This window comes from Hypanus sabinus, chromosome 1 (assembly GCF_030144855.1).
Source record: "Hypanus sabinus isolate sHypSab1 chromosome 1, sHypSab1.hap1, whole genome shotgun sequence".
NCBI classification, from domain to species: Eukaryota; Metazoa; Chordata; class Chondrichthyes; order Myliobatiformes; family Dasyatidae; genus Hypanus; species Hypanus sabinus.
This window is the reverse complement of record NC_082706.1, coordinates 11,261,175-11,333,263: the sequence shown is the minus strand read 5'-3', so window position 1 is coordinate 11,333,263 and position 72,089 is coordinate 11,261,175. Positions and strand designations below refer to the sequence as shown.

At 44.7% G+C, this 72,089-nt stretch overlaps 1 protein-coding gene across 4 annotated transcripts; it reads left to right on the top strand.

Moving 5' to 3' along the window:
* Positions 1-41,197: 41,197 nt before the first annotated feature.
* Positions 41,198-51,059, top strand: LOC132391375 (heparan sulfate glucosamine 3-O-sulfotransferase 1-like). 4 transcript variants are annotated; one of them, XM_059964470.1, is made up of 3 exons: positions 41,198-41,351; positions 48,381-48,662; positions 48,958-51,059. In XM_059964470.1, exons 2-3 carry the CDS (start codon positions 48,495-48,497, stop codon positions 49,720-49,722), a joined length of 933 nt encoding a protein of 310 aa, XP_059820453.1. In that variant the 5' UTR covers positions 41,198-41,351; positions 48,381-48,494; the 3' UTR covers positions 49,723-51,059. The 4 variants fall into 4 exon arrangements, with proteins under 4 accessions (XP_059820453.1, XP_059820461.1, XP_059820471.1 ...); XM_059964478.1 differs by having other exon boundaries at positions 41,228-41,351; positions 48,409-48,662; XM_059964488.1 differs by lacking the exon at positions 41,198-41,351 and adding an exon at positions 41,559-41,681.
* Positions 51,060-72,089: the final 21,030 nt, after the last annotated feature.

The following is a 72,089-nucleotide window of genomic DNA, read 5'->3' as shown; positions in this document are numbered from 1 at the left end:
CCACTTTATAATGTACACCTGTACACCTGCTCGTTAATGCAAATATCTAATCATCCAATCATGTGACAGCAACTCCATTCATAAAAGCATGCTGACACAGTCAAAAGGTTCAGTTGTTTTTTGGACCAGACATCAGGATGGAAAAGGAATGTGATCTAAGTGACTTTGACTGTGGAATGATTGTTGGTGCCAGACGGGGTGGTTTGAGTATCTCAGAAACTGCTGATCTACTGGGATATTCACACAAAACAGTCTCTAGAGTTTACAGAGAATGGAGTGAAAAACAAACAAAAAAAATCCAGTAAGAGGCAGGTCTGTGGGTGAAAACACCTTGTTAATGAGAGAGGTCAGAGGAGAATGGCCAGACTGGTTCAAGCTGACAGGAAGGCAACAGCAACTCAAATAACCACACATAACAACAGTGGTGTGCTGAAGAGCATCTCTGAACACACAAAATGTTGAACCTTGAAGTGGATGAGCCACAGCAACAGAAGACTACGAACATACACAGAGTGGCCACTTCATTAGGTATGGGAGGTATATTCAGCAATATAGCATTGAATAACTGACAAGGTTTCTTACATAATTGACACCGTCCTCACTTTTCCAGCACTGTATTCTTTTTTTCTGCCTTCTGATATTTCCAATAGTGGAGGAATCTAGGACCAGAGGGCAAAGCCTCACAGTAGAATATCTTCAGCAGCATCATACACGGAGAATTACTTTAGCCAGTGGGTGGTGATTCTGTGGAATTCATTACCACAGACAGCTGTGGAAGCCAAGTCATCGGATATATTTAAAATAGAAGTTGATAGATCCTTAATTAGTAGAGGTGTCAAAGGTTATGAGGAGAAGACAGGAGAACGGGGTTGAGAGGGAAAAATAAGTCAGCCATGATGGAATGGTGGAGCAGGCACAATGGGCTGAATGGCCTAATTCAGCTCCTGTGTCTTATGATTGGGTGGCTGTAAGGTGCTTCTCTCTTCCACTAGCCTGCAGGTCACCCTTGGGCAAGGTGTAGCACCTGCTTAGCCCCCGATCAGGGTCACGTGAAGCCATGACAGCAGGGGGTGGATGGTCATATGAGCAGCTGGTGCAGATCACAAGTCCTGGTTGTGAGACCACTGACGCCAGGCAGACAATCTCTGAAGAGTGTTGATAATGGCTGGGGTCACCCGTCTTGTAAAGACACTGCCCAGAAGAACGTTCATGGTCATGGGACCATGGTCACCCATATAATGATGATGTCATACACAGCAAATAATGATGAGGTCATACACAGCACATAATGATGATGTCATGCAACACGGCACACGATGATGATGCGATACAAGTAAAGAATGGTTTTCCACTTGATGCCCATGACACTAATAAGCCAATACAAATATTAATAGTCACAAAGAAGGCGTGCCAGCGTCTTGCTTTCTTAGAAGGTTGAGGAGGTTCGGTTTGTCACCGAGCACACGAACAAACTGCTGCTGAAGTGCGGTTGAAAGTGTCCTGTCTGGTGCGGCAATCTGAATGCAGAGGAACAGTATTGAGCCGTGGCTCAGGCCAATGCACAGACTTACGCTGGTGCCAGAATCAGAATCAGGTTTAATATCACCGGCATACGTCGTGAAATCTGTTTTTTTTTTGTGGCAGCAGTACAATGCAATACCTTTAAAAAACATTAATTACGATAATGAGTCTTGGGAACGTGTTTATGTGCTGGGGCAGTGGATGTTTGACCTCCTCATCCACAAAGATCGGTTACTACCCAGTGAAATGTTAATTATAAATTTTAAAAGTTGCCCATCACTGGTGTTATCTCTTCAGCTGCCAGCCTTCTGACACAGGGACTCCTTCCAGAAATTTCCCTGCCACTCTGCATCTCTTTCTTCCTTTAAAACGCTCCTTAGTGTTGAAATTCCTTAATGAAAATACGTCCCAGTTTCATTTTCAAAACACTTTGGCTCAAGGCCTGGTCATGTGCACCGTTTACTAAGGTCTATGGCTCAATGCCATGTTTTGTTTGATCTCACATTTTGCTGTGTTCGGAAAAAGGAACAGATGATTTATTGCTTAACCACACGCACCATGTGGGGAGGAACTCAGCATGTCAGGCAGCATCTACCGAGAGGAATTAACAGTCAACTTTTTCGGGTCCGAGGCCCTTCATCAGGACCGGAAAGGAAGGGGGAGGAAAGTAGATAAGGGAAGGGGAAGGAGTATATGTTGGCAGGGGACAGGTGAAACCAGGTGAGGGGGAAGATACCTTCTTCTTTAACCCCTCTCCTCTTCCACCTATCCCCTTCCAGCTTCTGACACCTCCTTTCCACCCCACCCACCTACCTCCCCTCTCACCTGGTCTCACCTAACACCTGCCAGCTTGTACTCCTCCCCCTCTGCCCACCTGCTGCCTTCCTTTCCAGTCCTGGCAAAGAGCCTCTGCCCGAAACGTGAGCTCTTTATTCCTTTCCATAGATGCTATCTGGTCTGATGAGTTCCTCTGGCATTTTGTGTTTGTTCGAATCTCTTGTGTTTGGGATATTTTTAACTATTCGTCATCATTTAAAAATCTTTCCCCTTTTCAATTGAACGTCATCTCCCCATCGTCTCAAAGAACATGAAACTAAAGTGGATTAAAGGCATATGCCTTGTGTCAATTATCAGAAGTGTAGAGAGCTTGCCTGAGGTGATGTTATGTTATATTTTCTCTGAAATGGAGTGTAGAGATGGACAAGCATGTCATGCACCTATTCACAAGTCTGATTGCCCTGTTGGCGTCTTTGTTCCTGGAAACCACAGGGGATGATGCATCTGAGAACAATGTTTGCAAAAACAAAACATTCAGTTTCGTTTTCGCATTTGGTGCAGTTTTGTTTTCTCAGCCAAGACTCGGCTGTTTCAAACGTGGCAACAAAATACCACAGATGCTGGAAATGTTAAACTAAAACAGAAAAATGCTGCCTGGTCCAACAACGTAGATATCAAGCCCCAGAAAAGCTCTTCGGGCCTCAGGAGGCTGAAGAAATTTGACATGCCCTCGATTTTTATTGATGCACTGTAGAAAACATTGCGTCTGAAACAACAAACAACAAACACACACACACACACACCACACACCACACACACACACACACACACACACACACACACACACACACACACACACACACACACACACACACACACACACACACACACACACAGCGATGGAAGAACTCAGCAGGTCTGGCAGCATCTGTGGAAAGGAATGAACAGTCATCATTTTGGGCTGAAACCTTTCTTCAGGACTTTGCATTTCCAGCACCTGCAGACTTCCTCGTGTTTATAATTTGGAGGATCCGTCTGGCTTTGTACAGCAACCGCTCCGCCCGTGACCGCAAGAAGCTGCAGAGAGTTGTGGGCAGAGCTCAGGCCTTAGACAAAAACAGCCTCCCCTCCATGGACTCGGTCTATCCTTCTTGCTGCCTCTGTAAACCAGCCGACATTAAAACCCCACCCACCCCAGATATTCTCTCTCCTCCCCCCTCACTCCAGGCAGAAAATAACAACATCTGCTCCACGATCTCCCTCAGCACAGGTGCACCACAAGGCTGTGTGCTTAGGCCCCTGCTCCACTCACTTTAAACTTATGACTGCGTGGCTAAGCACAACTCCAACGCCATATTTAAGTTTGCTGATGAGTCCACTGTCGTTGGCGATGAATCAACATACAGGAGGAAGCTTGAAAATCTGAAAACCCGGCTGAGTGGTACCACAACAGCAACTTCTCACTCAATGTCAACAAAGTCAAAAAACCACCCTGATTTCTCTGGACAACAAAGCTCTCACTCCCTAAATACTTTAGGATGTATGTTTATGGATTTTGGACTGCTGATCATGAAAATCACCATTAAAAATTTCCCTATCACACACCTTTTTTTGAAATTGCCTCTACTTGTTATTTCAATTCATAATTCAAGACTATTTAAATGTTGGACACAACATAAGCTGTGAAGTTTTGTATCCTGTCCAGGCTCACTTGGACAAGCTTAGGCAGGACAGACTATATAAATTTCCATGAAGGATTTTGAAATTTGAGACAGATGTTTCCCACAATAACTGATGCCAAGATTAAGGAAGGCATCTTACTTGGTCCACACATCAAACAGGTCATCGATGACAGGCAATTTGAAGAAAATCACATGGAAGGCATTCAAGGACATTATTGAAAGTTTTCCTGGCAACTACAGAGCACCAAACTACGTGCAGCTCGTTGACAGCATGCTTCACGCATACAAAACCATGAAGTCCAACATGTCACTAAAGGTTCATCTTCTGCATTCCCAGTTAGATTTCTTCCCTGCGAATGCAGGCACTGTCAGTGACAAGCAAGGTGAAAGATTCCACCAGGACATTGCGGTCATGGAGAAACAGTATCAGGGCAACTGAAATCCGTCAATGCTGGCTGGTTATTGTTTGACACTTAAAGCAGGAAGCCTCAGACACTGAGTACAAATGAAAATTGTCAACAAAACTTTTCTAGCTTCATTGAACTATTGCAAAGTATCAGCACTGTTATGCAAATAAATACGTTGTATTCAATAGAAGTTAATTTCTTGTTTCTCCAAATTCCTACGTGATACAAGTAGTCTGAAATTCTATTCCTATTCAGATTCAAGCAGTCTGTCATAAACAAAAAAAAATTCTGAGGAAGAAGCACTTCTGAAAAGATTTCTTGTCCAGTGTTATCATCTTCTGGAGGGAAGTCATTGACATCTTGGAGACCCTTTATCAGGAATTCTCACAGGGGATTGGAGGAGCAGAGGGTCAGTAACTTTAGATTCCTTGGCGTTATCATTTCTGAGAATCTGTCCTGGGAGCAGTACACAAGTGCCATCAGAAAGAAGGCTCAACCACACCTCGACTGTCTACGGAGTTTGTGTAGATTGGCAATGTTGCCATGGAGACAAAGAAAGCCCCTGTAAATGAAAAGTGAAAGTTTGGCGTCTCTCTAAAGTTTTACTTCTTTATTTGGAAATGTCTGAAATTCCCCAGCAAATTTTGGATGGGTGGGTGGGGAACCCAGAGTGGGCTGACTAATCTGTGCCAATCAGAGTCTACTCGGATGTGTTTATGCTTCCGGTGACGCATGCAAGCACTGGGTTTTCAGTTTTGCCAGGCAATTTGTTCAAACAAAAACCTTCATGATCATGTTTGTTTTTGAGACATGCGCGCGTGCAGACACACACACACACACACACACACATGCACGCACGCGCACGCGCACGCACACACACACACACACATGCATGCACACACACGCGCACGCACACACACGCACGCAGACACTCATGCACGCACACACACGCACACACACAGAGACACACACACATGCATGCACACACGCACACACACACACACACGCACGCACACACACACGCACGCACACACACACATGCACGCACACACACATGCACACACATGCACACGCGCACACACACACATGCACACGCACGCACACACACGCACACACGCACACACACTCACACACACGCACACACACACACGCGCACACACACACACACACACACACACACACACACACACACACGCACGCACGCACGCACGCACACGAGAAACCAAGCAGGTCAGGCCGCATCTATGGATCTATGGAGACGCACAGAGTCAACATTTCGGGCCGAAACTGTTCATCAGGACTTGGTGGATGCAGGTTCAATTTCAACATTCAGGAGACAGGACACAATGGAGGGCCATGCTCAATGGGACAATGCAGAACCATAGCTTGGCATGGATTAAATGGGCTGAAGGGCCTGTTTTGTGCTGTAGTGCTCTATGACTCTAGTTGACATTTTGGACTGAGACCCTTCATCAGGACAATTGGAAAATGTTAATTGCAAGATAATTGCTTTAAATGAATCAAACAATGTTAGTATTTTCATATTTATGAGTGGCTGAAAGGAAAATACATCGTCTTTGCCCTTGTCTCCAGCTGAGCCCTGTCCTGTAATCCTGACGTCTCTAAAGCCCCTCCTATTCTGCGCTCTCGTGCCATTCTGATTAACTTCCTGTGGCTGTGGAAATCGTCCTTACCACTAAGAATAACGCAAGAGCAGAGTGGGCAGAAGGAAGGACGAGGGTGGTGGATGTTTTAGAGAAAGAACCGGATATGGGGTGATGGAGAGGAGGAATTTTCAGACCTATCAACCCTCTCTAATCTCCTAACCACGTTCTCACTCACCACTCACTCCTTTCCACACTCTAGTTCTCTTTCCCCACTCACTCATTCTCATAATAAGACTCTTCCCACTCTTTCTCCCCATTGTCAGCAGTGAAGAAGGCAAATGCAATGCTAGCATTTATTTTGAGAGGACTAGAACATAAAAGCAAGAATGTAATGCTGAGGCCTCACGGAGTTTCGTGAGCAGTTCTGGGCCCCTTGTTTAAGAAAGGATGGGCTGACATTGGAGAGGGTTCAGAGAAGGTTCACGAGAATGAAAGGCTTATTGCACGAGGAGCGATTGATGGCTCTGGGCCTGCACTTGTGACAAGAGGCCTAGACGAAGATTGTAATGACCCAAGTGCTGGAGTATCCGATACTACAATCAAGAAACAATATTGAGACTGTGACAAGAACAGGGTTCTTAACTAGATGCCAGACGAGAACCTGTTGAGACTAGATGAGAATCCAAACGAGACGGAAACCCTAAACAAAATTGCAGACTGAACCAAAGTTGAGCTGACAATTAAGCACCAAACCTGAGTTCAGGGGCTCTTTAAATATCCAAAACATGGCCGCCATTTAATGGAGCGGGCCAGAATCTGTAAAAGAACTGTGCCAGCTACCCATACTCTAGAGAACTGGAGCATCTGAACCCCAAAGGTTGACATGGATCGGTGCACACCTTAAAGACTGTTTGCTGGAGTTAAGAAGAATGAGGGGAGATCTCATTGAAACCTATTGAATGGAGAGAGAGAGAGAGAGAGAGAGAGAGAGAGAGAGAGAAAAAGAAAGAAAGAAAGAAAGAAAGAAAGAAATGTCTGGTATGGAGGGGCTACTGCACAGGACCAAAAGAAGCTGCAGAAGGTTGTAAATCTAGTCAGCTCCATCTTGGGCACTAGCCTACAAAGTACCCAGGACATCTTCAGGGAGCAGTGTTTCAGAAAGGCAGTGTCCATTATTAAGGACCTCCAGCACTCAGGGCATGCCACTTTTCTCACTGTTACCATCAGGTAGGAGGTACAGAAGCCTGAAGGCACGCACTCTGCGATTCAGGAACAGCTTCTTCTCCTCCGCCATCTGATTCCTAAATGGACATTGAAGCTTTGGACACTACTTCAATTTTTTTAATATAGAGTATTTATGTTTTTGCATGTTTTTAAAAAATCTATTCAATATACTGTAATTGGCTTATTTATTTATAATTCTTTTTTATTATTTTTGTTTCTCTCATGTATTGCATTGAACTGCTGCTGCTAAGCTGACAAATTTCATGCCAGATGCCGATGATGGTAAACCTGATTCAGATAAACCAGCTCCCTTGAAGCATTGATGACAGATTTTCCAGATAGCTAGATGTTATTCAAACACACTTTTCGTTACCTTATTTTCCAGGTGTTACACAGCAGCATAAACAAATGCCCAGTTAATTCCATTTCTCCCTGGATCTGGAGTCGGTTTTATTTTGCTTTTATTTATTGTTTCAGATGGCGATGTGGAGATATGTCTCTACTGAAGGCAGTGTAAGGTGCTCCTTCCCTCTGCTGGCCTGCAGGTCACCCTTGGGCAGGGTGTAGCATTGGATTAGCCCACGTCACGTGAAGTCACGGGAGCAGGTGGTGGATGGTCGTACGAGCAGCTGGCGCAGATCACAAGTCCTGGTTATGTGACCACTGACACCAGGCAGACAATCTCTGGAGAGTATTGATAATGACTGGGGTCACCCGTCTTGTAAAGTCACTGTCCAGGAGAAGGCAATGGCAAACCACTTCTGTAGAAAACATTGCCAAGCACAATCATGGTCACCATGGTCGCCCACGTCACACAACTTGGCACATAATGATGACAGTAATGATTTTATTGAGATACAACGCAGAACAGGCCCTTCGAGCCTCACTGCCCGGTAACTCCTGATTTAATCACCAGACAATTTACAATGACCAGCTAACCTCCCAGCTGACATGCCTTTGGACTGTGAGCACCTGGAGAAAACACGTGTGGTCCCGTTGAGAATGTACAAACTCTTTACAAGCAGTGACAGGAACTGAACCTAGGTTGTTGGTACTGTAAAGCCTTGTGCTAATCCCAACGCTACTGTTGCACCCTGTATATTATTGGTACATGTACTGAGACATGATGAAAATCTGGCCCAGCATACCAAGCATCCAGATTAAATTATTATTCAGTGCATAACAATGCGTGAAGAAAAATATTCAGTTCCCTGGTTAATGAAGCCACGTGTCTGATAAACTACCCTAGACGACTTAATTACCAGTGCTGCCATTTTCATCATTGCTTAAAATTCCATACCAAAGTCCCCCTCTTGCTCAATACATTCTGGGGCCTCACCATTCACTGTGTATGTCCCAGTCTTGTTCATCCTCCTAAAATGCATCAAGATTAAATTCAATCTGATCTATCTCTGCTCATCTTATGCGAGACAGCGAGAAAGAGAGCAAGGGGAGCAGAGTGAGGCCATTTGGCCCATTGAGTCTTCTCTGTCGTGGCTGATTTATTTTCTCCCTCACACTCATTCTCCGGCTTTCCCCCCATAACCTTTGACACACCGACTAATCAAGAATATACCAGCTTTCAATATACTCAATGACTTAACCTCCAGAGCCGTCTGTGCCAAGGAATTCAATAGGGCTCACTACCCTCTAGTAGAGAAATTCTTCCTCATCTCTGTTCTAAAGGGATGTCCTTCTATCCCCAGGCTGTGCCCCCGGTCCTAATTTCCCGCACTATTGGAAACATCCTCTCCATGTCCACTCTTTAGAAGCTTCCTCAATATTTGACGGATTTAATTGAGATTCCCCCACCCATTCTTCTAAACTTTAGTAGTACAGTCCCAGAGCTATCAAACATTCCTCATAAGTTAAACCTTTCATCCCTTCCCGGGATCATCCTTTCATAGGGTCCCAAAACCTCTCAGAATACTCCAAGTGCGGTCTTCCTGCACGATCCACCAGTTTAGGAAATTCCCAGTCTCTGTAAAGTTGAGTTTTGTGCATCCTACCAGCGTAGCAAAGTCGTTTTAAAATCGGGCACTAGGATTTACAGGAGTTGACGTGCAGTCCCGTCTCCGGCCACTGGAGGGCGGCCACGAGCTGTGAGCAGAGGTGAGGTGCAGCCGGGTGGAATCAAATTTAATTCACTGGAAGTCGCACATAAATTGTACAAATCTGAATGACTCTGCAAAGATGGTAGACGAAAAAACAGAATTGAGGATTTATTTGTCATGCCTGTCTCCTGGCTGTAGCATAGTCCAAGAACATCTAGAGCTCCCTCATGTCATTCAAGGCAGCCCCCTCAGGTGAGTTGTTTACACTCCATTCTGAGGAGAAGGAGACGCCTTTCGATCTGCCTGAAAATTGCTGGTCTTTCAGCTCAGGGAGATGTCTGTAAGGGAGTCATAGCGACAGTCCAGACTGCAGGCGTATGTGCTGGGGAACGCGCTGATGCTGAATCTATGTTGGGAAGGACCACAGTCAAGATTACTTCCACGACTGCACATGGAGGCGCTGAGGTGAGGAACCCACCCCCAAAACAATGAAAGGGCACTCACCCCACGGGGCCACATGAATGCCATGGTGCTGTCTGTTTGTCTTTACATAAAAAGTTTACACTACTAAATATAACGATCCTGAATGCAAACAGCAATACCATTACCAGCCACTGGAGGGAGCCACGAACTCAGATTCAGTTTCAGGTCAGTGGTGGGAGATCCTAATAAACCAGGCAGAATATAGTAGAGAGTTCCAGAGGGCGCAGCCTCAGCTTACAGGGACATCCCTTTAGAGCAGCGATAGAGTAATAGAAAAGCACAACACCCTTTGGCCTAGACTTGCACCCAGACCATAGCCCTCCTTACCCCTCCCATCCATGTGCCTATCCAAACTCCTCTTCAAAGTTGAAATTGAGCTTGCACCATTTCCACTGGCAGTTCTTTCCACATTCTCACAACCCACTGAGTGAAATTTCCCCTCATGTTCTCTTTAAGCATTTCACTCTTCACCCTTAACCCATGACCTCCAGTTGCAGTCCCACCCAAACTTAGTGGAAAAAGCCTGCTTGCATTTACTCTATCGGTACCCCTCATGATTTGTTTACCTCTATCAAATCTCCCTTCAGTCATCTATGTTCCAAAGAGTTTTGAAGAAATTCCTTTCACTAGAGGGTGGTAAATCTGTGGAATTCATTGTCACAGATGGCTGTGGAGGCCAAGTCATTGGGTGTACAATTTAAAACAGAGGTTGATATATTTTTGATTAATAAAGGTGTCAAAAATTACAGGGAGAAGGCAGAAAAATGGGGTTGGTGTGACATTAAAAAATCAGCTATGATGGAATAGTGGAACAGACTCAATGGGCCGAATAGCCTCATTCTTCTCCTATGTCTCATGGAAACTGGCAAAAGGTAGGTATGTGGAACAGATTTTGGAGGCCAAAAGAGTTGAAGGTACAAGAGAATTGGAGTATATATACGAGGGGGCCAATGCTGTTTTTGCAATAGAATGGTTTGATTTAGATATCTCCTGTGCTTGAGGAGTACTGGACTGAATCTCACCGTGCAGCAAGAAAATGAAGTTTAACTAGTAATCAAGGATCAACTTTAGTCACCATATACAGTGGATTCTGGTTAATTGGGACAATTCAGGACCAGTATATTTTGGGCCAATTCAGCAGCTGTCCCAATTAGATGAAGTTTTATGGAAATAGTTTAAAAAGACAAACTACCATTTAAGTGAATAACCAATTATGTACATAAGTGAAATACAGACCAAATCACAACACTGCCAACACTGCGTGTTAGTTTCTAAAAGTTATCAATGGAGGAAATCATCCAGGGTACACTGCTGTGTGCTTTTGATTGACTGTAAATGAGCAAAACCAGTGCAGACAATGCTTTCAAATCCACATCTTCATTTTCATTTTAACATTCAAGATGCTTGTTAATCCCTTCAAATTCCTTTAGTTCCTAATTTTTTGAAGTAGTGAAATCGTTTCATTTTCACTCCTGGCCGCTTCTGGCATCTTCATGCCTGAATGCCTGAAACCACAGTGAGGGAAACAGTTCTAAATTGTCTTACTGCTTATTACTTGCCAACCACCAGTGGCCAAAGTTACTGTTTTTTGAACACAAACACACGCAAGTGATCCAATTTAAAAGCAGTTCTCTTTGAGCACGAAGTAATGTCTAACGGTCAGACGATGCGATCACAATTGGCACTAATTAAAAACCATTCAGATACAGTCTCCTGTCCCAATTAAGTGGCAGAGTGTCCCAAATAAACAAAGGGAATCCTGGCTATTTTCTCATTTATATTTTGCTCTTTATGAATTGTCCCAAATAAGTAGCTAGCCCAATTAACTGACGGTAGAGTTTAAAGTGCAGTGCTGTCATGGAGTAACAGATAAAGGGGGTTGGGTGGGTAACTAGAATGGTTGATCAGATTAACTGCTGGGGAGAAGAAATTTTTAAGATGGTGTGATTTAAAAAAAAAATTACAGCCCTGTGTTCATGTGTCATGTGCTTACCTAAAAGCCTCTTAAACATCACTATTGTATCTGCTTCTGTCACCACCCCTGGTAGATAGAGGGGGAAGGGGTGTAACTAAAAGGATTAATCAAATTAACTGCCCGGGGGAAGAAAATTTTAAGATGGCAGGAAGTTTTTGTTTTAATAACCCGATAGCATTTTCCATAAGGGAGCATTTGGAGAAAACAGTTTTTAAAGGGTGGGCAGTATCCTCACTGATTTTTTTTCTACCAGCTTCTATGGTCTGGACATATACAAATCCTGCAGTAATGTTAGATTGCAGCCAGTGACTTTTTCTGCTGACCTGACAGTTCACCGTGGTTTCTGTTCCTGTTCTGAACTGTTTATGTTACATGAGGAGCAAAATCTACAACAACACGACAACATGCAGCACTCCATGCCTGTCTTCCTTTTGAGCAAATGCACTCAGTGGCCACTTTATTAAGTACATCTGCACATTAATGCAAATATCTAATTAGCCAATCATGTGACAGCATAAAAGTGTGCAGAGATGGTCAAGATGGTCAGTTGTTGCTCTGACCAAACATCGGAATGGGAAAAGAAATGCGATCTAAGTGACTGTGATGGTGGAATGATTGTTGGTGCCGGATGGGGAGGTTTGAGTATTGTAGAAACTGCTGATCTCCTGGGATTTCCACACATAGCAGTCCCTAGGAATGGTGTTTTCAGAGAATGGTGTGATAAACAAAAAGAAATTCAGTGAATGACAATTCTGCGAAAACACCTTGTTGATGAGAGAGGTCAGAGGAGAATGGTTCAGCTGGTTCAAGCTGACAGGAAGGCGACAGTAACTCAGGTAACCGTGTGTTACAACAGTGGTGTGAGGAAGAGTATCTCTGAATCAAAGTTCCAAAGTAACTATAACAGGATCAATGAAAAACCACCCAACTAGGTTGTTCAATCGGAATGCAAAAGACAAAAAAACTGTGCAAATACAAATATAAATAAATATTGAGAACATGAGATGAAGAGTCCTTGAAAGTGAGTCCATTGGTTGTGGGAACATTTCAGTGATGGGGCAAGTAAAGTTGATTGAAGTTATCCTCTTTGGTTCTAGAGTTGGATACCTATTCCTGAGCAGCCTTGGACTATAACACCATTCCTTTAGAATGCACAACACGTCAAACCTTGAAATGAATGGACCTCAGCAACAGAAGACTACACTGGGTTCCACTCCCATATCTAATCAAGTGGCCACTGAGTGTATTTTCATGAATATAACAACTGTTGACGTCCAACCAAATAAAAGGTGGCTCTCTTGTGCCGTGCTCAGTAACACGTCAAACCTTGAACTGAATGGGCTACATCAGCCAAAGACCACAGAGACTCAGTGGCCAGTGTGTTAAAACGGCCATTGAGTGTGTATCCTCCGCCCTAGTAATCTGCAATTCCATTCCTCCTACTGAAGAGATGCAACATCTAACATCCCTGCTGTCATCGGGCTGTTTAATCCTCAGCGTACATTAATGCACAAGTTAGTTGCTTCAGCAGAAAGTTAGTGAGCGCTACTCCTGTGGATTAAGACGGTTAAGTGCAGATTAATATTTTATATGCCTCTCTGTCTGACCTCTTCCTTACATGTAATATTTATGATAGAATTTATTCTGAAAGCGTAAAGCTTTTACAAAAATTAAATTAAAATTTGGCTTTTCTTTGACCTTTCAGGAAGTACCTTTGCTTTCTCCTTTCATTTTAACGGGGCAATGGCAATTGTTAATGTTTCTGTAAGTTCATAAAAATGTTGTTATCGTTGCAGTGATATTATATCTTTGCATGGTGTAGCGTAGCGGTTAGCGCAACGCTTTACGGTACTGGTGACATGGGTTCGATTCCCGCCCCTGCCTGTAAGAAGTTTGCGCGTTCTCCCTGCGACCGCGTGGGCTTCCTCCAGGCGTTCCAGTTTCCTCGCACGTACTGGTTGGTAGGTTGTAAACTGTCCCGTGATTAGGCCAGGATTAAATCAGGGGACTGCTGGGCAGTGCAGCTCAAAGGGCTGGAAGGGCCGATTCTGCACTGTACCTCAATAAATATCACTGTGGGATATAGATCGGTAGAAGCAACGAAGGCTAAATAAAGGTGGTGGAGTGTAAAAGGAGAGGACAGTGGAACATGGAATAATGGGGCAAGAATGGAGCCATCGGGAGGAGTGTGTGGGTGATGGGCGGAAGGGGGAGTTGGATGAGGGGAAACAGAAGGGGTGAGGGAGGCCAAGTAGATAGTGAGGAGGGAGAAAAGAGAAAGGGTCCAGAGAGGTAACCTGGTGATTGAGAATTCAATGTTCATGATTAAGTTCAAAAAGTTCAAAGTAAATTTATTATCAAAGTATATATATGTCACCATATACAATTCATTTTCCTGTGAACATACTCAGCAAATCCATAGAATAGTATTTATAACAGGATCAATGAAAGATCAATCAGAGTGCAGAAGACAAGAAACTGTGCAAATGCAAATATAAATAAATAGCAATAAATAACCAGAACATGAGATAAAGAGTCCTCAAAGTGAGATCATTGATTGTGGGAACATCTCAATGGGATGAGTGTAGTTATCCCCTTTAGTTCAAGAGCCTGATGGTTGAGGAGTAGTAATTGATCTTGAACCTGATGGTGCAAGTCCCAAGTTTCTTGTACCTTCTACCTGATGGCAGCAGCGAGAAGAGAGCACTGCCTGTGTGGTGGGGATCTCCGATGCTGGGTGCTGCTTTCTTATGACAGCATTTCATGTAGATATGCTCACTGGTTGGGAGCTTTTTACCCATGAGGTACTGGGTTGAATCCACTACCTTTAGTAGGATTTTCCATTCAAAGCTTACCAGGCTGTGCTGCAGCCACTCTCCACTACATATCTGTAGAAGTTTGTCAAAGTTTTAAATGTCCGCATTGTGCAAGGAAGTAGAGGCACAGCTGTTCCTTTTTCACAATTGCACTTGCCTGCTGGGTCCAGGACAGTTCCTCTGAAATAGTGACACCCAGGAATCTGATCCTCCGATGAGGACTGGCCCATGGGCTCCTGGCTTCCCTCTCCTGAAGTCTACAATCAGTTCCTTCGTCTTGCTAACATTGAGTGGGAGGTTGTGGTAATGACACCACTCAGACAGATTTTCATTCTCCCTCCTGGATGCTGATTCATCGCCGCCTTTGATTCGGCCCATGATGGTGCAGTCATCAGCAAAGTAATTTACTGATTTAGAAATGGCTGGTTACCAGGAGATCCAAGCTGTCACAGCAGATGGAATTAAAGTGCTCAGTGAAGTGGTCTCCCAATCTGCCCCTGGTCTCACTCCTTTACATATAAGACATAGGAACAGGCCTAGGCCACTTGGCCCAACAAGTTTGCTGCACCATTCTGTCATGGCTTATTATCCCCTTCTACCCCATCTCCCCCATTCTCCTGCCTTCTCCCCATAACCTTTGACGCACTTGCTAATCAAGAACCTATCAACCTCCTCTGTAAATGACTTGGCCTCCACAGCCGTCTGAGACAATGAATTCCACAGATTCACCACCCACTGGCTGAAGGAATTCCTCCACATCCCTGTTCTCAAGGGATGTCCTTGTTCTCTGAGGCTGTGTCCTCTGGTTCGAGACTCCCCCACTGCAGGAAACATCCTCTGTATATCCACTGTATCTAAGCCTTTCAATATCCGATAGGTTTCAATGAGATTATCCCCTTACTCTTCTGATGAATACAGTCGCAGGGCCATCAAATGCTCTTCATACATCACCCTTCTCTTTCCTGGGATCACTCCCATGAACCTCTTCTGGACCTTCTCCAATGCCAGCTCGTTTTTAGATAAAATGCCCAAAATTGCTCCCCAATGCCTTGTAAGGCCTCAGCGTTACATCCAACGTGGTCCTATAGAACTCGTAGAGCCCAGTGTGGCAGTTGGTGACTGGCTGGTGAGGAGTTGATGTCGTCGGGTGCAGTCCTGTCACCTGACATGAAATGTCCAATGAGAGAGGACGGGTTACCCATGGTGACAGCTCTGGGACGTGAAGGGTTTTCAGCTGCTGAAAGATTTACAAACATTTCCAATTCAACGAGAAATGCTGAACTCTTTATTAATTGAATGAGCACAGGGCCAATTCTGTATTTCTGCTCGTCTCCCTTTTCTCGGAGAGGGCACTTGTCCATGGATTGACCTCCAGGATAGATGGGGAAAGGTAGATATCTTTCATGGTCAGAACCTAGTGATGCTGCTATTCCACTTCAACGGCAGATTATTTGCTCCCAGCTATAACAGCCCATCAGAACCAACAAGCATTGTGTGAGAAATTCTGACTGGCACCCAGAAGAAGCTCATGCCAGAAAGACGATTTAGAGTCCTCAGTGTTTCCTGGTTCAGTTCTTTACTGTCTCTGATTTAAATCCCTTCCCTCTGGTGACTTGGGTCATTTCCTTGTGCTTTGGAGAGGGTGCAGAAGAGGCTTACCAGGATGCCGCCTGGTTTAGAGGGCACGTGCTGTCACGAGAGGCTGGACAAACTAGGGCTGTTTTCTCAGGAGCGTAGGAGACTGAGGGGAGATCTGATAGAGGTTTACAAGACTATGAGAGGCAGCGAGTTTCTGTTATCCAGGGCTGAAGTGTCTAGTACCAGAGGCCATGCTCTGAAGGTGAGAGGTGGTAGGTTCAGGAGGGATATGAGTGGTAGGTTTTTATTCAAGAGAGTCGAAGATACCAGGAATGTGCTGCCTGGTGTGGTGGTGGAGGCAAATACATTAGAGGCTTTTAGGAGATGTTTGGATAGGCACATGGATGTAAGGAAGATGGAAGGATATGGGCATGGTGTAGGTGGGAAGGATGAGTATTTGGGTATTTTTGATTTGCTTTTTAGCTGGTTTGGCACAGCATTGTGGGCTGAATGGTCTGTTCCGTGTTTAATTCTGGAACTGCCACTCTGCCTGCCTTAGCCTTTGACTGAGCATGGAAATACAGCTTGGAAACCGGCCCTTCAGCCCGACTGTTACATCCTGACCAAGATGCTCCACTAGGCTAGTTTCATTTGCCTGTGTCGGCCACAAAACGTAGGTGCAATCCAATCGAAATGTTCAGCAAATTTCAAGATGATTAGATCCTTGCATTTCACTAAGTAGTAATTTTATTTAAGTTAACGGGACAGTTTTCCTTCCCTCATTTATTGGAAGTGTTTTGCCACTTATAATCTACAAAATTTGCTAGTGTTCATAGAAAGTGTGTAAAGACCAGACTCGGGGTTTCCCTGACAAAAACCTGTAGTCAATAGTGCACAATATCCCTTCCAGGCTCTCATGTTAGACCATAAGAGATAGGAGCAGAATGAGGCCATTCAGTCCATCAAGTCTGCTCTGCCATTCCATCATGGCTGATTTATTATCCATCTCAACCTCGTTCTCCTGCCTTCTCCCTGTAACCCTTGACATCCTAAGTAATCAAGAACTTATCATCCTCCACTTTAAATATACCCAATGACTTGGCCTCCACAGCCATCTGTGACATAGATTCACCATCCTCTAGCTAAAGAAATTCCTCCTCATCTCTGTTCTAAAGGAATGTCCTTGTATTCAGAGGCTGCAACCTCTGGTTTGAGACTCTCCCACTATAGGAAACATCCTCTCTACATCCACCGTATCTAGGCCTTGCAATATTCAATAGGTTTTAAAGAGATTCTTTTCTTTTCTAAACTCCAATGCATACAGTCTCAGAGCCATCATAAGTTAACCCCATCATTCCCATCAACCTCCTCTGGACCCTCTCCAATGCCAGTGCATCTTGGCTAAATTGCCCGAAATTGCTCACAATACTCCAAGTGTGGTGTAACCAATGCCTTACAAAGCTTCAGCATTACATCCAAGTGCAGTCTCATAGCCCATAGGGTTCAGTGTTATAGTTCAAGGAGAGGATTTGACATCTGAGGCGTGCCCTCTGACGCTAGAATCCCCACTATAGAAAACCCACTCTACCTATCCAAGTGTCTTTTAAATGAGTTAGAAGGTAAGGTTAGGTAGACTAGAACTTTATTCTCGGCAATGTTGGAGATTGTTAGAGGTATATAAGATCATGAGAGATGTGGACAGGGTGAAAGCAGGTGGTTCTTTGCCCAATGATGCTAAGAGCACAAAGACAAGAGGACATAGATTTAAGATCAAAGGCCAGAGATTTAAAAGGAATGTCATGGGAAGCTTCTTCATGAAAAGGGAGGTGTTCATTTAGAATGGGCTGCCAGAAATAGCAGTTGAGGCAAGCACAGTAGCAATATTTAAAAGCCATTTAGATAAGTTCAAAATTCAAAGTAAAACTCATTATCGAAGTACATATATGTCACCATATATAACCCTGAGATTAATTTTCTTGCAGGCATACTCGATAAGCCCACAATAGAATAATAACCATAATAGAATCAATGAAAGACCTCACCAACTTGGGCATCCAACCAGAGTATGTAAGACAACTGAAACACAATAGAAATTAATAATAATAATAATAATAATAATAATAATAGGTAAATAAGCAATATGAGATGAAGAGTCCTTGAAAGTGAGTCCATTAGTTCAGTTCAGTGATAGGGTGAGTGAAGTTGAGTGAAGTAATCTCCTTTGGTTGAAGAGTCTGATGGTTGAGGAGTAGTAACTGTTCCTGAACCTGGTGGTGTAGGTCCTGAGGCTCCTGTACTTTCTCCCTGATGGCACCAGTGAGGAGAGAGTGTGGCCTGGATGATGGGGGTCACTGAAGATCATTGCTGCTTTCCTGCGACAATGCTCCGTGTAGATGTGCTCAGGGGTGGGGAGTACATGGAGAGGAGAGGTTTAGAACACTATGAGCCATACCTGGGCAGATGGGACCACCTCACTGGGTAATCCACTCAATGTGAACAAGTTCAGCTGACAGACCTGTTTCCAAGTTGGTTGACTCAATGACTCTGAATGGTGTTAATATATCTGCCTCAACCACTTCCTCTGGCAGCTCACTCCATATACACACTACCCTCTACATAAAACATTCGCCCCTCAGGTCACTTTCAAATCCTTCCCCTCTCACCTTTGACCAACGCCCTCTGGTTTTTGGTTCCCTTTCCCTGCCCATAAAGACTGTGTGGATTCAGCCTGACAATGCCCCTCACAGTTGCATGCATCCCTCTATAACATCGCCCCTCGCTCTCAGACACTCCATTCAATACAACTCTTGCTTTGACTACTTGATTCCCCCCAGTTCCCTCCCACATTTCAAAGATGTGTGGGTTGGTGGGTGAATTGACCACTGTAAGTTGCCCCTAGTCAGTTAAAGGCAGAACCTAAGGAGGCAATTGATGGGAATGTGGAGGGAATGAGAAGGGATTTGTGTAGTATTGGTGCTGAGGCACCAGTTTCTGCGTCCTATCACTTTATTGCAGACAGATCTGGTTGCCCCACTGTAGGACAGATGTTGAGGCTTGGAGAGGGTGCAAAAGAGGGTCACTAGGATGCTGCCTGGTTTTGAGAGCATGTGCTACCATGTGAAGCTGGATAAACTTGGGTTTCCTATGGAGCGGCAGAGGCTGAGGGGAGGTTTACAAGATTATGAAAGGCTTAGAGAGAGTGGACACAGAGTATCTGTTAAACAAGGTTGAATGTCTAATACCAGAGGGCATGCATTGAAGGTGAAAAGGGGGCAGGTTCAAATACATTAGAGGCTTGTAAGAGACATTTAGATAGGTGTAGGACTATGAGGGAGATGGAGGAATATGGTCGTTGTGAAGGTAGGTGGGATTAGGTTTTGCATTTTTTCCATTTGGTTTTTAGCTGGTTTGGCACAACATTGTGGGCCAAAGGGCCTATTCGTGTGCTGGACTATTCTGCGCTCCATGACTCAGAGATGATTAATGACATCATTTGCCGTCAGGTAACCTCGATTTCCCACCTTCTGGAGCACCAGTCCCGCATCATGTTCCTCAAAACAAACCCCCTTGCACCTAGTACAAGAAGCCCCCCCCCCCGAGGCCTAACCTTGGCTCATCTTGACAATTCCCTCCCCTAGCACTGTTCCATGCCGTCTCTACCTTTTGCCTTCTCTCTGCGAACTGTCCCTGGTTCTGTTCCATGGGACCCAACCCTGCCTCTGGTCCCCCAATCTCTCCCGTTGCCCTGCCCCAGTTCCTCCTCTCCCCCAGGCTCTCCCATTGCCCTGCCCCCAGTTCCTCCTCTCTCCCAGTCTCTCCCGTTGCCCTGCCCCTGGCTCCCCTGCTCCCCCAGGCTCTCCCGTTGCCCTGCCCCCTGTTCCTCCTCTCCCCCAGTCTCTCCCGTTGCCCTGCCCCCGGTTCCTCCTCTCCCCCAAGCTCTCCTGTTGCCCTGCCCCCAGTTCCTCCTCTCCCCCAGGCTCTCCCATTGCCCTGCCCCCGGTTCCTCCTCTCCCCCAGGCTCTCCTGTTGCCCTGCCCCCAGTTCCTCCTCTCCCCCAGTCTCTCCCATTGCCCTGCCCCTGGTTCCCCTGCTCCCCCCCAGTCTCTCCCGTTGCCCTGCCCCTGGTTCCCCTGCTCCCCCCCAGTCTCTCCCGTTGCCCTGCCCCCTGTTCCTCCTCTCCCCCAGTCTCTCCCGTTGCCCTGCCCCCGGTTCCTCCTCTCCCCCAGTCTCTCCCGTTGCCCTGCCCCTGGTTCCCCTGCTCCCCCCCAGTCTCTCCCGTTGCCCTGCCCCTGGCTCCCCTGCCCCCCCAGGCTCTCCCGTTGCCCTGCCCCTGGCTCCCCAGCTCCCCCAGGCTCTCCCGTTGCCCTGCCCCCGGTTCCTCCTCTCCCCCAGGCTCTCCCATTGCCCTGCCCCCGGTTCCTCCTCTCCCCCAGTCTCTCCCGTTGCCCTGCCCCTGGCTACCCTGCTCCCCCAGGCTCTTCTGCCTCCTTACTTCCTTTGTTCAGTTGAAACCCTTCCATTTCAAACATTTCTTGAACAGAGTTATAGAGCACTACAAGCACAGAAACAGACCCTTCAGCCCATCTAGTCTATACCAAACAATTATTCTGCTGAGTCCCTTCGACCTGCACCCAGGCCATTGCCCGCCACACCCCCCTCATCCATGTACTTTCCAAATTTCTCTTAAATGTTGAAATCAAACCCACATCCACCATTTCCACTGGCAGCTTGTTCCCCACTCTCACCACCCTCTGAACGAAGAGGGCCCCTTCAGGTTCCCCTTGTGGGTTGCTTTTCACCCTTAACCTTTGACCTCTCACCCAACCTCAGTGGAAAAAGCCTGCTTGGATTTACCCTATCTATTCCCCTCATCATTGTGCATACCCCTATCAAGTCTCCCCTCGTACTCCTACACTCCAGGGAATAAAGTCTTACCCGGTTCAACCTTTGCCTATAAGTCATGTCCTCAAATCCTGGCAGAATCCGTGTAAATCTTAAATTTTATTTATATCATTTCTGTAGGTCGGTGACCAGAAGTGCACCTTTAGGCCTCAACAACATCTTATACAACTTTTACATAACATCCCAACTCCTGACTTGTGACGGGCAATGTGCCAAACGCTCTCTTTATGACCCTGTCTACCCGAAAAGCCACTTTCAAGGTATTTTGGACTGCTTTTCCAATGCCCTCTGTTCTACTGCACTCCTCAGCGCCCTACCGTTCACTGTGCAGGTCCCACCCTGGTTTGTCCTCCCGAGGGGCAATGTCTTGCACTTGTCTGCATTAAATTCCATCTGTGTGATGCTCTCTCCTCAGGCTTCTGTCCAAGTCATTATACCAAGCAAAGCAACCAGGCATGGGTCTAGAAATTTCGTTTCACAATTTGTTTACATCATGTTCCTTTATTTTAGTCTACCTGAATTCAGTGACAGTCCCCCGTATACATTTGTTGCGAGTGACCTTGAAAGTTTAAACACTTCCGTTTGCCACTTGTCCCAACTCTCCTCAGTAAATTAGCAAAATTACATCAGAAAGCTTTTTACAGGTCCGTCATAATCTCCTCACAGCTTGCCAACAGTTAGCAGAAACGTTCAGCAGACGTAGTTCAGTCTGGGAGCATTGCTAGATTGTGAGAGGGTCTGTCTTCACCACGTTGATTGATGCAAAACTGCCCCCAAATTAGTGCCGAAACCAAGTTGCTCTTAGAATCATGCTATCAATTCCTGCATAATTGATCCAGAGTATAACTGTACATCTGATCATCTCTTCTGTTTTAAAAAAAATCAGTATAAAAGTCACTTCCTCGTTCTACAGTAACATTCAGATTCAGGTTTATCACACGTGCATCAAAAATATGAAGAAATGCGTGGTTTGCGTTAACAACCTACACAATGTGCTGGGGGCAGCCCGCAAGTATCGCCACATATTTCGGCGTCAACACAGCATATCCACAAAGTTCAGCAGAAGGCCAGAGAACACAACAGCGGAACAAACGCTTCTCCTCGCTCTCACCCACCTAGCACACAGATAGATCTTCAAACCCAATCGGAGCCCCAGGCTTCGGCCATTGGCCATTCACTTCCAGACCTTCGATCTCCAGTATGGACCCTGGACTTGCCAATGATGAGACTCCGAAGGCCAGCAAAGTGATCAAGCATCATCCAACAAGCTGATCTATACCCATGGGTTAGTGATATGAATGAGTTTGCAGATGTTTCTAAGAGAAGTGGAGGTCCAGATCATGAGGTGAAGGAAGGGAGTCTGCAGAAGGACTCTGACAGATTGAGATGGTGTGCAAGGAGGTGACAGATGGATTACAGTTCAGGGAACTATGGGGTTATGCACTTTGGTAGGAAAAAATATAGACAATTTTCTAAATGAGGAGAGCATACAGAAATTGAAGGGGCAAAGGGTTCAGATTCCCATAAAATTACATGGTGCTCATGGTAGTAAGGAGGGCAAATGCAATGTTAGCAATCGTTTTGAAGAGGGCAAGAATATAAAAGCAAGGATTCGACTGCCGAGACTTTAAAAAGAGTTGGTCAGACCAGGTGGAGTACTGTGATCAGTGTTGGGCCCTATACCTAAGGAAATATGTGTTTGCCCTGAAGAGAGTCTCCAGAGAAAATTCACAAGAATGGTCCTGGGATTGAAAGCACGTGAAGCAAATCTGATGTCTCTGGACTAGAACTTGATGGAGTTGAGAGAAATGGTTGGGGGTGGGGGGGGGGGGGATCTCTCATTGAAACCAATCAAATATTGGAAGGCCTAGATAGAGTGGACATGGAGACAATGTTTCCATTTGGAAGAGAGTCTAGGACCAGAGGGCACAGCCTCGGAATAAAGAGATGTCCATTTAAACTGTTATGAGAAAAAATAACTTCAGCCAGAGGGTGTTGAATCTGTCGAAGTGGTAGTGATGGCCAAGTCACTGGGTATATTTAAGGCAGAGATCGACAGGTATGTCATTGATTAGAGGTTAGGGGGGACAAGGCAGGAGAATGAGGGTGACGCCAATATAGAACTGGCTGTAAGGTTGGGGTTCATTTCTCACTACTGCTTGTAAGGAGTTTGTACATTCTCCTCTGAACACGTGCATTTCCTCCGGGTGCTCCAATTTCATTCCAAAGGCGTACAGGTTACTGTTCGTGAGTTGTGGGCATGCTACATTGGCATCGGAAGCTTGACAACACTTGCAGACTGCGCAGCACAATTCTTGCTGATTTGATTTGTACTTCAATATCTCTTCTGTGATTTTCTCTAAAATAAAAAGGAATTGTAATTTCGCTCATTTCAATTGCCTTGGAGTCTATTGCCTATGCAGGAAATCAATAGCTTCAAAATAGGCAAAACAAAACAAAAACAGTGGGGAAGAGAAAAGAGAGTTCTTGTACAGGAAGAACTACAGTATATTCTCACCCACAAGAAGTATATTCTCACCCACAAGAAGTTGGAGAGTTTAACTTTGAAAAACTTTTAAAAATCAGACTGATCCACGTATTCAAGCTGAAACGGCAATTATTTTGACCGACAAAGGGCCTCAGTGTGAAACGTCAAATGCTTGCTCATTTCCATAGATGCAGCTTGATCCGCTGAGTTCCTCCAGCGTTTTCTGAAAGTTGCTCTGGATTTCCAGCACCTGCAGACTTTCTCATGTTAATTATTCTTCCTTTCTTGAGTGCTTCTAGCAATTGATTTTATTATGAGAGAGAGAGAGAGAGAGGGGGGGGAGAGGGAGAGAGAAAGGGGGAGAGAGGGGGGGAAGAGAGAGAGAGAGAAACATGTGGAGGAAACACACAGAAACGGGGAGAATATGCAAACTCCTTACAGACAGCAGCAGGAACTGAACCCAGATCGTTGGCACTGTAAACTGCCACGGTACTGTGCCACCCCCTATGGGGCCAGGTGATGGGCTGGGCTGTGCCTACTATTCTTTGCAGCCTGAGCATCAAAGGGCCTTTGCTGTGCTGTGATATTTTTCTATGAATCTGATTTGCAAAGTCTTCAGATTAAGCCACTGCTGGAAGTCTAATGCACAGATACTGTGTAAAAAGGGCTTAGATGTAGTCACTTGTTGGGACTGATTGAATGAGACAGGACCTGTCCACTTGTCTATTAGTAGCGCAGAGTGCAATGTTTAAATGCGCTCTGAACAAAGCAAGAATTTCAATGATAAACACGGGAACGTCTGCAGAAGCTGGAAATCCAGAGCAATGCAGACAAAACGCTGGAGGAACTCAGCAGGCCAGGCAGCCTCTAGGATGTGAATAAACAGTAAATGTTCAGCCCAAAACGTTGACTGTTTGTTCATTTCCATTTATGCTGCCTGACCTGCTGAGTTTCTCCAATGTTTTATGTGTGTTGTTCTGCATTTTAATCCTTTTAAACAACCTGCAATGTTCCCTCTAATTTTTTTTACAGCTGCACAAACCAATCATTGCTTTGTGCAGGAAATTTTTACATGGCCTGAAAACTGTGCAGCACATTAAACGTTGAAGTGTTAAGGAAATTCCATCTGTGCAGCAAAATGGCTATGTGTGCAGAAGCATTTCAGTTACCACGCGGTCGTGCACCCACACAGCTTAGCAGGAACAGTGCTTAGAACAGGCGTTCCCAACCCTTTTCAGCTTTGGAGCATTACCATTAACCGAGGGGTCCATGGGTCCCAGGCTGGGAATCTCTGACCTAGAAGATTAAATAATTAAAGATCTCTTGGAGTAAGTCTCCAAGGTCATGAGATAGCATAGAGACACCTAGAAGAGAATCAGGCCGTTTCGCTCACAATGACCACTCCATCAAACATTTTACATGTCTTGAAACACTCTGCAGTGAACCCTAATCTTAACCCATATGACTTTGGAATATGGAAGAAATTGGAGGGGCCAGAGGAAAGAATTGAAGACCGATTGTTGACGCTGCATAGCGTTACAGGGCAGCGCCATGAGAAGGCGGCATCGGCCATGGGGCTACCACAGTAGCATGATGGTTACACGATGCTATTAGAGCCCCAGGCTATTGAGTTCAGAGTTCAATCCCGGTGTCTTCTGGAAGGGACATCCTCCGCGTGGAATGCGTGTGTTTCCTCTGGGTGCTCTGGTTTCTCCCCTCAGTTCAAAGACGGACTGGTTAGTAGGTTAATTGGTCATTGTAACTTGTCCAGTGATTAGGCTAGGGTTAAATTGGTGGCTCAAAGGGCTGGTAAGGCTTATTCTGTGCAATATTATTCAATTAATTAATTAAGGCCCCCTCACCAACCAGGACATGCCCTCCTCTCCTTGCTGCCATCAGGGAGGAGGTGCAGAAGCCTGAAGACACACACTCAGTGTTTCAGGAACAGCTTCTTTCCCTCTGCCATCAGATTTCTGAATGGACATTGAACACTACCTCACTATTTGCACTCTTTTCAACTACACATTTATATTTTTATATTCTTCTTATTGTAACTGATGTAATTGTTACTATGTTCTGCACTGCTGTCGTAAAGCAACAAATTTCACGACATGCGCCAGTGATGATAAATGTAAATCTGATTCTCATTCTGGTTACACAAGTCTGCCACCCAATTAAAAGTACTACTCTGATTGTGTAGGTGGCGAGGTGGAGTTACGTCCCTGCCAAAGGAGGTGTAAGGCGCTCCTTCCCTCCGCTGGCCTGCAGGTCACCCTTGGGCAAGGTGCAGCACCTGCTTAGCCCCCGATCAGGGTCACGAGAAGCCATGGGAGCAGGTGATGGATGGTCACACGAGCAGCTGGTGCAGATCACAAGTCCTGGTTATGACGCCAGGCAGACAATCTCTGAAGAGTATTGATAATGGCTGGGGTCTCCCATCTTGTAAAGACACTGCCCAGAAGAAGACAAAGGCAAGCCCCTTCTGTAAAAACAAATTGCCAAGAACAAACATGACCATGTCAAGACCATGATCGCCCATGTCATACGACATAGCACATAATGATTATGTCATACGACACGGCACATAATGATGATGTCATACGACATAGCACGTAATGATGATGTAATATGACACAGCACATAATAATGATGATGTCATATGACATAGCACATAATGATGATGTCATATGACACGGCACATAATGATGATGTGACCCTCATCTTCTTGTGTAAAATACAACTGCTACCTTCCAGTGACAAGGACACCTTTAATAAGAGAGCGCATGGAGCTCAAAGAGTGTACATTTCACTTCCCCCACTCTTGCATGTTCGCACATCAGTGCATGTAACAGGTGGGCTGGTCCTTCAGCTGACTCCCCCTGCTCGTTCTCATGCTGCACAGTGAGGGAAAGGCTGAAGATCTCTGTCCCATTACACTGGGTCCAGCCTCAGACTAATTGCCTGACGGATAAATCATGAGGAGCCCTTGAAGGATCTGTCCCTGAACGAGGAAGAGGGCAGAGATCATTATTAGTTTGCTGATTGATACAACCATGGGGAGTGTCAGGGGAACAAAATGGTGTGCATTAAATTTCAATTCATTACAATATTCTTCTGACAGAGAATTATTCATGAAAGCAGAAACTCTCTTCTTATATAGAACCCAATCCATTTATTTCTCCTTCTTTCCTGTCAGGCGAATTGGCACATAGCTTACCCAGATAGTTATTACTCCTTACTCTTCCCAGATAGTTATTACTCCTTACCCTACCCAGATAGTTATTACTCCTTACTCTTCCCAGATAGTTATTACTCCTTACCCTACCCAGATAGTTATTACTCCTTACTCTTCCCAGATAGTTATTACTCCTTACCCTACCCAGATAGTTATTACTCCTTATTCTTCCCAGATAGTTATTACTCCTTACCCTACCCAGATAGTTATTATTTCTTACCTTACCCAGATAGTTACTACTCCTTACTCTACCCAGATAGTTATTACTCCTTACTCAGGAGTAAATAATGAAAACGGCTCACCAATATACGCATGGTAACCTAGCGGTTAGCACAACTCTTTACAGTACCAGCTACCTGGGTTCAATTCCCACTACTGCCTGTGAGGAATTTATACGTTCTCCACATGATCTCATGGGTTTCCTCCAGAGCTCCTGTTCCCTCCCACAGTCCAAAGGCATACTGGTTGTTGGTTAATTGGTCATCGTAAATTGTCCTGTGATCAGGCTAGGGTTAAGTTGGGGGTTGCTGGGCAACATGGCTCAAAGGACTTCCCATGGTCCCACAATGTACTGATTGATAGGTTAATTGGTCATTGTAAATTGTCCTGAGATTAGGCTAGGGTTAAACTGGGGGTTGCTGGGTGGCATGGCTCGAAGGACCAGAAGGAGCTATTCCACACTGTAGCTCAACAAATAAAAAGCAATAAATTCGGCAGGTGCTGGAAAACCTGAGCAACACACAAAATGTTGGAAAAACTCAGTAGGTCAGGCAGCATCTATGTAGGGAAATAAGCAGCTGACGTTTCAGGCCAAAATCCTTCATCAGACCATCCGCTGTCTACAAACCCCAACTTACAGATGCCTGTACATGCAGACAAGACTCTATAATAACACACACAAAATGCTGACAAACTCAGTGGGCCAGACAGCATTAATGCAAAGGAATAAACAGTCAACGTTTCCTTGTAATATTATTAAATTCAAAAGTCCAACAAACATGCACACATTGGTTCATACAAACAGCTGAACTGGTTTTTCTCAATCTCCACTTTCAGTAATTGTTCTTTTTTTACCAGTCTTGTGTGTTTTTGTAGCCATGCATTACAATACAGGGGAGGAATGGTGACCAAATCGAGTGAGTTTTGTGCATTTTGTTTATAAACATTTAAAGATTAGTTTAATTTGGCACATGTACACGGGAATATACTGTGAAGTGGCTTGTTTGTGTCAATGACCAGCAGAGACCAAGGTTGTGCTGGAATGCAGCCGATAAGTGTCGTCACCTGCTTTCAGCAACAACATAGCACGCCCAAAACTTACTGCCCCTAACCCACTTTGGAATGTGGTAGGAAACTAGGGCACCCGGAGGAAACCCACACAGTTACACAGAGAGTGCACAAGTTCCATTCGGAATTTGAAATCGAGTTGCTAGTACTGTACAGCATTAAATTAACCTCCAAGCTTGGCTTCCACAGCCGTCTATAGCAATGAATTCAACAGATTCACTGCTCTCTGGCTACAGAAACTCCTCCTTATCTCTGTTCTAACTGGACTTCCCTCTATTCTGAGGCTGTGCCCTCTGGTCCTAGACTCCCCCACTGCAAGAAACGTCCTCTCCATATCCACTCTATCCAGACCTTTCAATATTTGATAGGTGTCAATGAGATTTGCCCCCCAACCCCCAGCTTAGTACATTATGGGTAAAACCCCCTCAACCATTGAGCACATCTGCATGAAACTCTGTCGTATGAAAGCAGATGCCCCCACCACCCAGTCCATGCTCTTTTCTCACTGCTGCCATCAGGTAGAAGATACAAATGCTTTAGGACTCACACCACCAGGTTCAGGAACAGTTACCCCTCAACCATCAGGCTCTTGAACAGAGGACAACTACGCTCACCTGCTCATCTATTGAGATGTTCCCACAACCAAACATCTAATTTTAAGGACTCTTTATCTCATTATCTATGTTATCATTTATTGCTATTTATTTATATTTGCATTTCTGCAGTTTATTGTCTTCTGCACGCTGGTTGATCTTTCATTGATCCTGTTATAGTTACTATTCTATAGATTTGCTGAGTGTGCACACAGGAACATGAATCACAGGGTTATATGTGGTAACACATATGAACTCTGATAATAAAAGTTACTCTGAACTTTGAACTTACTTCATTCTTCGAAACTCCAGTGAGTACACGCCCATAGCCATCAAACGCTCCTCATATGTTAACTTTTTCATTCCTGGAATCATTCTCATAAGACTGTTCTGGAATCTCTTGAAAGCCTGCACATCTTTTCTTAGACAAGGGGCCCAAAACTGCTCACAATACTCCAAGTGCTGCCTGACCAATGCCTTATAAAGCCTCAGCATTACATCTTTGCTTTGATATTCTAGTCCTCTTGAAATGAATGCTAACATTGCATTTGCCTTCCTCACCACCGACTCAATCTGCAAGTTAACCTTTAGGGAATCCTGTACTAGGACTCCCAAATCCCTTTAGAACTCTATGCACCTCTGACTTTTAATTTTTCTCCACATTTATTAACAGTATATGCCTTTATTCCTTCTACTAAAGTCTATGATCATACAATTCCCTGCACTATATTCCCTTTGCCACTTCTTTGACCACTCTCCTAATCTGTGCAAATCCTTCTTTTAGCCATGAATCAGCGATGCCCGAAACATGCCAATCTGTAACTGCACTACAAGTTCATCTACCTTATTCCGTATTGTGCGTGCATTCAGATATAACACATTCAGTATTCATCACACTTATCAATTTGCCCCCAGGTTACACCAGCTCACCCCACAAGCTGCAAGTTTGCCTTATCATCTACCTGTCCTTCCTCACAGTCACAATATACACTGGATCTACTTGTATACCAACTGCTCACTTGTCAGCCCTATCACTCTCGCGCCTATCACCCTGTCAAATGAGTATAAACCCTCCCCAGCAGCTCTAGCCCAGAAGGATATTAGTTCCACTCAGATTCAGAGGTAACCCATTCTTTTTGTACAGGTCATATCTTCCCCAGAAGAGAACCCAATGATCCAGAAACCTGGAACCCTGCTCCTTACATCAAATCTTCAGCCACAGATTCGTCTGCCAAATCATTTTATTTTTACCCCCAGTGGCATGTGCAACGGGCAGAAGCCCAGAGATTACTACCCTGGAGGCCGTGCTTTTCAGCTTTCTGCCTAGCTCCCTGAATCCCCTCTTCATTGGAAAAGGGTGCTGATGGGTAGATGAGGGATGGTGAGAGGGTAACCTGAATGGGGAATGGAAAAAGAGAGGAGGGGCAGAAAAAGAAATTATTCTTGTTTTTGTCCTAGTTGTGCTCTTTCTTGTATCTGTTTTTTTTCTTGAGAATGCAGCGTATATCATGCCACGTGCCTGTACCACTGCTGCAAGGAAGATTTTCATTACACCTTTGCATATAATAAAAACCTTGACTTTGACGGTGGCAGCTCTGATCTTGGTTGCTGTCCGTGTGGAGTTTGCATGTTCTCCCTGTGTGTGGGTGTCCTTTGAGCGCTTCAGTTTCCTTGCACATTCCAAAGATGACCGTATTGGTAAGTTAATTGGTCTTGCAAGTTGTTGGGTGTAGAATCTGGGACTGATTGTTGGGAACTTGGGGTAAATTAATGTAGGTTTTTTTGTTTTTTTTTATTGTTATCACCTGTATCAAGATACAGTAAAAATTTAACTTGCATAAAGATCAAATCATTACACAGTGTATTGAACTAGAATAGGGTAAAACAATAACACCACAGAATAAAGTGTAAAGCTACCAAAAATGTGCAGTTCAGGTTAGGGATAAAGTGGACGATCACAAGGAGGTAGTTTGTGAGGACAGAAGTCCATCTTGTCATACAAGAGATCCGTTCAGGAATGTGATAACAGCGGGATGGAAGCCATTCTTGAGCCTGGTGGTTCTTCCTTTCAGGCCTTTATATCTTCTGCCCAGAGGGGAAAGATGGAATGTCAGGAGATATGGATTGGGATGTGTTGGGGTATGCATGCAGAAAGGTTTAATTTGACATCGTAGTCAGCAAAGAGATTGTGGGCTGAAGGACCTGTTCCTATGCTTTTGCTCTAACAAACAATGTACCCAAGGATGCTCTGGGGACAGCCCACAGATGTCACCACTCATTCTGGTACCAGCATAGCATGCCCACAACGCTCAGCAGAATAACGCACAGAACACAACAAAACAGAACATACTAAGCCATAAACTAACATCAGGAAACTGAACCATTACCCTCTTGTTTTATAATCTCCAGAATGATGTCACAAATCCCTGCTGTGGATTTACCCATGACGCAATGATAAGTGGATGATTTTGTTTACAGGTGAAGTGTGGTGAGGGGTGGATGTAACGAGAAATTATTGTTTCTAAACACTGGGGAGCCATAACAAAACTGTGAGATACTGTGAGAGTAACAAGCCCAGGGCTTTGGGAGACACATATTTTTCCACATCGGTTTCTAACAGTTGTCTACTCCAGAATAATAAGCACTTTGCAATAAACGATGAAAGCAAGGATGTGATGCTGAGGCTTTGTAAGGCATTAGTCAGACCTCACGTGGAGTATTGTGAGCAGTTCTGGGCCCCTTATCTAAGAAAAGATGTGCTGGCATTGGAAAGGGTCCAGAGGAGGTTCACGAGAATGACTCCAGGAATGAAAGGGTTAACATATGAGGAGTGTTTGATGGCTCTGGGATTGTACTCACTGGAGTTTAGTAGAATGAAATGGGATCTCATTGAAATCTATTGAATATTGAAAGGCCTAGATAGAGAGGGCATTGAGAGGATGTTTCCAATAATGGGGGAGTCTAGGACCAGAGGGGCATCCACTTGGAACAGATATGATGAAGAATTTCTTTGGCTAGAGGATGGTGAATCTATGGAATTCATTGCCATAGACAGCTGTAGAGGCCAAGTCTTTGGGTACATTTAAAACAGAGGTTGCTAGGTTTTTAATAAGGGCATCAAAGGTTATGGGGAGAAGGCGGGAGAATGGGGTTGAGAGGGATGATAAATCAGCCATGATGGAATGGCAGAGCAGACTCAATGGGCTGAATGGCCTAATTCTGCTCCCATGTCTTGTGGTCTAAATTAATTACAGCATTGCAAGTTGTTTGACTGACTCTGAAATACCGATGAAGGTTAACTGCTGACCAATGGTAACTTTGGTGCTTTTGTGAAATCCACATCCCTTTGAGGGATACAAGCATAAGGGGACAGAGGTTTCATTATTCAAGTTTGTTTATTGATATTCTTTAGTATACTCGTGTAAAGGAGAACAAAATAATTGTTACTCCAGATCCGAGGCAGAATCAAAAAGCACGGTAAACAGACAACCCTCTATAAACACAAAAAAAAATTCAATATAAAAACATTCCTATAAAACAAAATGTACAAGTAAATGTTGTACACATAGACTGACTGTATGTACATGAGGTGATAGTAGATGATGTGTGTGTAGTGGTTGTCAGGGTTGGTGGTGGGTTAGCGGGCACAGATGTTAAACAGTCTGAGCGCGGGGGAAGTAACTGATTTTCAAAGTTTAAAATTCAGAGTAAATTTATCAAAGTACATATACGTCACCATATACAACCCTGAGATCCATTGTTTTGTGGGGATACTCAATAATTCTATAGAATAATAACCATAATGAAAGATCACACCAACTTGGACATTCCACCAGTGTGGAAAAAAGCAACAAACTACAAAAAGCAACAAATGCAAAAAGAGAGAAATAATAATAGTAAATAAATAAATAAATATTCGTTATCAAGAACGAGAGATGAAGAGTCCACAGGCTGTAGGAACAGTTCAGTGAAGGAGCAAAAGTGAAGTTGAGTGAAATCATCCCCTTTGGTTCAAGAGCCTGGGGTAGTAACTGTTCAAGAGCCTGGGGTAGTAACTGTTCCTGATCCTGGTAATGTGAATCCTGAGGCTTCTGTATCTTTTTCATGATGGCAGCAGCAGGAAGAGAGCATGTCCTGTGTGGTGGGGTCCCTGATGATGGAAGCTGCTTTCCTGCAACAGCGTACCAGGTAGATGTCATCAATGGTGACGTGGGCTTTACCTGTGTTGGACTGTGCCATCTCCACTACTTTTTGTAGGATTTTCCATTCAAGGGCATTGGTGTTTTCATACCAGGCCATGATGCAGCCAGTCAATATACTATCCACTTCACATATATAAAAGTTTGTTGAAGTTTTAGAAGCCATGCCAAATCTTCACAAACTTCTAAAGGAATAGAAGCTCTGCTGTGTTTTCTTTGTAATTGCACTTGTGCGCTGGGCCCAGGACAGGCCCACTGAAATAATAGCACTGAGGAAGTTAAAGTTGTTGACCCTCTCCACCCCTGCTCCTGATTAGGACTGGCTTATGGACCTCTGGTTTCCTTCTCCAGAAGTCAATAATCAGCTCCTTGGTCTCGGTGACATTGAGTAAGAGGTTGTTGCTATGGCAGATTTTCAACCTCCACCTCTGATTCTGCCAACAGCAGTGGTATCATTTGCAAACTGGAGTATGTCAATGGAGCTGTGCTTAGCCACACAGTCATAAGTGTACAATGAGCAGAGCAAAGGGCTAACCACAGTACCTTGTGGTGGACCTGTGTGGATGGAGATCATGGAGGAGATGTTTTTTGCCAATCCAAACTAACAGGGGCCTGCAAGTGAGAAAATTGAGGATCCAATTGCACAAGGAGGCATTGAGCTTCTTGATTAATTTTGAGGGGATGATGGTGTTGAATGCTGAGCTGTAGACAATGAAGAGCATCCTGATCCTTTGCTGTCTGGCTGTTCTAGGGCTGAGTGAAGTGCCAATGAGATGACATCTGCTCTGGACCTATTGCTCCGGTAGGCAAGTTGCTTCTCAGGCTGAAGTTGAAATGTTTCATCACCAACCCCTCAAGATACTTCATCACTGTGGATGTAAGTTCAAGACGATAATCACTGAGGCAGGTCACTGTGCTCTTCTTAGGTACTGCTTGAAGTGGGTGGGTACCTCAGACTCATGAGGATAAAGTCAACACTCCTGCCAGTTGATCAGAACAGGTCTCTAGTATTTGACCAGGTACCCCATCTTAACTGGATGCATTTTTTTGGTTCACCCTCCTGAAGTCCGCTCGGGGTCTGTGGGAGTTGGTGATGTTTCCTCCATGTATTGCCAGTCAAAGCAAGCAGAGAATGCATTGAGCTCATCTGCAGGCGAAGCTCTGCTGCCACCCATGTCGTCTGATTTAATTTTATAAGAGGTGGTAGTATTCACATCTTGCCACAACTGCTGATCAACCTTTGTTGATTCAAGTTTAGTCCGAAACTGCCACTTCACCCTTGAGATGTCTTTCTGGAGACCTTACCCGGACCTCATGAATCTTTCTTGGTTAAAACACTTGAACGCCTCCGATCTGGCACCGAGGCAGAGTGGGGATCTCTTGGTTCATCCAGGGCTTCTGATTGGCAAAGACTCTGAAAACTCCTGTTGAGTCTGCTGGTCCAGGCGTTGATGCTGTTACGTACCCCGTAACTGGGTCACTTACCAGCAAAGATAGAGAGGTCTGTTGAAGTCTGATGGTACTATTTTAACAGTACTTATTGATAAAAATACACAAAATAATATCAATGCAAACATACAGATAATATACGTCATCAATACTAAATCTAAAAGCGTGGGTATAATAATAATCAATAAGAAATAGCTCTATCGTTGTCTAGAGGATAATGTATTGTCCGATGGAAATATAAAAGTCACTGTTAATTCGTTCAAGCTGCAGTGTTTTGGTTTGAGAGAAAGATGGGTTAAAACTTGCACAGTCCGTTTATGATGTCAATTCTTTGAGAGTCATTGGGAATTGGTTTCCCCGTTGTTAGCTAAAAGCTGTTCTTCCATGGTAAAAGCCACCGGTTCCGGGGCAAAATGGAACCAAACGCACGTGGCCTCCTCCCATCGGCTTCCGCTAATACGGGACCACTAGCGTTTCTTCTGGTGCGTCTGAGGGGCTGTTCCCACAGACCGTCTTTTATCCTGACTCACAGGGTCTCAGATGTCAATCGGGTTGGGGTGATGCAACCCCTCCCTCAACCAGCCCACTTTGCCTGAGGGCTTCCACGTAGCACAGTATTGTAATACACAAGGCCATTTCCAAGAGACAATGGCTGTTTCCCGTAACTTTTATATCGCCGGGGGAGGGGGGGGGTCAAGACATTCTACATGTCTCTCTCTCATTTCCTGGGCTTCCTGAACTGACTCATTAGTGATCTTGTGATTCTCACAAAGGACGGGGCTACCCTGCACCCTTTGGCCCCTAAGACCTGTGGTACATTCATAACAATGCTCTGTTACCTCTTCCCTGATTGGCGTGGGACAAGCAGTCCATGAGAAAGGTGAGTGGGATCCATTTACGATATTGCTGGTTTTTTCCCGGCAACTTTCTGTTTTGATGATGCCCTGGTGTGTTATTAACCACAGGCGATTGAACATAATTGGCAATTAAGATGTTTCCTTTCCTGGTGGAATACCAACTAGTTGGGCTGATAATTGCAAGGTTAGCAATGTACCGCAGCTGCCACCTGAGCTGGTGATGGACTGCAATAATCAAGTTGCTTTCCTTTAAGCAGTCTGTGTGTCAGGCTTAGCATTAGAGTTGGTCATACCACATGGTGCAGGTAGAGTTTACCTTCATCATTTGTACTGAAGTGGGATGTTGTCATCGTCAAATAACTGGACTCTGAAAACTCACACTCATGCCTTAACCACACTATTTATTTGTGCTCAAGGACTCTAGCATGGCTCTCATCAACACACTTTCTGGAAGTCTGAACAGAGAAATACTATTTTTATACAGAATCGTCTAGTCGGATACAGATACTGACCAATTGATAACCTTGTAAAGATTCAAATCCATTATTTCGATAATCAATCACCAACCACAATAGTAATAGCCAATATAATCTATAAGTTAAAGGCCAATAATACTTTAGAATTAGTGAAGTAATTGACCAATAGAGTTGCTCACACATACAACTGAACCCTATCCTCAGAGAGAAACCCACCCAGTAACACAGGCTCCTGGCTCCAAAATGTTACCCTTCCTCCTAACGCAGCTGTTAAACACGGCCCTGGGGCTGCTCAACTTAAACTCTCAGAATCTGAGAGAAATACTAAATTGATTGTAGCCTTCTCTGACACACACATCACTCACGTTGAGTATGATGTTCTCCTAAGGAATTGTCTACTGGTGGCTTCTCAGGTGGCCGTTGAGGCAAGAGTAAGTGGAGACTGTGATTAGTGTTTGGGTCTTTCGATTGTTCAGTCCCTCCTTTCACAGCTGCCTCTTGTTCTCTGTGGCACGGCGATGGCCGTTCTCATGTAGCACAGTCTCCTCTTGAACAAATTTCCTTCAGGGGGTGTTACTGAGGATGTTAATGGAGAACGCCTGTGCGTCACTTTGTTTAACGTGGGGAGGCTGATGTGTGGGCAGCCACTACACAATCCTTGACAGATCAGGGTCAGGGTCCAGTGGCATGGAGTGCAAGACGACTGGGGTGCAGTTTACCGTGGCTTCCCTGCCATTTTGACGTGACACCATCTTTCGCCAGCTCCACCATTGAGGTCTTGGTTGAATCTTTGTTTGTCTGGAACCTCCCCCATGACCTTTACCGCCAGGAGCTAAGTGCCGGACGGCTAAACTCCAGACAGCTTCGCTTTGAGATCTCAGCAACTCGCAAGCCTCTCCACCATGACCAGGTGAGTATCCTCTCAAATACTCCCTGCTCATACATACATATCTGCATGCAAATACACAGAACATCACACACACACACACACAGAGTCTCTCCCATATACTCCCTTCTCTTACATTCACACAGAAGTCTCCCATACACACACAAAACCCCTCCCACATAACCCTTTCTCTCTCTCTCTCTCTCACACACACACACACACACATGAAACCCCTCCCACATAACCCTTTCTCTCTCTCTCTCTCTCACACACACACACACATGAAACCCCTCCCACATAACCCTTTCTCTCTCTCTCTCTCATACACACACACATGAAACCCCTCCCACATAACCCTTTCTCTCTCTCTCTCTCACACACATGAAACCTCTCCCACATAACCTTTTCTCTCTCTCTCTCACTCTCTCTCTCTCACACACACATGAAACCTTTCCCACATAACCTTTTCTCTCTCTCTCTCTCACTCTCTCTCTCACACACACAAAACCTCTTCCACATGACCCTCTCTCTCTCTCTCTCTCTCACACACACATGAAACCTCTCCCACATAACCTTTCCTCTCTCTCTCTCTCTCTCACACACACACATGAAACCTCTCCCACATAACCTTTCCTCTCTCTCTCACTCTCTCTCTCTCACTCACTCTTTCTCTCTCACACACACAAAACCTCTCCCACATGACCCTCTCTCTCTCTCACACACACACATGAAACCTCTCCCACATAACCTTTTCTCTCTCTCTCACACACACACACAAAACCTCTCACACATAAACCCCCCTCTCTCTCTCTCACACACACGAAACCTTTCCCACATAACCCTTTCTCTCTCTCATACACACAAAACCTCTCCCACATAACCCCCCTCACACATACACACACACACACACACACAGACACACAACCTCTCACATATCCCTTTCTCTCACACAAACATACCCGTACACCCAGAATACAAACATACACAAACACACACATACACTTTCAGCCATACATTTAACATAATAAACCATCTCACTGGTGAGCAAAAACTGGGCTGGGGGAGACGCACACCAGAACTGTGCATTAGGCAGATGTTCTGCTTTGTCACCACTTGAGAACTTTGAATTTACAGCTGCGATCTGCACCGCCGGTCAACCGGTTGCAGTGGCAGTGGCAGGCGTGGTCCGATTGCTGGTGAGGCACTTGACATCAATTTAACTGGAGTTGTAAACTGAAGCATGATTGCTTGCCAAAGGTCACTAATGTGTTTGGAGAAAGCCACTCCTGGTGAATATTTAACAAAAAAAATGTGTTGGATTCATGAGCCGCTGCATGTGTTTCCAATATTAGATCAGCCCTCTGCAAAGGTTTCTTCACCGCATGGTGCTCTGAAGGCATTAGCATTTCACTGAGTGACAATCCTGTGAATGTCAATTTTACTTCAGCTCACAGGTAAGGCCCTCCCAACCACTGAGCACATCTAAATGAAATGCTGTCCATCATCAAAAATCCTCACCACCCAGGCCATTTCTCGCTGCTGCTATTAGGTAGATAGATAGATAGATAGATAGATAGATACTTTATTCATCCCCAAGGGGAAATTCAACATTTTTCCAGTGTCCCATACACTTATTGTAGCAAAACTAATTACATACAGTATTTAACTCAGTATAAATACTGAGTACTGAGGTAGAAGGTACAAGAGCCCTGGAACTTGTGCTACCAAGTTCAGGAACAGTTTGTACCCATCAGGCTTTTGAACAAAAGGGGATAATTTCACTCACCTGTTGAAATGTTTCCACAATCAATGGTCTCACTTTTAGGACTCTTTATCTTGTTATCTCATGTTCTCATTATTTATTTCTATTTATTTATAGTTGTATTTGCACAGTTTGTTGTTTTATTGACCCTGTTACAGTTACCACTCTATGGATTTGTGGAGTTTGCCCACAGGAAAAAAAACCTCAGCAAATCAGTTTCCCACTCTCAGCAAATCAATCTCAGTTGTTTGTGGTGATATATATGTACTCTGATATGCAATAAAATTTACTTTGAATTTGAATTTACCAGTTTTCACCATGGCACTGAGGAATGATGGGGACAGAAATGCTAAGGTTAATACACTTTTCCAGCTCTGGGTCCACCCTGATTGTAGCCCCCTCCTCTGAGCCAGCGTTGATGGCTGTATTGTACCATATATAATCCAGGGACTTGCACTAACAAGGAACTTGAGATTAGGCATGGTAACTGGGGAATGTCTGTCCAGTTACAGAGTTGTAGAGAGAGAAACAAAGCATGGATTGGGGTTCAGCTCATCAAGAGTGCACTGTCAACCCCAATCCAATGTTAATCCCATTTCATTCTCCTCACATGCTCAGTTGTAGTGTGAACAACATTACCAGAGAGATGCAGCTGGTAGATATGAAGAACTCTTTTTCTCAACAAAATGAGACGTAGCATGCCTTTTGGGACCCTTTTGGAGGAAGAGGTCTGTTCTCTTCCTCCAAAATTGCGTGATATTTTATATGCTAAAGATCAAAGGGTAAGTCTATAGTTACAATTCTATAGCTACAATGCTTCCTTTGAATTACATGTAACTTTCACACCTCCTTCTTTCCACCTACACTTCAGACACCCAAAATGAATGTTAACATTGTATGGTTTTTCAATTAACTGCAGTTCATAGCTCTAGGAACCTATTGTCCAGAACTGCATTTTAAATTTAATCTACAGTCCATGTTCAGGTCTAAAGATTGGCTGCTGAAGTGAGTTGTTGAAGTTTATATTTTGCTATATAACCTAATTCCTGAATGCTCTCTAACATGCCTAAATCCTACATTAATCACATTTTATTCCCACCACCTTCTCATTAACCCCCCCCCCCCATGATTTATAATCCTTACAGTTATAAAACCCATATGGTCACAGGGAGAGCATGCAGAATCCCCACAGACAGCACCAGGAGTCAGGATTGAAACCAGATCTCTTTCACTGTGAGGCTGCATCATCCCTTGTGTTACTTAAGTAACCTTATACAGCAAATCAAATATTTGTCTACCTTTACTGCAGTTTCTCTGGAACTATAACACTACACTCAGTGGCCACTTTATTAGGTACACTGTACATCTGCTCATTAATGAAAATATCTAATCAGCCAATCATGTGACAGTAAAGCATGCAAACATGGTCAAAAGATTCAGTTGTTGTTCAGACCAAACCTCAGAATGTGGAGGAAATGTGATCTGAGTGACTTTGACTGAGGAATGATTGTCGGCGCCAGATGGGGTGGTTTGAGTATCGCAGAAACTGCTGATCTACTGAGATTTTCATGCAAAGCTGTCTCTAGAGTTTACAGAGAATGGTGTGAAAAACAAAAAAAAAATCCAATGAATGGTAGTTCTGTGGGCAAAATGGTCTTGTTTAATGAGAGAGGTCTCTGAACAATGGCCAGGCTAGTTGAAGCTGACATATATAGAAGGGCATGTCTGAATGCTCAGCACGTCAAATCTTGAAGTGAATGGGTACAGCAGCAGAAGACTATGAACGTACACCGAGTAGCCACTTTAATAAAGTAACAACTGGGAGTATATTCTGCATTCTGATGCTTTTCATACAACTTCATTGTATTATGTATGGAGTGACCTGTCACAATACATCGCAAATAAGAGCTTTTCACTGTCTCTGTGAGAGGAGGGGAAGAGAAAGAGGGAGCACCTGTGTTCTTTGCATGTATCACAGTTAATTCAATTCTGGTCACCTCATTATAGGAAGAATGTGGAAGCTATGGAGAGGGTGCAGAGGAGATTTACCAGGATGTTGCCTAGGTTGGAGAACAAGTCACATGAAGCAAGGTTAGCAGAGCTGGGATTTTTCTCTTTGGAGCGTAGAAGAATGAGAGGGGACTTGATAGAGCTCTACAAAATTACGAGAGGCATAGACAGGGTAGATAGTCAGTACCTGTTTCCCAGGGCACCAACAGCAAACACCAGAGGGCAGATGTACAAAATTAAGGGAGGGAAGTTTAGGGGAGACATGGGAGGGGGGTAAGTTTTTTACACAGAGGGTTGTGAGTGCCTGGAATGACTTGCCAGGGATGGTGGTGGAGGCTAAAACATTGAGCACGTTTACAAGGAGCACTGCCACAGGGAAGCATCATGAAGGAACCTCACCACGTAGGTTGTCCCCTCTTCTCGCCGCGGTCATCAGGAAGGAAGTTCAGGAATCTTAGATCCCTCAGTTATTACCCTTCAACCATCAGGCTCCTGAACCAACATGGATTATTTCACTCGCCTCAACTCTGAACTGATTCGCAACCTATGTTCCCACTTTCAAAGACTCGGGTTCTTCGCGTAATTTTTTCTCTTTGTTTGTTTGTTTATTTATTTATTATTACAGCTTTTTTTTGTATTCGCACAGTTTGTCATCTTTTACACTATTTTGTCTTTGTACATAGTTATTCATTGATTTTATGGTGTTTCTTTGTTCATGCCTACGAGAAAATGAAGCTCAAGGTGGTATCGGGTGTCATATTAATAACAAATTTACTTTGAACTTTGAATGCCAAAGTACACCCCTTTGTGCGTGGTTGTGAGAGAGCGTGCACCTTCACGCCTGAGTGTTTGTCTGTGCTCCACCATGGTTAACCTTTACAAACGTCAGTGTGCCAGTGGCGTCTGCCGCTGAAGTTGCAGAGAGCGGTGGAGGGAGGGGGTCCGGTGGGCGGGACGGGGGCGGAGAGGGGGTGTATCTGTTTGTTAACGGCCTCACGAGGCTGTTTGTCTGCGGGACCAGGGGCGTTCATGCAAACTCTGTCGGTGGAAGCTTCCTCGAACGGCGTCCCGACCGCTGCACAGGTACCTGCTCCCTGTCCAATATTCCCCATAGCCCGCCGCCCAGTTCCATATCTTCCACCCCTGCCTTCCTTAGCTCTGCACCCTAACCCCCACCCTTCTCTCCCCTCTATTTGCCACTTTTCTGCTGCCCCACCCCGCTCCCCCCTCCCTCTCTTCTCCCTTCATTCCTCCTACCCCGGTGCGCTTGAATTCGTGACTCTTTCAAGAGACGGGGTGCGCGGCGGCGGCGGCGGCGCCGTCTTCGGGGCAAGGTCTCGGTTCGGCTGTACCCGATCGGCCCGCCCCAGGTGGCCACAGGCCCTGAGTTGCAGGACAGCAGGCAGCGGAGGGGTAAATCGCCTTCAGGCTCCGTGCCCCCAGGGGGAGGTCGCACAAAACCAGGCGGCTGGTTGAACGCTTCTGCGGGTCGAATGTGTGGTGATTTTGACACAGCGGGCTCTCCCATACGGTACCGTTCTGTGTTGCGAGGACTTCCAGCCCAAAAGACGGGTCTCGACCCGAAATAGCGACTGTCCAACACCACCCCACCCACTGAGTTGTGCGTTGCTCCGGGTTACAGTATCCACAGTCACTCATGTCTCCCCACCTTGATCTGAGGAAATCCAAAACTAAAAGGAGGTAGGTCTAGTGAGTGGAGAGCGAATAGGAACAGGTACACGGGTAGGAAAAGTTGTTGATTCTCCTGTGGATTAGGGAGTGAAAAAAGGAATAGAAAGACCTGCGGAGTTCGTCATTCCCTTCTCCACAGATGCTGTCAGACCCGCTGACCCTTTCCAGCATCCATTAAATTAAAAACCAAATTCTGCACATCTAAAATGTAAAACGAAAGTGGAAAATTGTTTTGTTACTGGTTTTACTTGGAATCCACCGTGTGGGTGGTGGTTCCGCTATTTATCCCAGTGCTGTTTTTTACGTAAACGATTCCCAATATCTTGCTTAGTGCCAGTCCGCGTTATGGATTTATCCCAGTGCTGTTTTTACGTAAACGATTCCCAATATCTTGCTTAGTGCCAGTCCGCGTTATGGATTTCCGCGCCAAAACGGTCTGCTTGGGGAAGTCAACCCTCGGTCGTTATGCAATTGCTTTAGTAATTGGTTTATTATTGTCATGTGTGCTGAGGTACAGTGAAAAGCTTTTGCTTGCCTTGTCTCCCTGCCATCCAGACAGTAATGCCATACATGAGTGCATCGATGTAGTGAAAATAGTCACTGTTCTCTCTAGGGTGCGCAGCCGTGCAGTAACTGAAATGCTCCCGCGCACATGGCCTTTGTTACCGGGGCTGGAATAAAGACAGACCAAAAACAAAGATTATGAAGCATGAAAGATTTTCTTTGTACTGTATTTCATTCTACCCTTCAATTATTAACCCAAATCAAAAGTATGTGATTTTTCAATTTTCATTCTAAATATTCATAGTATGCATATTACAAAAAATAAACATTAGATTGACGCACAGTTTTCAGGCCCGTGTAGAAATATTCCTGCTCAGAGCAATGGTTAGTTCATGCAGGTGATTAAAAAAAATTAGAGGGGACATTGATGAAAACAGGCCCTTCAGCCCATCTGAGCTAGTCCCTTTTGGCTGCAGAACTTTCTCTCACCGGACTGTACCTGTCCAGAAGTTGAGGCTTGTTGGCCAGAACTCTGGGAAAGTGCTGACCAAACCTTGCCCAAGACTCCTGCATCTTCCTCCAGCAGCAGCAAGCGAGAGGGAGAGGAAGACCATCCAAACACAGACAGATGGTGCTGAGTGCCCGCCCGCCCGCCTTCCACTCTTGTCCTCTTTGATTCCAGTCTTGCTTGATGCTTTAACTGGTGAGATTTGGCGAGAAATGGAGTCGATCATGGTCTCCAGGCCGCAGACTCTGCTCCAAACCTCACCAAACGTCCTCAGAGGCAGCAAAGCACCAAATTGCTCGATCGGCCCAAAAACACACCATCAAGATGTAAATCACATCGATTGTGTGTGGCACAAGATTTCCAGAATTTGCGGAACTTGTGAATCTGTCATAACAAACCTTCAGGAGAGGGAGCCTAAGAGAATCTCCTGACATGATCTTTTATACTTCGTCAGCACAAAGATACTTCCTTAGGAGTTTGCGGAGATTTGCTATGATGGCTAAAACATTGCCAGACTTCTATAGATGTGTAGTGGAGAGTGTATTGACTGGCTGCATCACAGCCTGGTATGGATACACTGATGCCCTTGAACAGAAAATCCGACAGAAGGTAGTGGATACAGCTGAGTCCATCACGGGTAAAGCTCTCCCCTGCATTGAGCACATCCGCATGGAACGCGGTCACAGGAAAGCAGCATCCTTCATCAGGGAGAAGATATAAAAGCCTCAGGACAGACACAGAACAGAGAGTGCACTGAGGTAGAACAAGGTGATGCTAAGAACTTGAGTTGTAGAGTGCTTGAAGGTAAATCCAAGAGTTGTGGAATCAAGCCAGTGTTGAGGTGAGTGAAGTTATCCACCCAGTGAGTGAGGGTCACTAGGAACACCATATTCTTTCATATCTAGTCCCTTCTCACAGCAGCAGTAGATACGGAAACCTGATGTCCCGTGCCATCAGTTTAAAAACAGCTACTTCCCTTCAGTCATTGGGTTCTTGAACCAACCAGCACAATTCTAGTCTCTGTTCTCAGTAACTCTGCTTGCTATTACTTCTCATTGGCCTGTGATACACAGGTAACTGCCTGATGGACGATATCTGGTCTAGTTATTGAATGATTGTATTTGTTTGATGTTGTGTTTGCCGAGCTTGGCAATTAGCTTGCAGACGTTTCGTCACCAGTGGAGGTGACATCCTCAGTGCGCAGTTGTTGGTGTTGCTCTCTGGGAGTGCTCACATTTTATAGGTCCCCATTTGCTTGCCTCGGTCCTGATTGGCTTCCTCTTCAGTTGCCCTTTGAATTCTATTGGCTCGTGTTTCTTTAGCTCTTAGGGGGTTCATAGTTGGCATCTATTTCGATGTGTCCCAGTCTCTCGCTCTTCATTTACCAAGATCAGCAACAGTAGATCACGTCTCCATACCGACGGTCTGTGTTCCCGTAAACGAGTTGAGAGTTTATGTCCTGTCTGGCTGATGTAGTTCCAGTTGCCGTGACAACAGGTGATCCTGCACACCACATTGCTTTGGTCGGCTGTCTTTGCCAGTACCTTGTCCCCATGTGTTTACAAAAAACTTGCTTGAAATAGATTACTGTTGAATTTGAGGGTGAATTTTTAGTGAAGAGGTCAGTGTGTGTGTGTGTGTGGTTTTCAGTGTGAGACCTGTGGGCTAGGGAAGTATATTAGAAGTGACATTCAACACTTGGTGACAGATTTATTCTCTTAATACCAAATAAATTAGCTTTGTGGACTCTCACTGAGACCAATTTGAGCTTCACCTCAGAATCCCTCTGAGGGCAAAAGATTTCTTCCACATCTGGAGTTTTCAGCTTAATGAGAGGAGTATCAAATTACCAGCCCTTTTAGTCTGTGCTTGGAATGATTTATTGAGTGTGATGCTGAGCTGCAAAAGGCCTCCGAGACTTCTCCTTCCCTCCCACCTCCTGTCTGTAATGGGGAGCCTTTTCCCTAAGGAAAGCCGTAAAATTATCCAAAAAGAAACTAGCTGCTGGTTGAACTTAGTGAGTCAGGCAGCATCTATGGAGGCAGAGGATGGTCGATGATCCCAGCAATGAAAGAGTTAATGTAGGAGGAGCATTTGCTGGCTCTGGGCAAGGCAGGTTTGGAGTACTGTGAACAGTTTGGAGCCCTATATCTAGGAAAGGATGTGTTGGCATTGGAGAGGGACAAGAAGAGGTTTACAAAAATGATCCCTGAAATTAAAAGGTTAACCTAGGAGGAGTGTTTGATGGCTCTGGGCCTGTACTGGTTGGAGGTTAAAAGAAATGAAAGGGGAATCTCATCGGAATCTATCAAAAATTGAAAGACTAGATACAATGGACATTGAGAAAATGTTTCTAGTAGTGGGGGAGTCTAGGACCAGAGGGCACAGTCTCACAACAGAAGGATGTTCCTTCAGAACAGAGATGAGAGGAATTTTGACTAAATTTTGACTACTCTGACTAGAGTGTGGTGAATCTGTGGAATTCATTTCCAAAGATGGCTGTGGAGGCCAAGCCATTCGGTATATTTAAAGTGGAGATTAGGTTCTTGATTAGTCAGGGTGTCAAATGTTACAAGGGAGAAGGCAGGAGAATGGGGTTGAGAAGGAAAATAAGTCAACCATGATGGAATGACAGTGCAGACTTGATGGGCCAAATGGCTGACCTCTACTTCATTGTCTTACAGTCAACATTCCTGCATCAGAACTAAAAGGGTAGAGGGGAAATAACTAGTATAAAGAAGCGAGACAGGAGCTAGCAAGCAGTAGCCCCTCTTCACCTGGATCTACCTATTAGCAGCTATCTCCTGTCTCTCCCCTCCCCTCTCACCTCTCCGCACTCATTCCCCCAGCTGTGTTTGGGCAGGTAGAGCCCAGTGCCAGATCTGGTGTAGAAACAAATAAGATTCGGCAGGTTTTATGGCTGGATGTCACAAGTGATGACACATACAGCCCTTCCCCCATGTCTGCTCCCAGAAAAGGAAATGATATTCGGTGGTACCAACCACGAAATACTAGAGGAACTCAGCAGGCCAGGCAGCATCTATGAAATAGAGTAAACGGGCAACGTTTTGGGCCGAGCTCATTCATCAGGACTGATGACGGGTCTTGGCTCCAAAAGTCAACTGTTTATTTCTTTCTATCAATGCTGCCTGACCTGCTGAGTACCTCATGCATTTTGCGTGTGTGTTGCCTTGGATTTCCAGCATCTGCTGATTTTTTTTTGTGTGTTTGTGAACCTATATTTAGTGGCCACTTTATTAGGTACACCTGCTCATTAATGCAAATATCTAGTCAACGATCATGTGGCAGCTACTCAATGCAGCAAAGTATCCGGACCTGGTCAAGAGGTTCAATTGTTGTTCAGACCAAATATCAGAAAGGAGGAAAAATGTGATCTTAGTGACAATGACAGTGGAGTGATTGTTGGTGCCAGATGGGGTGGTTTGAATTTTTCAGAAACTGCTGACCTCCTGGGCTTTTAATGCACAACAGTCTTTTGAATTTACAGAGAATATTGTGGAAAAACTAGAAACATCCAGTGAGCAGTAGCTCTGTGGGTGAGAGTGCCTTGTTAATGTGAGAGGTCAGAGGAGATTGGCCAAACTGATTCGAGCTGACAGGAAGGCGACAGTAACTCAAATAACCACGTGTTACAATAGTGGTGTGCAGAAGAACATCTCTAAATGCACAGCATATCAAACCTAGAAGTGAATGGGTTACAGCCATTAATATACATCCAGTGACCACTCGATTAGGTACAGGAGGTGCCCACTCAGTCCTGACGCAGAAGTGGCCACTGTGTAAATACATAAGATTAGCCTATATACTGTACATAAACATAAAGTGATGCTAGGTACAGGAGTATCTGTACATAAGGTGACTCTGATAAAGTAGGGGTGGGTGGAGGTGTCGATCAGTCTAACAGTTTGGGGAAGTCACTGTTTTCGAGTTTGGTGGTCCTGGCATGGATACCCCGTAGCCTTGTCCTTGATCAGAGTAGGACCAACAATCAATGAGTAGAGTGGATGAATCCTTCATGATACCGCTAGCCTTTTCCTGATAACATTCTGTATTATATGTCCTTGATGGCAGGTAGGCTGGTGCCGGTGATGCAATAGAGCAGTTTGAACTACCCGCTGTAGATCCCTCCCATCTGCCACAGTGGACAACATCACAAAAATATTATATTATTATCCATTAGGATGAACCTCATTACTCAGTTTGGAGTACTTCACACTCTTGAATGGGCGTATTTGAGGGCTGGTTGGATGGGAAAAGACCAGGAAACCCATGCCAAAGGTATAAGTTCAACAACTGAGCTGAAGCACTGATGACCCTTTTAATGTTATTTACAAAGTGTTCTGGCCTTGGAGTACAGAAGCCTTAAGTCCCACGTCACTAGTTTCAGAAACAGCTACTTCTTTTCAACAATTCAGTTCTTGAACCAACCTGCAAACCCTAATCTCTACCTCAGTAAGACAATAAGACGTAGGAGTAGAATTAGGCCAATTGGCCCATCGAATCTGTTTTGTCATTCCATCGTGATTGATTATCCCCTTCAACCCATTTTCCTGCCTTCTCCCTGTAACCATTGACACCCTTACAAATCAAGAATCTATCGACCTCTGCTTTAAATAAACCCAATGACTTGGCCTCCACAGCCATCTGTGGCAATGAATTCCACAAATTCACCGCCCTCTAGCTAAATAAATTCCTCATCACATCTGTTCTAAATGGACACCATTCTATTCTGAGGCTGTGCCCTCTGGTCCTAGAATTCCCGCACTGTAGGAAACATCTTCTCCACATCCACTCTATCTAGGCCTTTCAACACTTATGAACATTTTGCCACACAATGCTCATTGTGTTCTTTCTTGTATGATTTATGGATTTATGTTTTTCTTGTGATTGTGATGTGTCTAAGGTTCCCAACCTTTTTTTTTAATGCCATGAAGCCTTACCATTAACCGGGGCGTCCTTGGACCTCAGGTTGGGAACCCCTGTTCTAATGCTCTGTGCCTGTGGTGTTGCTGCAGCTCTGATGAAGGGTCTCTGCCCAAAATGTTGATCTCTTCTTTCCCCTCCTGATTTGCTGAGTTCCTCCAGCATTTTGTGCCAGTTGCTATACAAGTCCTTTAAGCCTAGTAATTGTAAAAGGGGAGTTTGTAAGTATTTGCAGAGTTAATTCCCCAAGTGGGCTACCTTTGGCTGTTGCTGCTGAGATGCGGAAACCTAATTATTGTTGGTTGAAAGTAGTGACTGTCAGATCCACAAATATGCAGTCATTGAGAAAATCTGACTTACAGCAGCTCTAGAATTTGGATTACATGCGAGAGTGCAGTTCAAATATTGCATTGGAATGTGAGGTAGATACTATTAAATAGATACTTTGATTTTTACCTTAACAGATGGCACTCAAATCTGTTCTATCACCAGAAGATCCTGATGCTCCTGTGCAGTAACATCATGGTGTTATGCAGTGTTGTACCTGGTGAAGTGCTGTAAGCCAAAGGCTTTTCCTGATGTCGTGGTTAATGATAGGACTCCTGACACTTCTACTGAAGGTCCCCACGTTCCTTTCCAACACCCACTCGGAGGATGTGGCTCTCCAACATCGGCTGCGGCATCTGGAGACTGCAGCTCAGAGAAAGAACCTTTTAACCCTCTTGGGTACCAACGCCACTCGTAAGGTATGTCACAGCCTTGCAGGGTTCTCCGTAAAATGTCCATACTTTTGACCTCCTGATGGTCTGGGAAATATAGTCAACATTTCAGGCCAACTGATGAAGAGTCTCTGCTTGAAATGTTGACCATTTATTTCCCTCCATAGAAGCTGCCTGACTTGCTGAGTTCTTCTGGCAGTTTGTGTGTGTTGCTCAAGATTTCCAACACCTGCAGAATCTCTAGTGTCTATTAATGGTTGATATTCTGGTGTGCATTGCAAGATGTTGAAGCTCTGATTTTGCCAACTACTTGCTGTTCCAGGTTCCACAGGCAATTATCATCGGCGTTCGGAAAGGGGGAACAAGAGCTCTCTTGGAAATGATAAACCTTCATCCTGATGTTGTGGTGGCCAAGGTAGAGGTCCACTTCTTTGACTGGGATGAAAACTACCAGAAGGGCCTTGAGTGGTACCGTGAGCAGATGCCGGTGTCTCTGCCCCACCAGCTTACCCTGGAGAAGACCCCCGGTTACTTCACCGCGTGGAAGGCCGCCGAGAGAATCTACAACATGAGCAACTCCACCAGGCTGCTGCTCATCATTCGAGACCCGGCAGAGCGCGTCATCTCCGACTACACGCAGGTGTTGTACAACAGGAGGGAGCGTCAGAAGAGATGCCAGCCTGTCGAAGAACTTCTGGTGCAGAATGGGAAGTTAAATGCCAAGTACAAGGCCATCCAGCGCAGTGTGTATGACGTCCACATGGCAATCTGGCTGAGACTGTTCTCACGGCACCAGATCCACCTGGTGGATGGAGACGCTTTGATCAAGAATCCACTGTCCCAGCTGCAGGAAGTGGAGAGGTTCCTCCAGCTTCCTCCCCGAATCAAAGCCTCCAACTTCTATTTCAACCAGACAAAAGGTTTCTACTGCATGCGTGCTGCAGGACGCGAGAGGTGCCTGGACCAGTCCAAAGGGCGGCCCCATCCTCCAGTGAATCGAACAGTCCTGCTGCAACTCTGCGATTATTTCAAGGAACACAATGAGAATTTCTTCAGAATGGTGGGGAGGACATTTAACTGGTGCTGAAGAATCCCAAAGGAACTCACTTCTAATCCAGTGATAGTACCACTGCAGTCAGTTTTTGCACTTACTAGCTATGCCTGAGAAATGGGACGCAACACAGAGACCCCAGAAGACCATGACATTGCATCACAAAGCATCTTCCTTCAACAGTTTTGGATTCCTTGTCTAAGAAAAAATGTGCAGGCATTGGGGACGGTCCAGAGGAGGTTCACAGGAATGACTCCGGGAATGAAAGGGTTAACATATGAGCAACGTTTGGTGTCTCTGGGCCTGTACTAGAAAGAATGGGGATGCTGGGAAGGTGGGGGGGGGGGGGGGGGGAGGGGTGAGGAGGAGTGTGGCAGGAATCTCATTAAAATAAGAGCTAGATAGAGTGGACATGGAGAGGATGTTTCCTATAATAGGTGGGTCTAGGACCAGAGGGCACAGTCTCAGAATAGAAGGATGTCCCTTTAGAACAGAGATGATGAGGAATTTCTTTAGCTGGAGGTTAGTGACTCTGGCTTTGATCGCCATAGATGGCTGTGGAGGCCAAGTCACTGGGCGTATTTAAAGCAGTGGTTGATAATTTCTTGATTAGTAAGGGTGTCATAGGTTACAGGAAGAAGTCAGGAGAACAGGATTTTTTCTTACTGCCCATTACACCGCTGGTCCTCCATCTCTATTTAGAAGGATTCTTCATTGCTGTTTCTGTAACAATTGTTTTTTGACCAGTCAAGGTTGTTAGCCCTAAGATGAACCCCCCCCCCCCCACCACAAGGCCCTGATTCTAGCCAACATTGCTCTGTAGGTCATTGAGGCAGACAAGCCTCCAAAGCCTAAGGCAAGGTTGTGGTACTCTTGGAGGAGGATGATGGGGTTGAGAGGGAGAAATCAGCCATGGTGGGATGGCAGAGCAGACTTGATGGGCCAAATGGCCTAATTCTTCTCCTATGTTTTATGGACTTATGGTCTTACATCAGAGCCTAGATATTGTGCACTATTGATTACAGACTTCTATCAGTGATACCCTGCGTCTGATCTTTACACACTTTCTATGAAAACTAGCAAATTTTATAGATTATAAGTAACAAAACATTTCTTATAAAGGGGGGGAGGGAAACAGTTCCATTGACTTAAAGAAAACTACTTAGTAAAATGTAATAATCTAATCATCTTGAATATTTTGTTTGTTAATTTGATTGTGGTGGTGTGGCTGTTATTGTAATTATGTTGGGACATCACTTGAGTTACTCCATCTACTGTACTTACAGCTCAATAAAAGCTGTACCTGTGTTATCATGAAGACTGTGAACTCATTAAAAAATTTCAGAGTAAATTTATTATCAAAGTACTGATTCTTCTTCTTGGATGTTGGCTCCCGGTGGAGCATAGGGCACTGGTGACCTCCCATCTCTATCGTCCAAAGTCGATGGCAGGGTTGGGGTTCCTCAATGTTTCTGTGATCCATTGTACCCACTGTACAGGGGATTGTTCCGTGCAGCTTCACCAGAGCCCTGTTGTCAGTCTTACCTATTTCCACCTCTTATGACAAGGGCATACAGCTGGACTTTGGAATGTATGGAAAAACTATATTTAACAAAAACTGACAAACAGCCAACATGCAAAACACAAATCACACTAATAATAAAAATAAATAATATCGAGAACATGATTTGTCAAGTCCTTGAAAGTGAGTCCATAGACTGTGGAATCTGTTCAGTGTTGAGATGAGTGAAGTTATCCATACTGGTTTAGGAACCTGATGGTTGGAGGGTAATAACTATTCCTAAACCTCCTGCCTGATGGTAGTAGTAAGAAGACAGCATGGTCTGGATGGTGCGTCCCCTAGATAATGGATGCTGCTTTCTTGTGGTAGAACTCCTTGCAGATGTGCTCAATGATGGGGAGGGCTTTGTGATGGACTGGGCTGTTTATCACAGTGTGATATGTTAAAACTTTAAAAGCTAATCTCTCTGGTGGAAAACAATTACGGCAGGATGCCCCCATGACCTGTGTTGTCATTTTGTACCCAAAGCAAAAGGGGATCCCAGTCTTTGAGTTATTGGAAAGAAAGGTTAGCCTTTGACGTTGCAGTGTTCACCAAGTTTGGCAATTAGCTTGCAGACATTGCATCATCAATCAAGTTGATATTCTCAGTGAGCAGTTGATGTTTCTCACTTGGAATTATTGTATTTACATAGACTCCTGTTTGCTTCCTGATTAGCTACCCCTTCAGTTGATCTAAATTGGCTTGCGTTTCCTTAGCACTTAGTGGTCCGTAGATGATGTTTATGTTGATATGTTTGTTTAAAGATTTATCAGAAGAGAACCATGCTTCTAAAAATTCTCATGCTTTGCTTCGTGGTTTCCCTGCGCAGAACCGCAGTGGTATTCCAGTCAAAGTGGCGTCCTTCTGGGTCTTCGTGTACGAAGATCAGCGACAGTGGGATCAGGTCTCTGTACTGTTAGTCTGTGTTCCCGTAAATGAGCTGAGAATTTACGTTCTGTCTGGCTGACTTAGTTCTTGTTTACCATGTCCACAGGTGATCCTCTGCACCGCATTGCTTTTGTCGGCTGTCTTTACTGGTACCTCGTTTCTTCAGTCAAGCTACCAATATTCCCCACTGCTCTCGATTAGTTTTACTTATCACATGCGAATCAAAACTTTGGAACATTCAGTGAAATGTGGTGTTTTGCATGAATGACCCAACACAGCCCAAAGATTGTGCTGGGGGGCAGCCCACAAGTGTTACTACACTTCCAGTGCCAACATAACATGCCAAGAACTTACCAACCCCAACCCACGTCTTTGAATTGTGGGAGGAAACCCACAGAGTCACAGGGAAAACGTTCAAACTCCTTACAGCCAGTGGTGGGAACTGAACCCCAATCGGTGACCGATGATGGTGTAAAATGTTCATCCCACAAGAAAGCAGGACTGGCTGGAAACAGAAGATGCCAGAATCCTGCTGGAAGAACTCAGCATCTATGGGGGGAGGGGGTGGAGGTGAGGAATTGTTGACATCCCACATCAGGATGGGGGACGGCTGGTGTAAAGAGGAGGGATTGGTGGAGTGAGGGATGGATAAATCTTGGAAAGGGAGAGGTGGTTAGAAGAGACAGGTGGATGATAGGTACAGGCAAAGGAGGAAGTAAAAAGGCAGGTGGTCATGGAGACAGCTACTAGAGGCAGATTCTGCACGGTTTGGGTGTAAGGTTGTGACCCAAAACGTCGACAATTCCTTCCCCCCCCCCCTCCCCACAACCCCCATAGATGCTGCTCGACCCTCTGAGCTTCTCCAGCGGATTGTTGCTCTAGACTCTTCCATCTTCAGGCAAATCTGCTCTCTTGAGGGACATGGAGTCTAGAATCCTGTTGCTTTGCTCCGTACACTGTCCAGGGACACGGAGTCCAGAATCCTCCCTTTCCGCTCCGTACGGGGTCCCGGGACACGGCGCCCCGCTGCACCAGTTTATTGTGGTTTACAGGGTCCGATTCGCACTCGCATCCTACTAGAACACCGTGAGTCAACAGCACACCTATCCTGTGCAGGAACCGGGATTCCACGTTTTGCCTTGGCAGAGACAATCCACACAACAGTTTTATCCTGGTACCGGGACACCACCTTACTCCAGAAACGGGGTCTAAATTGTACCTTTTTATTCCAGGAAACTGAATGCAGGCTGCACCGTCGTATTCTGAGACACGGACCCAAAATGGACAGGCTATTCAAGGTCCGAGCCGCATGTGTCTGGGGATTCCCGTGGCCCTGACACTCAGACAGAACTGGCCCTTGTCAAGGGTTAATACTTCAAATCATGGCTTGACGACCCCGGCTTCTTTCCCAAAAGCAGAGAAGGCGATTAAATCTGGAACCACTCCCGAGGACAGACATATTGAATCAAAAGCAGTTCCCAAATTTTAAGGACGGAGCATAATTAAGGGCCGTCTCCAAATCCCGGGGTAGGATCGAGCAGAGCCACGCGAAATGGCTACAATTTGGCCATTTGGTGAGAGCCAGTGGAAATAAACCTTATACGCTGCGTAAGGAAAGAGGTCAATGATCAGCAGGGCAAAGGACTGAAACAGGCTGGTTTCTGAATCATCCTCCTCCCCCTTGGTTACCGCGGCTCTAAAAAAAAAGGCAGCACAATAACTGCAGACTCAAGAAACTAAATGCTGCAACCTGGAGAAACCTTGAGTGGTCAGGCAGTGTCTGTGGAGAGAAATGGGCAGATGAGAAGGCGTTCATTTGGAATTGTGTACATATTGGGCAAAATGTAATTGTGGTGAACTACAATTGGACACGCCCCCTGCTGACTGCTCCTGTGGCTCCTCCCACAGACCCCTGTATAAAGGCGATCAAGGCCTGAGCCCGGCCTCTCAGTCTCCAGGATGTAGTACGGTGGTCACTCACTGCTGGTTCCTTCTTCCAGTCAATAAAAGCCGATATCTCGCCTTTACGTCTCAGAGTGAGTTATTGATGGTGCATCAGTAATCAAATTCAGTACATGGATTTCTGTGGCTGATAACAAACAGGGTTCCATTATAGAGGGTGACACGCAATGTAAGCTCAAGCCAGTAACCAGTGAGAACGTTATATAGGATAAGTGCTCCCGATGAAGCCTCCTCTTCACTGGTGAGAGACGCTTTAAATTGCAGGACCACTTCGTCCAGCACTTCTGCTTCATCCACCAAAGGTGGGACTTCCCTGTGTGGTCAAGCAATTTATTTTCCGTTCCCACATGCCAGTCCATGGCCTCCTCTTGTGCCAAGCTGAGGCCAGCCTCAGGGTGGGAGGGGGCAACACCTTATATTCTGTTTGGGTAGCCTCCAACCTGATGGCGCGAATATCAATTCTCCTTCAGGTAAAAAAAAATCTCTCCCCCTCCCCTCTTCTTCTATTCCCCACTCTGGCCTTTTACCTCCCTATCACCAAACCCTGAGACCCTCCGCCTTCCCTTTCTCCTATGGTCCATGCTCCTCTTCAATCAGATTCCTTCCTCTCCAGCCCTTTATCTTTCCCACCCACTTGGCTTCACTTATCATCTTCCAGCTGGCCTCCTCCTCTCGCCCTGTTCTGGCATCTTCCCCCTTCCTCCTCAGTCCTGAAGAATAGTCTCAGCCCAAAACATCGACTGTTTATTCATTTTCATGGATGCTGCCTGACCTGCTGAGTTCTTCCAGCGTTCTTCCAGTGTTATTCTGGATGAGTACCATGACAAAAGGGTGATTTAAAGTTGTTAAGGGTGGTATTGGGGACAAGCTCCTAATACCTTTAAATGTTCCCACTGGCATGCGACTCAAATAGCCTCTGACAACTATGTCCAGCTACTAAGCTCAGTAGAGCAGTTTCATTCTCATTTTAAAATCTTTTTTATTGATTATTTTTGAAGATTAACAAAAAAGGAGCAGTTTCTACTAACATGAGAAGACAGGTCACTGGCACCTTAAAACTAGCTGGGGTTAGGGCTCGATAGCTGTGATTGGCAGATTATCTAAGAGAAGGAAAGCTCTGATCTCAAACTTCTGCTGCCTTGTGGCTGTACCCTCTCATGGGGAAGGCTTTTGGAGTAGAGCCCGAGGGGGAAAAATCTGGAGCTGGGGTCCCTAAGGCAGTCCTACATTGAGGTCAACACCGACTAGCAACTTCTACAACACCTCTGGTGCCAAACTGGATCAGTCCCTGCCATTCCTTTGGATTCATCAGCTGCGTGGGAAGGGGGAGCCTGATACATGGGTAATAGCTTGCTCTCCATATCGTACTGCCCTGGTTTGCATATCACGTAGACAGCTAGGATGCAACATCTATGGTGGATCTCAACTAACAGAGGACCTCTTCTGGGAATGAGGAATTCAGTCCAATATCTTAGCTAGCATTTTATTTTATTGAGATACAGCATGGAATAAGCCCTTACAGGAACCCCTGATTCAATCCTAGTCTAATCAGGGGACAATTTACAGTGACGAGTTAACCTACCAACCGGTACATCTTTGAACTGTGGGAGGAAACACAAGCTGTCACAGGGAGAACATGCAAACTCCTTACAGGCAGCGGTGGGATTGAACCCGGAGCATTGGTAATGTGTCTCTTCCCATTCCATCTGTCGCATTTCAGCCTTTCAGTACCCTTTCCATTCCACACAGTATAGGAGATTGGAACTTGTTTATTATTGTTATATGTACCAAGGTACAGTGAAAAACTTGACTTGCAGACTGTTTATATAGAATAAATCAATTCATTACACAGTGCATTCAGGTAATAGAAGGGAAAGCAAAACCAGAGTACAAAATACAGGGTAACAGCTACAAAGGAAGTGCAGTGCAGGTAGACAATAAGATGCAAGATCATATCGAGGTAGATTGTGAGGTTAAGAGTTGATTTAAATGCCAGGCCAGATGGATTGAAAAGGTAGAGTGTTGGGACCAGAGGGAGGGTTGGGCTGGTTCAGCTCTGCGATCTTAACTCCAGTCTGCGTTGCACTGAGGCTGTGGGCCAGCTCTGGGCCTCAGCTCACAATTTGTAGTTTTTTTCTCTCTGTACATCACATGTTTGTTGGTCTTTTTCTTTATTAGTTTTTTTAATATATTTTCTACATTGCTACAGATGAAAAAAACCCAAATCAAAATGAAGAACATTGATACTGTGCAAAAATAAACATACAATAATAATATGGTACAAAAAAAGATAATTGAGAAAGCACCCAAATTGAAGACATGTAAAATTAGTATCCTCCCCAAGCCCCGCAACAAAAAAAAAAGAACTCCAGACCAACCACAACACAATATAGAGAATATAAATCAGGACAATCAAACCCCCAAAACTGTAAATACACTTAGCAACAGAAGGTATTAATGCCTACTACCAAAAAAAAAGGAGCTGAAAGCAAGGGACCGAAAAAAAAACCTTAGTCAAGCGGAAGGTTATGAAAGTATTCGATAAAAGGTCCCCAGACCTTATGGAACTTTAAATCTGAATTAAGAACTGAATAATGAATATTATGTAAGATAGAGCTAGAAAAGGAAAAACCATGGAAACCATAAAATGTCCTAAACTGAGCCCATATACGCAAAATGTGTCTAACAAGAGGATTAACTATTAATTTGGACAAACTACTAGGGAGTACAGAGCCAAGAAGTGCAGAGATAGATAATTCTTTAGTGGAGCTCAACTCCATTGCCACCCAATTAGGGCACTCGGGTTGGCCATGGAAAAAAGACCAAAAGGTAGCACAACGTATATTGGCTGCCCAGTAATATAAACGAAAGTTAGGTAAAGCCATGCCACCCTCTTTTTTAGATTTTTGGAGATAAACTTTATTAATTCTAGAGCGCTTATTCTTCCACAGATATGACAAAATAATAGAGTCTAAGGAATCAAAAAAGATTTAGGAATAAAAATTGGGATTGATTGAAATAAATATAAAAGTTTAGGGAGAACATACATTTTAACAACATTAATACGACCTACCAAAGACATAGATAGAGGCGACCATTGTAACAGACTCTGTTTTATAGTATATGAAAGATTGGCAAAGTTTTCAGGAAAAAGATCTTTAAACTTCCTTGTGACTGTAATCCCAAGATAAGTAAATTGATTATGAACTACTTTAAAAGGGAGATCACGGAATGTTAATTCTTGTGCTTCTTTATTAATTGGGAAAAGTTCACTCTTATGTAAATTAAGTTTTTAGCCAGAGATCTGGCTAAACTGGTCAAGAAGTGAAAACATTGGAGGTAAGGATGTAGACGAATTTGAAAGGAAAAGTAATAGATCATCAGCATAAAGAGAAACTTTATGCTCAACACCCCCTCTCCAAATCCCGGTCAATTCAAGACAATTTCGAAATGCTATCGCCAAAGGTTCTATAGCCAAATCAAAGAAAAAGGGACTTAAAGGGCATCCCTGACGGGTGCCACGTTTGAGGTTAAATAACTGGGATTTCTGAAAATTAGTCAAAACAGAGGCAGTAGGACACAGATACAGCAATTTGATCCAAGAGATAAAACTTTGACTGAGGTCAAATTTTTCTAAAACTGCAAAAAGGTAGTTCCACTCTATACGATCGAATGCTTTCTCCGCATCGAGGGAAATAACACATTCAGGAATCCCAGTTGGAGGTGAATATAAAATGTTAAATAAACGCCGAATGTTAAAAAAAGGAAGACGGTTTTTAATAAAACCAGTTTGGTCATCAGAAATAATAGAGGGAATAACAGTTTCTAATCTATAAGCCAAAACTTTGGCCAAGATTTTAACATCAACATTAAGCAAAGAAATCGGCCTATACGAGGAACACTCTGTTGGGTCTTTACCCTTTTTTAATAAAAGAATAATAGATGTCTCATTAAAAGAGGGTGGCAATTTACCGTAATTAAACGAATCAGATAATACTGAGAATAACTGAGGAGAAAGAAGTGGAGAGAATGATTTATAGAATTCTACGGGGAACCCATCAGGTCCAGGAGATTTCCCTGAGGACAATGCAGAAATTGCAAAAGATATTTCTTCTGATGATATAGGCGCATTAAGTTTGGCTTTAAAATCAGATGAAAGTGAAGGAATATTCAGATTATTTAAAAAATGAACAACAGAGATATTCTCATTCAGAGGAATAAAGTCGAGAATAGAAATTTATAAACGCGTCATTGATTTCTAAGTGATCCGATGTAAATTCTCCATTCTCCTTCCAGATCTTTGTAATATGTTGTTTGGCTTTGGAACGCCTCAGCTGATTGGCTAGAAATTTACCAGATTTGTCACCATGAATGTAAAAGCGACTCTTACTTTCAAGAAGTTGGCGTTCGACAGGTTGAGTAGACAGAAGATTAAATTTAGTTTGAAGTTCTACACACTTCTTGTATAGTTCAGGATTCTTAGTTTGAGCATACAGTTGATCCAATTCTTTAATCTGATTAATGAGGTCTAATCGATCTACACAGGACTTTCTATTAAGATTTGCTGTATAGGAGATTATTTGACCCCTATGGCATCCCAGACAATCTGGGATGACACTTCAGGTGATGTATTGGTGTTAAAATAAAAGGTTAGTTGGTCCTTTTGTTAATGGGTTCTTTTGGGTTTCTTGTTTGTGAGGAGACGATTTTCAAGGTTGTATAATGCACACGTACTTTGACCATAAATGTACTTATCCGATCATATCACCGCTCAACATTCTTTTCACAGCCGGGCAGAAGCCGTCCTCAAGCTCGGTGGTATGTCCATTCAGGCTTTTGTATGATGGGGGGTGGAGGGGGGGAGAAGAGGAAATGTCCAGACTAGGTGGGACATTTGATTATGCTGGCTGCTCTACCAAGGTAGCAAGAAATATCAACTCCACAACTTTCTGCAGTTTCTTGGGGTCACGCACAATGTGCAACCCAAGCCATTGTGCATCCGGATAGGATGGTTTCTATGGAGCTGAACTGTTTCTTCTCGGACACAGGTTCCCAGCCTTTTATTATGCCACGGAGCAACAGGTCTGTAGACCCCCTGCTGTAGGAGGAACTCAGCCTCTTCATGGACCTCCCTCAATATCACCTCCCTGAATAAGAAGGCACAGCAGCACCTCCACTTCCTGAGGAGATTGAAGCAAGCAAGGCTCCAACCCCCCACCCCGCCATCTTAACTGAATTTTACAGATACACTATTGAGGGCGTCCTGACAAGCTGCATCTCCATCTCGAACGGGACCAGAAGAGCATCAGACAGGAAGTCCCTATAAAGGACTGTGAGAATGACCGAGAGTAGGATCTCCTTACCATCCATTGGGGACCTTTATCAGGAGTGCTGCATACGCAGAGCCCTTAGTATTATCAATGATCCCTCCAATCCATCTGCATCCTGCGTCCTCTTTAACATTGCCCACTGAGTGTATGTTTCATCTTGGTTAGTAGTTAAATAACTTCTTAAGTAAACACTTTTGAACTATTGTGATATTAAAATGCTGGCCATTAACAATGTTTTTTGTATAATAAAATTATTACTTTTCAATATTAGGATTCAATTTAATTTACATGAATATGGGGTAATGAAACTATAAGTGTGATACAAATATATTGTAATTGATATATGATATATATCCTCCTGTACTCTATATTCTTTTTTGTAAGAAATCAATAAAAATATTGAAAAAGAAAGAAAACATTTAGCTTATTTTGATCAATGGTCTGGGTGTTTTAGTTGGAGAGGGTGGCAAAATTTCTTCTGCATCTCATTTCCAAGTTGATGCAATCACAGAATGAAGTGAGCCCCCCGAGTTACGAGAGCAATTCTATTCATTTGTTTCCCCTTCTTGAGGCACTGTTTCTGGAGGATGACCTTGATGGATCTGGCAGAGTCTACGATGCTTTGCCGCTTCTCAGGATCCTGTGAATCGGAGCCTCCAATACCAGGAGGTGATGCAACCGGTCATAATGCTCCCCACTGTCCATCTATAGATACTTATAAAACTCATTTGGTGACACACTGAGTTCTCCACAAACTCCCAATAAATAAAGCTGCTGGTATACTGTACATCACTGGTGATTGCATCAACGTGTTGGACCCAGATCCTCTGAGGTGTTAATGGCCCAAAGCTTGAAGCTGCTCACCCTTTCCACCTCAATGAGGACAGCTCTGTGTTTTCACTTCCATCCCCTTAAGCCCGCAACAATATTTTGGGGGACTTTAGGGTTTATGTTGCCTGTGTTCCTGGATTCAGCCCAATCTTTTTATTGAGCGGTTTGATCGGTGTGCTTCAATGGAGAATACTTTGCCCTGTTGCCTGTGGTGGGACACTGTACTGAACAAAACTGAACACTGCTGGACTCCTGGTTTGATGTTTGACATTCTATCTGTTGTTTGCATTATTTGTTCTCCATTCACACGTTGGGTGTTTGATGTTTTCTTGAACAGGTTCCACGGTGTTTCTTTTGTGGCTGCCTGTGGGACGACGAATCTCAGAGATGTACTTCTTGACCATGCCCACTTTGACCATAAATGTACTTTGAATTCTTTAGTCCTGCTGACACTGAGTGCAAGGTTGTTGTTAACACACCACTCAACCAGGCTATCAACCAAGAAGAAATGAAAGGGTTGACTGTTTTCTAAACGGAGAGAAAATATAAGAAACTGAGGTGCAAAGGAACTTAGTGTTCTTGTACAGGATTCCCTAAAGATAAACTTGCAGGTTGAGTCAGTGCTGGGGTAGACAAATGCAATGTTAGCATTCATTTCAAGAGGGCTAGAATATAAAAGCAAGGATGTAATTTTAAGACTTTATAAAGCACTGGTGAGGCCTCACCTGGAGTATTGTGAGTAGTTCCGGGGCCTTTTCTGAGAAAGGGTGTGCTGAATCTGGAGAGGGTTCAAAGGAGGTTCACAAAAACGATTCCAGGATTGAATGGCTTGTCGTATGAAGAGTGTTTGATGGCTCTGGGCCTGTATTCGCTAGAATTCGAAAGAATGAGGGGTAACCTAATTGAAACCTATTGAATGGTGAAAGGCTTTGATAGAGTGGATGTGGAGAGGATGTTTCCAATAGTGGGAAAGTCTAAGACCAAAGGACAAAGTCTCAGAATTGAGGGGCATCCTTTTAGAATGGAGATGAGGAGGAATTTTTTCACCCAGAGAGTGGCGAATCTGTGGAATTCACAGCTGTGGAGGCTGAGTCTTTATGTATATTGAAGGCAAAGGTTGATAGATTCTTGATTGGTCAGTGCATAAAGGGATACGGGGAGAAGGCAGGAGATTGGAGCTGTGAGGAAAATTGGATCAGCCATGATCCAATGACAGAGCAGACTCAATGGGCCAAATGGCCTAATTCTGCTCCTATATCTTATGATCTTATGATCGATCTTGCTCCTGTATGCTTCCTCAATGCCACCCAAAATTCTACCAGCAAGAGTGGTGTCATCAGCAAATTTATAGATGCTGTTCAAGCTGTGCTTAACCGCATGCTCAGGAGAGTGGAGTACATATCTCTGAGTATCAGTGAGGAAAAGGCGTTATTACCAATTCACACTAACTGTGGTCTCCTGATGGGAGGGCAAGGATCCAGTGCAGAGGAAGGCATAGAAGGCCATCTTTTGAAATTTGGTCATTAATATTAAAGCAATGATATTATTGAACACTGAGCTGCATCAATAAACTGTAGCCTGACAATAGACCATCAGTGCAGGAGTAGGCCATTCGGCCCTTTAAACCAGCACCGCCATTCAATCTGGTCATGGCTGATCATCCACAATCAGTACCCCATTCCTGCCTTCTCCCCATATCCCTTGACTCCGCTATCTTTAAGAGCTCTATCTAACTCTCCCTTGAAAGCATCCAGAGAATTGGCCTCCACTGCCTTCTGGGGCAGAGCATTCCATAAATCCACAACTCCCTGGGTGAAAACATTTTTCCTGAACTCCATTCTAAATGGCCTACCTGTTATTCTTAAACTGTGGCCTCTGCTTCTGGACTCCCCCAACACCGGGAACATATTTCCTGCCTCTAGCGTGTCCAATCCCTTAATAATCTTATATGTTTCAATCAGATCCGCTTTTATCCTTCTAAATTCCAGAGTATACAAGCCCAGTCGCTCCAATCTTTCAACATATGACAGACCCGCCATCCTGGGAATTAACCTTGTTACGCTGCACTCCCTCAATAGCAAGAATGTCTTGATGTGTACCTTGCAGTTGTCTAGGTGCTCCCAAGCAGAGCTGGAAGCCATTGAGGTTGCAGTGAGACCTAGTGTGACCTACGGCAGCTGAGTTCCAGTGGGCCCAGGTCTTTGCTTAAGTAGGAGTCCACTCCAGCTATTCAACCTCCCGAAGCATTTTGCGATGGTAAACGTGGGAGCTAGCAGGCAATAGTCACTGAGACAGCTCACCTTGCTCTGCCTGGGCACCAGAATGATTGTCGTCCTTCCGAAGCAGGCGGGAACCTCTGACTGTCGGAGTAAGAGGTTGAAGATGTCCTTGAACACTCCAGCCAGTTGGTCGGCACCGGTCTTCAGTACCTGGCCAGGTCCAAAGTAGGGCGTGATGCCTTGTGAGGGGTCACCTTCTTGAAAGACATTCGGGCATCGGCCTCCAGGACAATGATCACAGGGTCACGGGATGCGGTGGGAGATTCACACAGGTGTAACGTTATTTACCCTAGTAAGACCATAAGGCTACAGGACGTAGGCACAAGAGATTCTGCAGATGCAGGAAATCCAAAGTAACACACACAAAATGCTAGAGGAGCTCAGCAGGTCAGTGGAAATGAATAGAGACTGCGTTTCAAGCCAAGACATTTCTTCAGGACTGGGAAGGAAGGGAACAGACATCAGAATAAAAAGATGGGGGGAGGGAAAGGAGGCCAGCTAGAAGGTGATAGGTGAAGCCAGGTGGGTAGGAAAAGAAGGAATCTGATAGGCGAGGAGAGTGGACCATAGGAGAAAGGGAAGCAGGAGGGGCACCAGGGGGAGGTGATAGGCAGGTGGGAAGAGATAAAGAGGTAAAAGTGGGGATTAGAAGAGGAAAGGTAAGGCAAAATCGATATTCATGCCTCATCTTGGCACAGTAGGAAGCCATGGACTGGCATGTCAGAACGGGAACGGGAATGGGAACTCAAATGATTGGCCACCGGGAAGTTCCACTTCTGGCAGACGGGGCAGAGGTGTTCAGCGAAGCAGTCGTCCAATTTACGATGGGCCTCACCGATGTGGGGGAGGCAGCATTGGGAGCACAGGACGCAATAGATAACACCAGCAGAGGCACAGGTGAAGTGAACGTAGGAGCAGAATCAGACCCTTCGGCCCATCAAGACTGCTCCATCAATCTATCACAGCTGACTAATTTTTCCTCTCAACCCCGCTCTCCCGCCTTCTCCCTGGCCACATTTATAGCCATGCAGAATGCAGTATATGTCAGAAGTGGATAATTAAAAATAATAATTAAGGGGTCATCTCCCAATTATTAAAGGCAAAATTGATAGGATTAGAGAGGTAAATCGTCGATTCAAAGAGTGGTGCGGTAAGGCAGGTTTCTGATTTATCAGACACTGGCTTCAGTACTGTGGAAGAGAGCTCCTCTGTTGGGATGGGATGAGCAGAATTGGATAGGGATATGGACAGGAAAGGAATGGAGGGTTATGGGCTGAGTGCGGGCCAGTGGGACTAGGTGAGAGTAAGCGTTCGGCACAGACTAGAAGGGTAGAGATGGCCTGTTTCCGTGCTGTAATTGGTTATATAATTGTATATGGTTATATATTGTCTATGTATATAATTGTAAATAGCTTTAAAATGAGGAGGGTGATGCGCCATCAATAACTCTCCGAGACGTGAGGCGAGATATAGGCTTTAATTGGCTGAAAGAAAGAACAAGCAGCAAGTGACCACCACACTACATCCTGGAGACGGAGGAAGGGGCTGTGCCTCCAATCGCCTTTATACAGGGGTCCGTGGGAGGAGCCACAGGAGCAGTCAGCAGAGGGGCGTGTCCAGACAGGACACCACAGAGGGCCCCGCGAACAGAATGCTTAACAATAAGAGGAAATGGGAGAGAGGTGGCACATGAGAATGAGGGAGGACTTGACAAACAGATTGGCTGTGTTCACACTGCACGGTGATGAGTCAGAAACCCGCCCCACCATCACCACCTCGTCACGGTGGAGAGGATAGGGAGTTCCTGAGGGCGATGCTGTCTGGAGTTCAGCCATCTGGCACCTAGGTCCTGGTAAGGTCAAGGGGGAGGTTCTGGACAAGCAGTGATCAAATGGTGGAGCCGGTGGAAGATGGTGACACATTACAACAGCATTGAAAGTGTGTGGAGGAAGGGTGTGGCAGTGAAGGATCCCCAGTCGCCCTATGGCACTGAATTGTGTGGTGGCTGCCCTTGCATCACGTTAGACGAAGTCACACACAAGCATTCTCCATCGAGAGAATCACCCTAACCCCGCCCCCCCCAGATTAACCCCTTGGGAGAACGTCATACTCGAGGCGAGGGGAGCAGGCCCGAGGGCTGAGCGGCCTATTCCTGCACTTTTATTTTCACATGTCACACGTTTTCTCTGAGTCCACGACGACCCAGGGAAACTGCAAAGTGTGGCGGTTAGAGTCACTGAGTGGTACGGCCTGTGACCACCATGCTGTCCCTTTTCCCCCATCTACACTAATCCAAAGGTCAGTGTCTTCCTATGCTTTGCCTATTTAAATTCCAGTCGAAATGTAGCCACTGTACCTGATTCTGCCACCTCCTCTGGCACTGTTTCAAATATCAACCTCTCTCCGTGTAAAAGAAAATTCCACATAAAAACCCCTTCAAATTACTTCTTCCCACCTTAAATCCACCCCCTCTTGTTCATGATGCCTCTGCTCTCAGAGCCATGTATCTGCTCTCTATCTGCTTTGTGTTCTGTGTTGTGGGGTTTATTATTTTTATGATGGTATCTAGTCACACGAGTGGGGCCGTGGTAAAGGCAAAGGGGAATAAGTTCCGTTTTCTTGCTTATTTTGTTGTATTTTGTAGCTTGGGACCGGCAGACGTCATATCTTTCGCTGACCGCTGAGATAATGCTCAAGAATGCTTAATTGTATGTTTGCTAATTGTTAATAAGTGCTGGCCGGTGGTATAGTGGCATCCGCAATGGACTTTGAGGCGAGTGGTCCAGAGTTCGAATCCGGCCGTCTTCTTGCACGTTTTCCATCTGTGCCGGGTTGAGCATCAAGCTAGCGACTCACCCTCGTAAAAAAAAAGTCAAATGCTGGGCAAACGGCAAAAGTGCTACAAGGTGCGAAGAGGAACAACAAAAATTGCTAGTAAAGGATCAAGTAAAGGTTTCAACTCTTTGGAACAATCATTCCATTGGAGCTGAGGGCGTGTCATGCAAGCATAACAACTCTTCAGGGTCTCAGTATAGCAGAAATTGTTTTATTTTGAATTTGGATTGTTTTTGCCACTACATCCTCTGAGTGAAGAAGTTCCTCCTCAGGTTCCCCTTAAATATTACACCTTCCACCCTTAACCTATGACTCCTAGTTCTAGCTTCAACCAACCTCAATGGAAAATTCCACAAATTCCCCGGCTAACTGACAAACAGGCGATTATACAAGAAGATTTATGCAAGCATAAAGTTCCGCCACAAGTGGATAGCACAACAGGCGACCCAGGTTCAATTCCAGCTGCTGCCTGTAAGGAGTTTGTACATTCTCCCCGTGACAATGTGGCTTTCCTCCGGGTGCTCTGGTTTCCTCCCACAGTGCAAAGGTCAATTGGTCATTGTAAATTGTCCCGTGATTAGGCTAGGGTTAAATCAGGGGGTTGCAAGGCAGAGTGGATTGAAGGGCTGGAAGAGCCTATTTCTCATTGTATCTCAATAAATAATTATCATTTCAGACCTTAATCCAACACTAATTTAGAGAATAGAATTGAAAATACACTTGGACTAAGATGTTAACTGCTCTGTGCTATCACCAGTGGGACCATCAGTTGATCTACCACCTGTCTTCAGGAGTTTCGGTCCGTTTATGATCAAGACTCCCTCGAGGTGGTGGGCCAGCAGTGCTAAAGCACCACCTCCCACTGATGAGTTTAACAACTTGGCATCTGCCTCTATCAGAGTTGTTGGTCGCTTCCATCCAACAGATAGTCTACTCCTCAGGTGTCTATGCAACTACTGAAGGGTTTACAAAAGATGGATACACTGTCCGACTCTTTGCCCCTCTGGACGTATTGGTCCACGCCCATGATGATCCTCTCTGCTGCCTCAGCTACAGCCCTGCTGGTTGACTTGATCTCTCTTCTAGTGGAGCCAAGGTCACACAGCCACTTCTGGAAAGTGAACGCAATAAAGCCACGGCACCCGACTTCGAATGGATAGCATGAGACCTTCCACCCTCTGTCTCTGCACTCGGATCTTAATTCTGCATACTTAATCGGCCACCATTAGAGAATAGAATTGAAAATACACGTAGACTAAGATGTTAACTGCTCTGTGCTATCGTCAGTGGGATCATCAGTTGATCTACCACCTGTCTTCAGGAGTTTCGGCCTGTTTATGATCAAGACTCCCTCGAGGTGGTGGGCCAGCAGTGCTAAAGCACCACCTCCCACTGATGAGTTTAACAACTTGGCATCTGCCTCTATCAGAGTTGTTGGTCGCTTCCAAGAGGCAGTTAATCTAACTGCCTCCTGGAATATCGAGTCCAGGTGATTCCCTCCCTCCCCAAAGTGTCACTGTGTATCGGACTCCGGCTTATGAACCCTAGGCCGAAGTTCGGCAAGAAGCCAACAGTTGCTGTAGATGTGGTCACCATTTACTATAGTGTCATCTTCCAGTCCCCATACGTCTCAGCAGGGCGTTAGGCAGGAACTAGGGAGCGTTAACTGTCGTTGGGAAGTCTACATCTGACATGTGGAGGGTGTTTAAATTCTGACCCTACAGGGTATAGGACTGATACACCCCAAGGGTGGCAGGGTAAGGGAATCCTGCTTGTTAAGAGAGGTGGTGAAGTTGGTAAAGAATGAAAAGGAATCACCTGTGAGGCTTAGAAAACTAAAATCAAATAAGCTCTTAAGAGGATTATAAAGAAGGCAGAAAATAACACAGGGTTGTGAAAAATGAGGGTGGAGAGATCGTGGAGGCGTTAGGAATGGTTCCAGAGGACTGGAAAATTGTGAATGTCACTCCACTCTTTAAGAAGGGGGTGAGGCAGAGGAAAGAAAATTATAGGCTTGTTAACCTGACAACTGTGTGTGGGAAGATGTTGGAGTTCATGATGCACCATCAATAACTCTCTCTGAGACGTAAGGCGAGATATCGGCTTTTATTGACTGGAAGAAGGAACAAGCAGTGAGTGACCACTATACTACATCCTGGAGACTGAGAGGCCGGGCTCAGGCCTTGATCGTCTTTATACCGGGGTCCATGGGAGGAGCCACAGGCGCAGTCAGCAGAGGGCGTGTCCAGACAGGTATATGTAGTTCACCACAGTTCATTATTAAGGACGAGGTTTCAGGGTACTTGGAGGCACATGATAAAATCGGTCAAAGTTAGCAGGGTTTTCTAAAGGGGAAATCTTGCCTGACAAATCTGTTGGAATCCATCGAGGAAATACCACGCTGGATAGACAAAGGGGAGTTAGTGGATGATAAACATGAGGAGTTCTGTGGATGCTGGAAATCCAGGGCAACACTCACAAAATGCTGGAGGAACTCAGCAGGTCAGGCAGCATCCATGGAAATGAATAAACAGTCAATGTTCGGCCTGAATGTGGGGGTGGGGGGGAGGGGAAGGAGGGATAGCTAGGAGGTGATAGGTGAAGCCAGGTGGGTGGGAAAGGTAAAGGGCTGGAGAGGAAGGAATCTTATAGGAGAGGAGAGTGGAGCATAGAAGAAAGGGAAGGAGGAGAGGCACCAGAGGGAGGTGATATGCAGCTGAGAAAAGAGGCCAAAGTGGGGAATAGAAGAAGAGGGGAGGGGAGGGGAATTTTTTTACTGTAAGAAGATATCAATATTCATGCCATCAGATTGGAGGCTACCTAGATGGAATATAAGGTATTGTTCTTCCACCCTGAGGCTGGCCTCATTGTGGCACAAGAGGCCATGGACCGACATGTCAAAACGCAAACAGAAATCAGAATTAAAACATTTGGCCACCGGAAAGTTCCTCATTAGGCAGATGGAGCAGAGGTTCTTGACGAAGCTGTCCCCCAATTTACAACAAGTCTCACCAGTGTAGAGGAGGCAGCATCGGGAGCACCGGACACAATGGACGACCCCAGCAGATTCACAGGTTGCCTCACCTGGAAGGACTGTTTGGGGCTCTGAATGGAGGTGAATGGGCAGGTTGTTGGTGTAAGTGGTGGGAGGGAGGTTAGTGGGGAGGGATGAATGGAAAAGGGAATCGCGGTGGGAGTTATCCTTGCAGAGAGCATGGGGGGGAGGGGGTTTTGGTGGTGAGATCCCTTTGGAGATGGAGGAAGTCGCAGAGGATGGTGCATTGGATGTGGAGGCTCAGGGGGTGGTAGGTGAGGACAAGAGTAACTATCACTGTTAAGGTTGGGTGAGTGCAGAAATTTGGGAAATGGAGGAGATGCAGGTGAGAAGAGCATTAATGGTGTAGGAAGGGAAACCCCATTCTTCGAAGAAAATAGGCATCTCTGATGAGTCCATATTAGAACATTAGAAAGTTTTTGACCAGAACAGGCCATACAGCCCAACAAAGCTTGCCAAATTCCTGGTCACATGGTATGTTGAAATAACTATTGAGTTTAAATTTGTAAGTCTCTAAGGTAGTACTCTCAATTACCCAACTAGGTAGTTTGTCCCCAGTGGCCCCAAAACTGATCCCAAAACCCCACTTTTAATATCTTCTAGGTGTGAAAATGATCCTCTCACGCTAACTTGTTGTTCTCTGTTTTTGAGCCAATTCTGCACCCATTCACACACCTTCCCTGAATCCCCGCCTCCTGTACTTTGATAATTAACTTCTTGTGGGGTACCTTGACAACAGCCTTCTGAAAGTCTATATAAATGATATCAATCACTCTATCATTATCATAAATTTTAGTTGCCTCTTCATAAAACTCCAGCATATTAGTAAAACATGATTCCCCCTTTCTAAACCAATGCAGACTTTCTGCTAACATGCCTGTTCTTATCAGCTGTTTTCCAAGCTCATTCTTTATTAATGTTTCCATTATCTTACCTCTGATACACGTTAAGCTTACTAGTCTATAGTTAACAGAGTCAGTGAGGTCTCCTTATATACTGGGATAGCGTTAGCCCATTTCCAGTCCTTAGGAATGTCACCAGTCTTCAATTACTTTTGAAAAATATATGTTAGTGGTTTGTGTTTGTGTATATATACATGCTGTCTGGCCCTGAGGATTTATTAACTTTCAGCCTTTTCTGCTGATGCAGGACCTCACTTTCTAAGATCTCTAATTCACTTTAAACAAAACCTTATATACCGGCTGGGTAGCCTCCAACCTGTTGGCATGAACATTGACTTCGCTAACTTCCGTTAGTGCCCCTCCTCCCCTTCTTACCCCATCCCTGACAAATTTAGTTGTTTGCCTGTTGTCCAACTCCCTCTGGTGCCCCCCCCCCCACTTTCTTTCTCCTGAGGCATCCCATCCCATGATCCTTTCCCTTCTCCAGCTCTGTATCACTTTCGCCAATCACCTTTCCAGCTCTTAGCTTCATCCCACCCCCTCCAGTCTTCTTCTATCATTTCGCATTTCCCCCTCCCCCCCACTACTTTCAAATCTCTTACTATCTTTCCTTTCAGTTAGTCCTGACGAAGGGTCTCGGCCCGAAACGTCGACAGTGCTTCTCCTATAGATGCTGCCTGGCCTGCTGTGTTCCACCAGCATTTTGTGTGTGTTGTTTAAACAACCTTATTTTTCTCTGCACTTACTGTCATCTTCACAGTTGAGTACTTCAGTAAAATATGAGTTAAAACTATCTGCTATGTTCTTCTCTGCATGATGTGACACCTATTATTCCTAATACACTTCACTTCCTCCTTGACTTTTTTTTAATAATAAAGTATTGAAAAAATCTCTTAGGGTCAATCTTAGCATTATCAACAAAATCCTTCTCAACCTACCTTTTGGCAATCCGAGTTCCCCTCTTAACTATAGCTCTTGTATTTTCATATATCTTTGAGTTAACATCATTACAATATTTTTCAGTATTCTTCAGAACATTTCCATAAGATGTATTTTGGATAATGTACACATATATCATATAGTGATATATGCCATAAATCTCCACATAATATTTATCTGAGGTATACACTTATAGAAAAGAGAGGAAAGAAAGAACAAGTGAAAGGAGAAAACTATGTACAAGTAGGGAGTGATCTTTTTTTTTACAACATATCCATTGATTTGTGAGAATAAAATCAGGCTTATGAAGTGTTATGTAGTTAAACCATTTTTCCCGGTATGAATCAAATTGTTCCAACTTATGATTAACAGATGCTGTTATCTTCTCCATTTTGTAAATGTCCATTGTAATTTCCATCCATGTATTTAAAGTTGGGCTCTCCTGTGATAACCATTTCCTGGTAAGAGTCTTTTTACCAGCCACCAGCAGTATATTCATTAAATATTTATCTCTTTACAACCATTCTTGAAGTATATACCCAAAATATATGGTCTTATTTTCTAAGAGTATTTCACATTTAAAGATGTCTTGTAGGGCATTGTGTATCTCACTCCCACAGTCTTTGATAACAGGACATTCCCGAAAATATGGTAATGGTTTGCACTTTGATTTCCAAAATTTCTCCAGCAAACAGGGAGGTTACTCTTAATACTTCTTGCCTTTAGGGATGTTCTTTATTTGTATTTTCAGAAGGCCTTTGACAGGTGCCCCACATGAGGCTGGTTAACGACTGTGGTATTGCGGGGAAGGTACTAGCATGGATAGAAGATTGTCTGACTGGTGGAAGGCAAAGAGTGGGAATGAATGGGGCCGGTGACTAATGGCGTGCCACAGGGGTAAGTGTTGTATGTCAGTGATTTGGATGGTGGAACTGATGGCTTTGTGGCCAAGTTTGCAGATGAAATGTAGATAGGTGGAGGGGCAGGTAGTGTTGAGGAAGCAAGGTGCCTGTAGAAGGACTTCGACAGATTGGGGGAAATGGGCAAAGAGATGACAGGTGGAAAGTAATGTGAGGAAGTGCATGGTAATGCACTTTGGCAGAAGGTATAAGTGTGTGGACTATTTTGTAAATGGGGAGAAAATTCAAAAACCAGAGGTGCAGACAGACTTGGGAGTCTTCGTGCAGGATTCTCTAAAGATTAACTTACAGGTGGTAATGAAGCCAACTGCAATGTTAGCGTTCATTTCGAGAGGACTAGAATACAAAAGCAAGGATAAAATGCTGAGGTATTGGACAGACTGTAATTGGAAAATTGTGAGCAGTTATGGACAACTTATTAAAGAAAGGATGGGCTGGCATTGGAGAGAGTCCAGAAGAGGTTCTCAAGAATGATTCCAGGAATGAAAGAGTTAACGTATGAGGAGCTTTTGAGTCCTGTACTCACTGGTGTTTCAAAGAATGAGGGGGGCTCATTGAAACCTATTGAATATTGAAAGGTCTGGATAGAGTGGATGTGAAGAGGATATTGCCTGAAGTGGGGGAGTTTAGGATCACAGGGCACAGCCTCAAATTGAGGGGTGTCCATTTAAAACAGAGATGAGGAAAGATTTCTTCAGCCAATGGGAGGGGAGTCTGTTGTATTCTTTGCCATAGGCAGCTGTGGAAGCCAAGTCATTGTGTATATTAAATCTAGAGGTTGAAATTTTCTTGATTAATCAGGGTGTCACAGGTTACGGGGAGAAGGAAGAAGAATGAAATTGAAAGGGATTATAAATTAGCCACGATGGAATGGTAGAGCAGAGTCAATTGGTTAAAT

Bases quoted from the DNA above. Each gene is read 5' to 3' on its own strand.
- LOC132391375 (XM_059964470.1), top strand. From the start codon at position 48,495: ATGTCGTGGTTAATGATAGGACTCCTGACACTTCTACTGAAGGTCCCC. The intron at 48,663-48,957 runs GTATGTCACAGC...TTGCTGTTCCAG, and splicing joins GTACCAACGCCACTCGTAAG to GTTCCACAGGCAATTATCAT.